General features: G+C 35.4%; 1 protein-coding gene and 2 long non-coding RNA genes across 3 annotated transcripts in view; 2 read left to right on the top strand and 1 right to left on the bottom strand.

Annotated features, from left to right (window-relative positions):
* LOC147024080 (uncharacterized) overlaps positions 1-22,051 on the bottom strand; it is a 108,398-nt gene extending 86,347 nt beyond the window's left edge. Inside the window, exons 1-2 of the mRNA XM_085890366.1 lie at positions 22,044-22,051; positions 21,839-21,957 (exon numbers count right to left, since the gene is read on the bottom strand). Of these exons, the coding sequence (XP_085746492.1) occupies positions 21,839-21,957; positions 22,044-22,051 (127 nt within the window). The remainder of the gene's footprint in view (positions 1-21,838; positions 21,958-22,043) is intronic.
* Positions 22,052-34,067: 12,016 nt separating this feature from the next.
* Positions 34,068-34,944, top strand: LOC147024082 (uncharacterized). The gene is made up of 3 exons (XR_015059770.1): positions 34,068-34,172; positions 34,413-34,470; positions 34,770-34,944. It is a non-coding gene; the product is annotated as an uncharacterized LOC147024082 (long non-coding RNA).
* A 13,294-nt stretch (positions 34,945-48,238) lies between these two features.
* LOC147024083 (uncharacterized) lies at positions 48,239-50,518 on the top strand. Its single transcript, XR_015060527.1, has 3 exons — positions 48,239-49,748; positions 49,999-50,056; positions 50,346-50,518. It is a non-coding gene; the product is annotated as an uncharacterized LOC147024083 (long non-coding RNA).
* Positions 50,519-66,827: the final 16,309 nt, after the last annotated feature.

A 66,827-nucleotide genomic window follows, 5' to 3' on the forward strand; every position in this document is an offset into this window, starting at 1 on the left:
GATTTAATTTGCCAGGGATGATCGAGATGTGATGATTTAATTTGCCAGGGATGAGCGAGATGTGGTGATTTAATTTGCCAGGTATGAGTGAGATGTGATTATTTTATTTGCGAGGGATGACAGAGATGTGATGATTTAATTTGCCAGGTATGATTCAGATGTGATGATTTAATTTGCCAGGTATGAGTGAGATGTGATGATTTAAATTGCCAGGTATGAGTGAGATGTGATGATTTAAATTGCCAGGTATGAGTGAGATGTGATGATTTAATTTGCCAGGTATGAGTGAGATGTGATGATTTAATTTGCCAGGTATGTGTGAGATGTGATGATATAATTTGCCAGGTATGAGTGAGAAGTGATGATTTAATTTGCCAGGGATGATCGAGATGTGATGATTTAATTTGCCAGGGATGAGCGAGATGTGGTGATTTAATTTGCCAGGTATGAGTGAGATGTGATTATTTTATTTGCCAGGGATGACAGAGATGTGATGATTTAATTTGCCAGGTATGATTGAGATGTGATGATTTAATTTGCCAGGTATGAGTGAGATGTGATGATTTAAATTGCCAGGTATGAGTGAGATGTGATGATTTAAATTGCCAGGTATGAGTGAGATGTGATGATTTAATTTGCCAGGTATGAGTGAGATGTGATGGTTTAAATTGCCAGGTATGATCGAGATGTGATGATTTAATTTGCCAGGGATGATCGAGATGTGATGATTTAATTTGCCAGGTATGAATGAGATGTGATGATTTAATTTGCCAGGGATGATCGAGATGTGATGATTTAATTTGCCAGGTATGAGTGAGATGTGATTATTTAATTTGCCAGGTATGAGGGAGATGTGATGATTTAATTTGCCAGGTATGAGTGAGATGTGATGATTTAATTTGCGAGGTATGATGGCGATGTGATGATTTAATTTGCCAGGTATGAATGAGATGTGATTATTTAATTTGCCAGGTATGAGTGAGATGTGATGGTTTAAATTGCCAGGTATGGTCGAGATGTGATGATTTAATTTGCCAGGGATGATCGAAATGTGATGATTTAATTTGCCAGGTATGAGTGAGATGTGATGATTTAATTTGCCAGGTATGAGTGAGATGTGATGATTTAATTTTCCAGGTATGAGTGAGATGTGATGATTTAATTTACCAGGTATGATCGAGATGTGATGATTTAATTTGACAGGGATGATCGAGATGTGATGATTTAATTTGCCAGGAATGATCGAGATGTGATGATTTAATTTGCCAGGTATGAGTGAGATGTGATGATTTAATTTGCCAGGTATGAGTGAGATGTGATGGTTTAAATTGCCAGGTATGATCGAGATGTGATGATTTAATTTGCCAGGGATGATCGAGATGTGATGATTTAATTTTCCAGGTATGAGTGAGATGTGATGATTTAATTAGCCAGGTATAAGTGAGATGTGATGATTTAATTTTCCAGGTATGAGTGAGATGTGATGATTTAATTTGCCAGGAATGATCGAGATGTGATGATTTAATTTGCCAGGTATGAGTGAGATGTGATGATTTAATTTGCCTGGTATGAGTGAGATGTGATGATTTAATTTGCCAGGTATGATGGAGATGTGATGATTTAATTTGCCAGGTATGAGTGAGATGTGATGATTTAATTTGCCAGGTATGAGTGAGATGTGATGATTTAATTTGCCAGGTATGTGTGAGATGTGATGATATAATTTGCCAGGTATGAGTGAGAAGTGATGATTTAATTTGCCTGGGATGATCGAGATGTGATGATTTAATTTGCCAGGTATGATCGAGATGTGATGATTTAATTTGCCAGGGATGAGCGAGATGTGGTGATTTAATATGCCAGTTATGATTGAGATGTGATTATTAAATTTGCCAGGAATGAGTGAGATGTGATGATTTAATTTGCCAGGAATGAGTGAGATGTGATGATTTAATTTGCCAGGAATGAGTGAGATGTGATGATTTCATTTGCCAGGGATGAGTGAGATGTGATGATTTAATTTGCCAGCTATGAGTGAGATGTGATGATTTAATTTGCCAGGGATGATCGAGATGTGATGATTTAATTTGCCAGGTATGAGTGAGATGTGATGATTTAATTTGCCAGGTATGAGTGAGATGTGATTATTTAATTTGCCAGGTATGAGGGAGATGTGATTATTTAATTTGCCAGGTATGATCGAGATGTGATGATTTTATTTGCCAGGGATGATCGAGATGTGATGATTTAATTTGCCAGGTATGAGTGAGATGTGATGAATTAATTTGCGAGGTATGATGGCGATGTGATGATTTAATTTGCCAGGTATGAGTGAGATGTGATGATTTAATTTGCCAGGTATGAGTGAGATGTGATGATTTAATTTGCCAGGTATGAGTGAGATGTAATGATTTAATTTGCCAGGGATGATCGAGATGTGATTATTTAATTTGCCAGGTATGAGTGAGAAGTGATGAATTAATTTGCCAGGGATGATCGAGATGTGATGATTTAATTCGCCATGTATGAGGGAGATGTGATGATTTAATTTGCCAGGGATGAGTGAGATGTGATGATTTAATTAGCCAGGTATGAGTGAAATGTGATGATTTAATTTGCCAGGGATGATCGAGATGTGATGATTTAATTCGCTATGTATGAGAGAGATGTGATGATTGAATTTGCCATGTATGAGGGAGATGTGATGATTTAATTTGCCAGGTATGAGTGAGATGTGATGATTTAATTAGCTAGGTATGAGTGAAATGTGATGATTTAATTTGCCAGGGATGATCGAGATGTGATGATTTAATTCGCCATGTATGAGGGAGATGTGATGATTGAATTTGCCATGTATGAGGGAGATGTGATGATTTAATTTGCCAGGTATGAGTGAGATGTGATGATTTAAATTGCCAGGTATGAGTGAGATGTGATGATTTAATTTTCCAGGTATGAGTGAGATGTGATGATTTAATTTACCAGGTATGATCGAGATGTGATGATTTAATTTGACAGGGATGATCGAGATGTGATGATTTAATTTGCCAGGAATGATCGAGATGTGATGATTTAATTTGCCAGGTATGAGTGAGATGTGATGATTTAATTTGCCTGGTATGAGTGAGATGTGATGATTTAATTTGCCAGGTATGATGGAGATGTGATGATTTAATTTGCCAGGTATGAGTGAGATGTGATGATTTAATTTGCCAGGTATGAGTGAGATGTGATGATTTAATTTGCCAGGTATGTGTGAGATGTGATGATATAATTTGCCAGGTATGAGTGAGAAGTGATGATTTAATTTGCCAGGGATGATCGAGATGTGATGATTTAATTTGCCAGGTATGATCGAGATGTGATGATTTAATTTGCCAGGGATGAGCGAGATGTGGTGATTTAATATGCCAGTTATGATTGAGATGTGATTATTAAATTTGCCAGGAATGAGTGAGATGTGATGATTTAATTTGCCAGGAATGAGTGAGATGTGATGATTTCATTTGCCAGGGATGAGTGAGATGTGATGATTTAATTTGCCAGCTATGAGTGAGATATGATGATTTAAATTGCCAGGTATGAGTGAGATGTGATGATTTAATTTGCCAGATATGAGTGAGATGTGATGATTTAATTTGAGAGGGAGGATCGAGATGTGTTGATTTAATTTGCCAGGTATGATCGAGAAGTGATGATTTAATTTGCCAGGGATGAGTGAGATGTGATGATTTAATTTGCAAGGTATGAATGAGATGTGATGATTTAATTTGCCAGGTATGAGTGAGATGTGATTATTTTATTTTCCAGGGATGACAGAGATGTGATGATTTAATTTGCCAGGTATGATTGAGATGTGATGATTTAATTTGCCAGGTATGAGTGAGATGTGATGATTTAAATTGCCAGGTATGAGTGAGATGTGATGATTTAATTTGGCAGGTATGAATGAGATGTGATTATTTAATTTGCCAGGTATGAGTGAGATGTGATGGTTTAAATTGCCAGGTATGATCGAGATGTGATGATTTAATTTGCCAGGGATGATCGAAATGTGATGATTTAATTTGCCAGGTATGAGTGAGATGTGATGATTTAATTTGCCAGATATGAGTGAGATGTGATGATTTAATTTGCCAGGGAGGATCGAGATGTGTTGATTTAATTTGCCAGGTATGATCGAGATGTGATGATTTAATTTGACAGGGATGATCGAGATGTGATGATTTAATTTGCCAGGAATGATCGAGATGTGATGATTTAATTTGCCAGGTATGAGTGAGATGTGATGATTTAATTTGCCAGGTATGAGTGAGATGTGATGATTTAATTTGCCAGGTATGATGGAGATGTGATGATTTAATTTGCCTGGTATGATGGAGATGTGATGATTTAATTTGCCAGGTATGAGTGAGATGTGATGATTTAATTTGCCAGGTATGAGTGAGATGTGATGATTTAATTTGCCAGGTATGTGTGAGATTTGATGATATAATTTGCCAGGTATGAGTGAGAAGTGATGATTTAATTTGCCAGGGATGATCGAGATGTGATGATTTAATTTGCCAGGGATGAGCGAGATGTGGTGATTTAATTTGCCAGGTATGAGTGAGATGTGATTATTTTATTTGCGAGGGATGACAGAGATGTGATGATTTAATTTGCCAGGTATGATTCAGATGTGATGATTTAATTTGCCAGGTATGAGTGAGATGTGATGATTTAAATTGCCAGGTATGAGTGAGATGTGATGATTTAAATTGCCAGGTATGAGTGAGATGTGATGATTTAATTTGCCAGGTATGAGTGAGATGTGATGATTTAATTTGCCAGGTATGTGTGAGATGTGATGATATAATTTGCCAGGTATGAGTGAGAAGTGATGATTTAATTTGCCAGGGATGATCGAGATGTGATGATTTAATTTGCCAGGGATGAGCGAGATGTGGTGATTTAATTTGCCAGGTATGAGTGAGATGTGATTATTTTATTTGCCAGGGATGACAGAGATGTGATGATTTAATTTGCCAGGTATGATTGAGATGTGATGATTTAATTTGCCAGGTATGAGTGAGATGTGATGATTTAAATTGCCAGGTATGAGTGAGATGTGATGATTTAAATTGCCAGGTATGAGTGAGATGTGATGATTTAATTTGCCAGGTATGAGTGAGATGTGATGGTTTAAATTGCCAGGTATGATCGAGATGTGATGATTTAATTTGCCAGGGATGATCGAGATGTGATGATTTAATTTGCCAGGTATGAATGAGATGTGATGATTTAATTTGCCAGGGATGATCGAGATGTGATGATTTAATTTGCCAGGTATGAGTGAGATGTGATTATTTAATTTGCCAGGTATGAGGGAGATGTGATGATTTAATTTGCCAGGTATGAGTGAGATGTGATGATTTAATTTGCGAGGTATGATGGCGATGTGATGATTTAATTTGCCAGGTATGAATGAGATGTGATTATTTAATTTGCCAGGTATGAGTGAGATGTGATGGTTTAAATTGCCAGGTATGATCGAGATGTGATGATTTAATTTGCCAGGGATGATCGAAATGTGATGATTTAATTTGCCAGGTATGAGTGAGATGTGATGATTTAATTTGCCAGGTATGAGTGAGATGTGATGATTTAATTTTCCAGGTATGAGTGAGATGTGATGATTTAATTTACCAGGTATGATCGAGATGTGATGATTTAATTTGACAGGGATGATCGAGATGTGATGATTTAATTTGCCAGGAATGATCGAGATGTGATGATTTAATTTGCCAGGTATGAGTGAGATGTGATGATTTAATTTGCCAGGTATGAGTGAGATGTGATGGTTTAAATTGCCAGGTATGATCGAGATGTGATGATTTAATTTGCCAGGGATGATCGAGATGTGATGATTTAATTTTCCAGGTATGAGTGAGATGTGATGATTTAATTAGCCAGGTATAAGTGAGATGTGATGATTTAATTTTCCAGGTATGAGTGAGATGTGATGATTTAATTTGCCAGGAATGATCGAGATGTGATGATTTAATTTGCCAGGTATGAGTGAGATGTGATGATTTAATTTGCCTGGTATGAGTGAGATGTGATGATTTAATTTGCCAGGTATGATGGAGATGTGATGATTTAATTTGCCAGGTATGAGTGAGATGTGATGATTTAATTTGCCAGGTATGAGTGAGATGTGATGATTTAATTTGCCAGGTATGTGTGAGATGTGATGATATAATTTGCCAGGTATGAGTGAGAAGTGATGATTTAATTTGCCTGGGATGATCGAGATGTGATGATTTAATTTGCCAGGTATGATCGAGATGTGATGATTTAATTTGCCAGGGATGAGCGAGATGTGGTGATTTAATATGCCAGTTATGATTGAGATGTGATTATTAAATTTGCCAGGAATGAGTGAGATGTGATGATTTAATTTGCCAGGAATGAGTGAGATGTGATGATTTAATTTGCCAGGAATGAGTGAGATGTGATGATTTCATTTGCCAGGGATGAGTGAGATGTGATGATTTAATTTGCCAGCTATGAGTGAGATGTGATGATTTAATTTGCCAGGGATGATCGAGATGTGATGATTTAATTTGCCAGGTATGAGTGAGATGTGATGATTTAATTTGCCAGGTATGAGTGAGATGTGATTATTTAATTTGCCAGGTATGAGGGAGATGTGATTATTTAATTTGCCAGGTATGATCGAGATGTGATGATTTTATTTGCCAGGGATGATCGAGATGTGATGATTTAATTTGCCAGGTATGAGTGAGATGTGATGAATTAATTTGCGAGGTATGATGGCGATGTGATGATTTAATTTGCCAGGTATGAGTGAGATGTGATGATTTAATTTGCCAGGTATGAGTGAGATGTGATGATTTAATTTGCCAGGTATGAGTGAGATGTAATGATTTAATTTGCCAGGGATGATCGAGATGTGATTATTTAATTTGCCAGGTATGAGTGAGAAGTGATGAATTAATTTGCCAGGGATGATCGAGATGTGATGATTTAATTCGCCATGTATGAGGGAGATGTGATGATTTAATTTGCCAGGGATGAGTGAGATGTGATGATTTAATTAGCCAGGTATGAGTGAAATGTGATGATTTAATTTGCCAGGGATGATCGAGATGTGATGATTTAATTCGCTATGTATGAGAGAGATGTGATGATTGAATTTGCCATGTATGAGGGAGATGTGATGATTTAATTTGCCAGGTATGAGTGAGATGTGATGATTTAATTAGCTAGGTATGAGTGAAATGTGATGATTTAATTTGCCAGGGATGATCGAGATGTGATGATTTAATTCGCCATGTATGAGGGAGATGTGATGATTGAATTTGCCATGTATGAGGGAGATGTGATGATTTAATTTGCCAGGTATGAGTGAGATGTGATGATTTAAATTGCCAGGTATGAGTGAGATGTGATGATTTAAATTGCCAGGTATGAGTGAGATGTGATGATTTAATTTGCCAGGTATGAGTGAGATGTGATGATTTAATTTGCCAGGGATGATCGAGATGTGATGATTTCATTTGCCCGGTATGAGTGAGATGTGATGATTTAATTTGCCAGGTATGATCGAGATGTGATGATTTAATGAGCCAGGTATAAGGAAATGTGATGATTTGATTTGCCAGGTATGAGTGAGATGTGATGATTTAATTTGCCAGGTATGAGTGAGATGTGATGAATTAACTTGCCAGGTATGATGGCGATGTGATGATTTAATTTGCCAGGTATGATTGAGATGTGATGATTTAATTTGCCAGGGATGATCGAGATGTGATGATTTAATTAGCCAGGTATGAGTGAGATGTGATGATTTAATTAGTCAGGTATGATAGAGATGTGATGATTTAATTAGCCAGGTATGAGTGAGATGTGATGATTTAATTTGCCAGGGATGATCGAGATTCACTTATTCGTGGTTTTTGCAGCAATTTTATTTTTTCATGAGCCTCTATCATAACACAGTTCAAAAACATATCTTCTGTGAGCCACGCATATAGCAGCTCGATGTACATATGCAAAAAACATATCTTCCATGAGCCGCAAAAATGACCTGCTTCCTCTACGTGTACTGCAGCTTCATGGATTGTCTCACCATGTGTACTTTAAACATACAGAAATGAATTGTAGCTTCGCGGCGTAAACATAGCTTCATGGGACATCTCACCATTGTAACACATCGTTCCCTGTGAGTTACTTACAGAATGAAAACACTGATAGCCTCCATTGATGTATCCAGTAATTACCAGGTCATCACATACGGACATTACACAAAGGAAACATTCAGCGCATCTTTGTGTAAATTACCATCTTGCTACAAACAGCACCATCTGAGCTGTTTCATTTTAAAAACGCTCAGCTTGATCTGCCTGCAGATAGGAAAGATGTCATGTCATGTGAGTTAAAGAATGGAAACGATCAGCATATCTATTGGTGTAATTAAAATCAAGCTACATACGGACTAACTACACAATGACAATGACAAAACACTCGCAGATTTTACCCCATTTACGGATTTTACCCCCACACTTGCGGATTTTACCCCGATACTGGCAGATTTTACCACATTTGCGGATTTTACCCCATTTGAGGAGTTTACCCCGACACTCGCGGATTTTACCCCGACACTCGCGGATTTTAACCCGACACTCGCGGATTTTAACCCGACACTCGCAGATTTTACCCCGACACTCGTGGATTTTACCCCAACATTTGCGGATTTTACCCCGACACTCGCGGATTTTACCCCGCCATTCACGGATTTTACCCCGACACTCGCGGATTTTACCCCGCCATTCACAGATTTTACCCCATTTGCGGAGTTTACCCCGGCACTCGCGGATTTTAACCTGACACTCGCGAATTTTAACCCGACACTCGCGGATTTTACCCCGACATTCGCGAATTTTACCCCGACAATCGTGGATTTTACCCCGACACTCGTGGATTTTACCCCGACATTTGCGGATTTTACCCCGACACTCGTGGATTTTACCCCGACACTCATGGATTTTACCCCGACACTCGTGGATTTTAACCCGACATTTGCGGATTTTACCCCGACACTCGCGGATTTTACCCCGCCATTCACGGATTTTACCCTGCCATTCGCGGATTTTACTCCGACACTCATGGATTTTACCCCGACCCTCGCGGATTTTACCCCGACACTCGCGTGTTTTACCCCGACACTCGCGGATTTTACCACATTTGCGGATTTTACCCCATTTGCGGAGTTTACCCCGACACTCGTGGATTTTAACCCGACACTCGCAGATTTTACCGCGACACTCGCGGATTTTACCCCGACATTCGCAGATTTTTCATGGGTCGAGAAATCCCCGGAACCTATCTCCCCATTTCCTATTGAAACAATGCCCCCACATTCGCGATTTCATAATTCATGGTGTTTTCCCAGAACATATCCCCCACAAATGTCGGGGTCCTGGTGTATATTTGAGCTCATTGCAGGGCACCCGGATTCAAATACCATACACCATTGGAGTTTGTCCATTGTTTACTGACATCCTTGCAATTGAAGTAAAAGTCCTCATCTCTGTTAAAGACATTGTCCCACACATGAGATCTATTGAAGTGTATCCACAAGGCAGCCTAAACATTGAAAATAAAAGCAGATGCAGACTGAAGGACAAACCGATTGATTTCACGAGAAACTAACAGGACAAATCACATTGACTACATGCAAAGAAATGTAACATGAATATGTGGGAAACATACACACGCAGACCAGGAATAAAATCCAGGTCCTCTGGTGAAGCACACCAGTGCTCTGCCATCTGAGCTATCTGAGCAAATCATGAACTGGGTACGCAATTCTCCCACAAATAGATGCCACTCTCTTTTCCTTGCTGCTTCCGGGGCACTCGCTGCCAACCATAGGAGCAGCGAAGCCATGCCCACAAAAGGGTCTAACACACGTTAGTAGGGTGAATATACTGATTCTGGCTCACTTTTCCCAATGTAAATGAATGGGGGATTTTCAGCGATTCATATATTATTCCCTAAAAAATAAACCCCCTTTTTATCCCAAGGTATATTTATTTGATTCCCCTTTTAACCTGGGGACACTTTTTTTCAAATAACCAATACAATAAGATAAAGATTTGTTCAAGTAGTAAAGTGGTAATGTGATTTGTAAAAGGTGATTCTAAAGAAATATCTGAAACGTCTAAGCCTCGGGACACTCTTTTTCAAATAACCAATGCATATTGTTTAGCTCACTCATTGAACCAATAAAGATTTGTTTATTCTCAAATTCCTTCAATAGTTTAATTTTCTTTGCACAATAATCCCCATCTAAAATATTTAACAACAAAACATTTGAATCTTTATATTTTTTAAGATACCCCTTTTGTGCCATTACGAAATGATAAACTTCTCTTAATGCTCTTGTTTGACCACCTCCTGAGCCACAGGTTATTTTTTGTTAAGCCACGCCCACTTTTCATAAGCCCCGCCCACTTTCAAATGGAATTTTTTAAAGCCCTGCCCACTTTTCTTTAAGCCCCGCCCACTTTTCACAAGGTATTTCCATAAGCCACGCACACTTTTCCTAAGCCCCGCCCACTTTTTGTTGAGCCCCGCCCACTTTTCACGAGGTATTTTCATAAGCCACGCCCACTTTCCTAGGCCCCGCCCACTTTACGGGTATTTTCGTAAGCCACGCCCACTTTTCCTAAGCCCCGCCCACTTTTGCTAAGCCCCGCCTACTCTTACATCATTTCCAGTTCATCTCTGACTCACAAAGACATCACTAGAAAATTCCAGCATGTTATGGTTTTGAAAAAATTTCCCAACGAAGGCTTGCCTGGGCTTGCCCAGGGAATTTCCAAAGGAAACCGCACCCACCAGTCTTTCCCTATAAAAGCCTCAAGCCCAGGCTCCATTTTAAACATGTTTTTTTGCTGGCAATGGTGTGCTGTGTGCTTGCCTGGAACTCTCCGACTTGTATGGAACTAAACCTTCAAGTTGATGAACTGGATTCAAACCTCATCCATTGAGGTAAGATTTTATTTTCCTATTTTTAGTACCTTTTAAACATCGATCATTTAAAAATTAAATAACTTAATGAATACATTATTATTTTCTCTCACAGGAAATTGTATCTGAAATGCAATATGAAAATACCGATTTTGCCACAACTTGGGGCGAAATTGTCGGTTTGGTTGAAGACCTTATGAGCGACCAAGACCCACAGAACAAGCTCGATCTTGATGACCCAACCAAAGAGTTATACCTTGGAGACCAGCAAAATCCTGAAAAAGAGTTTGACAGCAATAGTACTCATTGCGAGTTATCAAGACAATACCCACTGAACAAGTTATACCTTGATGAGCCAGAATACAAGTTTTACCTTGGAGACTCACAAATTTTGAAAAAAATCAGTAAATGAGTTCTGCCTTGATGGTTTAAATAACTACCTTGGAGACTCAGGAAAAGGGTTCTGCCAAGATGGTTCTAAATATGGGGCCTACCATGGAGACACAAATTTTGAAAAAAATAGTAAATGAGTTATCCTTGGTGGTTTTAAATATGAAACCGACCTCGGAGACCTCACAAATTTTGAAAAAATCAGTAAATGAGTTCTGCCTTGATGGTTTAAGTAACTACCTTGGAGATTCAGGAAAAGGGTTCTGCCAAGATGGTTCTAAATATGGGACCTACCTTGGAGACTCATAAATTTTGAAAAAATCAGGAAATGAGTTATCCTTTAGAGACTTTGTAAGTTGGTTTTATTTTGGAGACTTGAAATGTGGGTTCTGGCTTGATAACTCACAATGTGATACATATCTTGGAAACTCAACAGGAATGTGGTTATACCTTGAAGACTTGGAAAGTTGGGTTTATTTTGGAGACTTGAAACTTTTTTGGAGACTTTTGTTTATTTATTTATTTATTTATTTATTATTTTATTTATTTATATTTTGGAGACTTTTGGAGTTGCTATCACTCTTTGGGATCTAAACCTATCGATGTAGTTCTTTGGCGGATGGTGTTTGATGGGAGCAAGATCAAGAAAGTTCTGGGAAGAAAGTGCAGGCTTACTCCCCCTTTCTACGTCATCAAACCCGAAAGCCTTAAAAGACAGAATTGGAAGAAGAGAAGAAAAAAAAAACGTAAAAAATATATATAGGTGGAAATCTCATTTTGAAAAAGACATTGTGTTGGGCGAGGATTGAGTTGGGGTTGAGATTTTGAATGTGAGGGTTGGGGTTGAGATTTTGAATGTGAGGGTTGGGACACACACATACATACACACACACATACACACACACACACACACACACACACAAACACACACAAAAACACACACATACATACACACACACACATACACACACACACACACACACACACACAAACATCAACAATCAACAACAATCAACAAACACAAAACGAATTTGTGAAAATTATTAAGTTATCATAATCTAAAAAGTTGGGAGTGAGGAGCATCTTTAAAAGTAAGCAGGTTTTTCCACATCCACTTGAAGCAACTATGAGACATCTTCATGAATTTGGGAGATTTTTATGGTTGTTAAATTTTATCTTATTTTCCCAAATGGGTAAAAAATCATTCATTTATATATTTGGAAAACAGGTTATTTAATTTATTATTGGCTTTTTTAGAAACTCTATATTTTATCCTAAGTTCAGGTTTAATTTCAAGATAATCCATTATTTTATTTATGCAATATCTTGTGTTGATATTTCCCTGAAAATCACATCCATGAATGATATATAACAACAATCCTTTGAACATTTCTCTAATATGTTCAGTTTCTTCCCTTGTAAGGAAAGGTGTGTTATCACCCTCATACTTTACATTCATTTCTCTCATCAATCTTGTAAAGTAATTCATTTTTGGTGTAAATCTCAAAGAATTATTTTCCTTTTTAAATTTTTTATTGTCATTAATTAGAAGATAATCACAGAATATACATTGCTTATAGGCTTTTGACTTTGTGTTTAATCCCCGTCTTTCACACGCAGACAATTCTCAAATTTCTCATATGGAGAATCAGGAAAGTCTCGCATATTTATAAAGTAAAACTTTACTTAAACTGAAATTCATCTATACTTTCAGTTGCATATCGACTCATATTTAATAATATTACCATCGATATCTATATCCTTTTTTTCATTACCAGATTCAACGACAACATTTTTTATATTAAAGGTAATTTTAAAATGATCCTTAACTACTATAGAACGAAATGTCATTTCACCTGATATATTAACATCCTTTATTTCATCAGGATTTACATCTTTAGGGTTGTTGAAAAAAATACAAATTTCTCCTTGCATATTACAGATGGTCTTATCTTTTCTTTCTAAAGCTTCATCCATAAGGTTTTTGTTTTTTGATACTTTTTCTTGTTTCATTGCTTTTTCTAGTTATGAATATATTACCAGAAGGAGAGGAGAAACCTTTGTTAGAGATACTTTAATTGATGTTCTCCCAGGTATACTAAAAGCCCTTCCACTGTAGGAAATTGAAGAACTCATCATATCCACCATAATTGTTTTTATACAATAGTTGTTATATTTATCTTTGTTCAATTTTACATCCTTGACATATTTCTCAGTATCTTTTACAAATGAAGGGATTGATTGAAACTTGTCTTTTGTGTCTTGAAACATTGTATTTATTAAGTGAAAAAAGTTGGAGGATAAAATGGTTTTAAGCACAGATTCACCTGTAAATTAAACGAAATTTTCATCAAGAAAATTTTAGTTTTAGCAAAGTTTTATTATATAAATATGGTGAATACAACATACTGTGATGTTTGTAATCACGAATATAAACATTATAGAAAACACCTCCAAACCAACAAACACACATTTAATCTATTTCATAAAATATCTCCTCTTGAGTTGGAAAGAAAACATTGTGATATCTGCTCAAAGGATGTTTTGAAGAGTAGTTATAATAGACATCTTCAATCACAAAAACACAAGAAAAATGAGATTAAAGTAACGGGAGACTATTATATTGAAAACACTGATGGGGCATTTAAAGGGCATATAAAAATAAGGATTTTTCAATTTGGAGAACCCGCTCCATCATCAAAAGCTGAATCAATTGAAATAGTGAAACCTGATGTTGAAAAAGTTATTAAAAAGACATTAAAAGAAATGAAAACTTTAAAGTTTTATATTGGAGTGAAAATGAATATGAAAAGACAAGATGAAGAACAAACTCCTTGTATGAGAACAGATCTTCATTTTATAACATCAAAAATCATCTTTTTGGATATACACATTCTAAAATCAAACCCTCTTAAAGCTTCTTCTTATATTGAATTACCAATAGAAATAAAACAAAAGAAGGCAGTTGTTAATATTAAGAACAATGATAATAAATGTTTTCTCTGGTCTGTTCTTACTCACTTTCATCCACCAAAATGTAATTCAGAAAGAGTAAAACAATATATGAAATATGAGAATACCTTGGACATTAAAGATTTTAAATTCCCAATGCCACTAACAGATATTCCTTACTTTGAGAAAAACAATAATCTTTCCATTAATGTATATGGATTAACGGATACAAACAAAGTTCAAATATTAAAAATTTCAAACAACTATAAAAATGAAGAAACACACATTGATCTTTTATATTTTAGTTTTGGAAAGAATTCACATTACACATACATCAATAATTTATCAAGATTAATCTCTACTCAGGTATTCAGAACAGCAAACAAAATATATCCTTGTAAGCGATGTCTTAATTCATTTCATACAAAAGAACGATTAGAACAATATTCAAAATATTGTCGTAATCAAAAATCAGCTGTAATTACAATGCCTAAACCTGGTGAAAAGATTTCTTTTGAAGATAATAAATCTATCATGCACCCATTTTTGATATACGCTGATTTTGAGTGTATTCTTAAAAAGATAAATACTGCTTCTCCTAATCCAAAAGAATCATATACAAATAAATATCAAAAACATATTCCTTGTGGTTTCTGTTATTATATCAAATCATCTGTTGGAAAAAAGTACAACAAACTTGAACATTATAGTGGAAAAAAAGCTTCCCAAGAGTTTGTAAAACGATTAGAAAAGGATTGTATAAGACTAACTAAATTAATGAAAGAAACAAATGAACCGATGAAATTAACCGAAGAAGAAAAATTAGAATTTAGAAAGAACAATATCTGTCATATTTGTGAGGGGGAAATTAAGGAGTCTAAAGTTAGGGATCATTGTCATCTGACTGGTAAATATAGAGGTCCCGCTCATTCCTGTTGTAATCTTAATTATAAATTACCTTCTTTTATTCCAGTCTTTCTTCAGAACAGCGCCAACTATGATACACATCTATTTATAAATTAACTTTCAAAAACACCAGGGAATATTTCTGCCATAACAAACACAAGTCAAAAGTATATTTCATTTACAAAAATAATATTCACAAACCTATAACTCGTATTAAGTTTCTAGATTCTTACTAGTTTATGGGAACACCATTAGCCAACCTGGCATAAAATCTAAGCTCCACGGGCTCTTTTCCAAATCTTAATTCATTCTTTCCAAAAGAGGAAATTCTAACTAAAGAGGAAAAACAGATTAAAGAGAGAATTCAAAGTAAAGAGGAAATTCTAATTAATGAGGAAATTAATGAAGAAGTTCTAACTGAAGATGAAATTATAATTATAAAGAAAATTCGAACAATGAATGAAATTCGAACTAAAGAGGAAATTCTGATTAAAGATGAAATTCTGATTTAAGAGGGAATTCTCACGAGAGAGGAAATTCAAACAAGGAATGAAATTCAAAGTAAAGAAAAAATTCTTACAAGGAAGGAAATTTATCCTTATGATTATATGGATTCATTTATGAGATTTAAAGAAACACAACTTCCTTCAAAAGAAAGTTTCTATAATAACCTTTATGAAGAAGAGATAAGTGATAACGAATATAAACACGCACAAGAAATATGGAAATATTTAAGATGAAGAACCTTGGAGAATATCATGATTTGTATCTAAAAACAGATGTTTTATTGTTAGCTGATGTGTTTGAAGCTTTTAGATCACTCTGTCATCATAAAAATTGTTATGGATTAGATCCTGCCCACTATTTCACAGCTCCTGGTTTAGCTTGGAGTGCAATGTTGAAAATGACAAAACAAGATATAGATTTAATCAGTGATGCAGATATGCTTTTGATGATTGAGAAGTCTAAGAGAAGTGGAATATCACAAGTTTGTTTAAAAAGATATGCTAAAGCAAATAATAAATATCTTCCAAATTATGATAGTGAAAAAGATAGTAATTATTTGATGTATTTTGATGCTAATAATTTGTATGGATGGGCAATGTCTCAATCTCTGCCTGATGGTAAATTAGAGTGGGTGGAAGAAAAGGATTATGAAAAGGCTTTGATGAATATTGTTATTTCTTCTCAAGAGGAATTGAATGAGGAAGAAGAAGGTTATTATTTTGAAGTTGATTTGAGGTACCTGAGTGATCTTCATCATAAGCATAAAGCCCTTCCTTTTGCATGTGAGAAAGAAACCCCAAAGAAAGAATGGTTAAGTGATTATCATAAAAATTTTAATATTAAAGGCAAATCAATAGAAAAGTTATTAACAACAATCTATGATAAAAGAGGGATATGTTTTGCATCAGAGAAGCTTAAAACAGTTTTTGAGAGAAGGATTGAGAGTAGCTAAAATTCTTAGGGATTTAAAATTTAAACAAAGTCCTTGGATGAAAAAGTATATTCAATTCAATACAGATGTGAGAGCAATTACAAAAGTAAAATTTGAAGGGGATTTTTATAAATTAATGAATAATGCTGTATTTGGAAAGACTATGGAAAATGTTAGAAACAGGCAAAACATTAGATTTGCAACATCTTGGAAAGAAGCTTCGAGATTGATAAATAAACCAAGTTTTGAGAGAGAAGAGGTTTTTTCAGAGAACTTTTCTGCAATTCATATGAAAAAGGAAAGTATTGTAATGGATAAATCAATTTATATTGGAACAGCAGTTCTTGATTTATCAAAGATATTGATGTTTGATTATTTGTATAATGACTTAAAGAAAGAGTATGGTGAAAATGTTTCATTGTTGTATATGGACACTGATAGTTTTATCCTCGATATAAAAACTGATGATGTTTATAAAGATATGAAGAAAAATATTGGAGTATATGATACAAGTAATTTCAGCAAGAAGAGTGAGTTATTTTCCAAAAAGAATGAAAAGCTTATTGGTAAGTTTAAGGATGAGTTGGGTGGAAAAGTAATGAGTGAGTTTATTGGATTGAGAGCAAAGGCATATGCTAATAAGTATGGTGATCAGATTGATAAGAGGTTAAAGGGAATAAAGAAATATGTAATAAAGAAATCAATAACTTTTAGAAATTATTATAATTGTTTGATGAATAAGAAAGAAGAATATAGGAAAATGAATACAATAAGAAGTTATAAACATAACATATACAGTGAAGAAGTAAATAAAAAGGCATTAGGAGCCTTTGATGATAAGAGATTTATTTTAGATAATGGAATAGATTGTGTTCCATATGGATATTGTATGATAGAGTGTATAAAATAGATTGAGTTTTAATGATGGGAAGATGGGTTAGGGTTTTTTAAGGGCTACCGCCGCATTTTTTCGCAATATATAAATGGTCAAACCAAGTATTAATCAAACTAAAGAGTGGAGAAAATCTCAGTCTTGGTATATAAATGGAAAACATAATGAATGTGAAAAATATCTAATAAGGCTTATTGAAAAAATAGCTAAAACAGGTAAATAAAACAAATAAGCAAATCAATTTAAAAACTAGTAAGTTAGAGGATGTAAAGAAAAAAAAATGAATATCCTTGAATGGACTGAAAACTTTGATGGTTATCAAAGTTTTTAACCTGATGGTTATCAAAGTTTTTAACCTTTAAAAAACCTTTGATGGTTTTTTAGGGAACAATGAAAAACAATTTACTATAATTTCAAAATGATATGTGGCTCAGGAGGTGGTCAAACAAGAGCATTAAGAGAAGTTTATCATTTCGTAATGGCACAAAAGGGGTATCTTAAAAAATATAAAGATTCAAATGTTTTGTTTTTCAATATTTTAGATGGGGATTATTGTGCAAAGAAAATTAAACTATTGAAGGAATTTGAGAATGAACAAATCTTTATAGGTTCAATGAGTGAGCTAAACAATATGCATTGGTTATTTGAAAAAGAGTGTCCCGAAGCTTAGACGTTTCAGATATTTCTTTAGAATCACCTTTAACAAATCACATTACCACTTTACTACTTGAACAAATCTTTTTGTTATTGCATTGGTTATTTGAAAAAAAGTGTCCCCAGTTTAAAAGGGGAGACAAATAAATATACCTTGGGATAAAAAGGGGGTTTATTTTTTAGGGAAAAAAATATGAATCGCTGAAAATCCCCCATTCATTTACATGGGGAAAAGTGAGCCAGAATCAGTATATTCACCCTACTCCCGTTAATTGACAACAGCAATAAAATGTGTTAAAATTCGAAAAACGGTGCCATCATCTCATCTTTCATAGATGGACAAATTGTTGTGGCCAACATTATATCGACTGTCATACTGAAATACACAATTTGCTGTCTGTCTGTCTGTCTGTCTGTCTGACTGTTTTTTTTTTAAATTGTGATACATTTGGTGGTTCGTTACCCAATCTCTAGCAAACTTGATAGAACTAAGGGTCACACAATGAAGGCTGTAGCGACTTTACCCCCCCCCACCACTTCCTGAGTGGGGTTGGGAGGGGGGGATTCCACCCTTGGCAAATCTGTATGAAGGTGTACATCCGTGTTAGGACAGCTAATCGTGGCGTTCCAAGCCCGCGCCTAATAAAAAAAGTAATAACACCACTACTGTATTTATATGCAACCTATGATTCAATCATTTTGTGGGGACACAACTGTGCTGCTGATGCAGTGCCCGCTATTACCAGGTTGCTGGAACTCATTTCACCGACTTCAGAAGGATGACAGGCTGAGTCAACACATCCATCCATCCAGTGGCACCATACTCTGTGCAGAGCTTTGGTGCTGCTGAAACAGTCTCCTTGGTTATTGGGCACAATCCTGGAAGGGTCGTCACTCTGACACAGTATAACAACAAGCTGGCACTCATTCTGCCAACCTTGGAAGGATGACAGGCAGAGTCAACCCCACCTGGTGTTAATTCAACAGAATGACAGGGGCTTGAACTCAAGACCCTAATATCTTAAGCCAGCCACCCTAACTGTTAAGCCAACACCAGGCTTACAACACTAATGATAATAGCATAATATTCACGTCATTACAAAACAATATTAATACTGATACGAGTCTGGTGGTTAGATTAATCACCTCCCCCCCCCCACCACGACGCAATTGTGGTGGACGGGCAGTTATCATCAGCCAGCCCGGATAGCCGAGCGGTTTTCCTTAGGAGGTGGACAAGTGATCCTCAGAGATTATAACGAATGTGGGAGGGGTAGGGCGCGGCACTGGCGGAGCTGTGGAGGCACAGATGGATGCACAAGGGGTTCATACTGGAACCCCACTACAAATACATGGACACAGCAACTTAAAATAAATGCGGGGATTTAATGACAATATAAATATTTACAAGGGTAATTCAAAATGTAATAACAATAATGTGAAGTAAAGAAATCCTAAAGTCCAGGCGCCTCGACACACAGACTCCAATACAGAGAAGTTGAAACAAAAGAAAAAATAAATCCTCCCTTTATTCTGGCACTTAACTTGGTCCAGAGATGGTCTTTATGGAATGGGGAATTGAGGCGTTCCATCCTGCATGGGTAGATATGCCCAAAAATGGTGCCAAGCCGCTCTCGCAACGGGAAACGTACGTGAGGTAATTTGTGAGCGGTATTCAATGCCAAGGCTCAGAGACTGCTGTACGGCTTCCTCATCGATTGCGTTTGTCAATACGTTCTCTGCAGAATGGCGCCACTCCCTTCGGTGACATACACGAGGCTTCAGGGCCGGATTAAGACCTTTCGAGGCCCGAAGCACTGAAAAGATTATGGTACCCCCAAATATATGTAATCCAAAATAAAAACAATACTAAACCATAAAATGAAATTTTATTTTTCGAAATGAAACAAAACTTACAGGAAGGTTTATTTACAGTAAACGCTACGGCATCAGTATTACATTGCATAAAAAAATGTGTAAAAAATAATATTCTTGTATATGTATTTTTTTTTATTTCATTAATTGTGGGGCCCCCTTTTTGTGGGCTCTGGTTCAGCTGCAACATGTGCACCATGGTCCATTGTAAATCCGGCACTGGAAAAAAAAAACTCTGTGGGGCCCCTCTTCCCTTGAGGCCCTAAGCACGTGCTTATTTTGCTTAATGGTTAATCCAGGGCTGCGAGGCTTCGAGGTCCATCTCTCATGACCAGCCAGGAGCCAATGGTCAGCGTCTTACTCAGTACACAAGGCAATTCACCTCAGCATGAATACGAGAATCGTGCCGTCATCTTTATGTGTCGAAGGAAAGCCAGCCATTAATGCCTGAACTTACACGCCATCTCCTCGCTCCGACGTCTCTCGACCGCGTGCGTCGCTTACACACCGAACTCCCAACCAACAACCAAACCTCTTCCTTCTTCCACCTCTTGGTGTGGCTTGCTCACACGAAACCCAGGAAGGTGGGGCCTCTGCCTGCTCGGCATGCCTGCCTCGCTTGTTGTTATGGTGGTTGTTGTTATAAAAATGCAACTCCTTCATGGCTGGCTTGTAAATGAAAAAATATAGGAAAAAGTCACAGGAGGCAATTACATACTGGGAGAAATTATCCTCAATCCCTATCTAATTAACATAGTACCACCTGCCGTGTGGTGACACGTAACACTTACGCTCACAGTTTCCCTACTTAATCTACATTTAGATGTTTCCTACATGTCCACGGGCCAAACAACTCCATTCAATCCTAACTTTCCGATGAAATTCCTCCATCTACCCCCACAACCTAACAACAAGAATAATATCCACCCACCCCAAGGGGGTTTCTTACTTCGGCAAATGCCACTTTTATGTGTATAAATAGCTTGTGGTGTTTTGTGATGCACCCCAACAGGAAGTAAAAAAATTATTTATATATAAAACAGTCGCTACTGCTGTTTAACATGAAACTGAAAAAAAATCTGGAGGAATCCCAACATCCTTGATGCATTCGATGCTTATCGTGTCCACCACAGAATAACAGACCAAAGATTAGATCTACTTAAATATATATATATATATATATATATATATATATATATATATATATATATATATATATATATATATATATATATATATATATATATATATATATATATATACCATAGAGAGGAAAACAACATGATCCTTCCAACCGCTCCCGTCGGGAGTCGGTGCACTCGTTCCACCAAATGAGAAAATATACAGATATTATTGTAATGAAAGTCCTCCAAGGTTCAATCCACGAAACAAATGTCATTTTTAACTTGTTTACCTGAGAAGTGTCAAAATTCAATGACGACCAACAATCAGCGATTTCTAATGACCAGAACAACTTGTGCTTGCAGCGACGAAATGTTGAAAGCCTCAGCCACTCACAAAGAAATGCAGGACAAGAAAGGAACGTCTCCAACAGCACAACGCCAAAGACAATACAGACGCCATCACCAGCTATTGAAGCAGATGCAGAGTTGAACAGTGAGACAATTGATTAATCACTTTCTAGATCGATTTGGCACAGTGTTGTGACAATTGATAATGTTGCATACCCAGCTGGTGGAAATCCGGGCACAAGTCTTTGGCCAGCATCCGTGCCAGGTGGCAGGCTTCTTGAGCAGTGCCGGCAGCCGCATCTGCAGCTTCGGCCTTTGCTCGAGCATGGGACGATCTACGGGGGATTGAGGGGAGGGGGGATAGGGAGAGGGGGGGAGGAAGCGTTCGGAGTGGGGGGGGTGAGGTGGCAACAAAACCCACCGATCCATTAATGATTATTGGTAACTCACTTTTGACGCAACACCAGGTATTCCCAAGATATTCACAAAACTTGGCTTTGTTGAAATAAAATTTAAAAAACAGCAGAAAACTTTGGCAGCATCACGAGCGAATGAAAAATCTCAGTACTTCACCAACATTTATCAATTGGCATCTCTCATAAAAGAATCTGAAGCATAATACCTGCTGTGCTCCCATCACAGACAGGTTAGTAATCTCCCTGTCTTCTCCAACCTGTCGTCCTGTCGATCTCCTCTGTTCCAATTGCTCTCTCAACCCTCCGACCCTCCTCAGTTCTTCCATGATGTATCATGATCGACAACTCATCTATTCTCAAACAGTCTCGACTCTCATTTATGTTATTACCCTCGCCAAAGGAGAGGGTATTGCATTTGGGTCTGTCTGTCTGTCTGTCCACACAGAACTTTAGTTCTGTTATGACGTCATAGGTCAGGTGGTGTGGCAGCCATGCTGGGAAAACGGAGAAACTTTGGACCTCTATCTCTGAAACAGCAGCAACGAAAAATTTGAAACTTGGCACACGGAAAGTACTCCTCATGGGGAATAAGTGATTTTTATGACGTCATAGGTGCCTTTGTCATGATGTCATTATTGCATAAGTAGAACGCTACATGTAATCACTATGAAAATTTTTGAGGGTTATCTAGGGATAAAGTGGTCCACTGAAGAAAATTTGATGACGCCATCGGTCACGTGATTCAGCAGCCATTTTTTTTTTTAACCTTCAAAAATCTTCTCTGAAATGGATGAGCAGATCGAGGCAAAACTTTACACATATGACCACCTATCCATGAGGAACAAAAGGTTCGCACATATGATGTCATATGTCACATGGTTTGGCAGCCAAATTGGATTAACCCCAAAACTCTATTTTTAAAAACCATCTTCTTCAGAACGGCTTGACAGATCGAGGGGAAACTTCACAAAAATATTCCCCAAGCCATGAGTGTACAAGTTTATCAAGGAGTAATTGCTCGATCACATGGGTTGGCAGCCACATTGGATTGAAGAAAAATATTAAATAATGTGTTTTTCTGGAACTGCTTAATCAAGCAATGTGAAACTACACAATTATGATCTAGTCGTGATAGGGAATACAATTTTAAATTTCAACTTGATCGGCCAGACGCGTGGTCTGGCAGCCTGAATTATTAAAAATTGTTTTTAATTTTTTTGAATAAGGCTCACTTGGCTGTGCCTGGATGGGTTTGAGGGTAGAGAAGTAGCAGCTGGAAATCCTATCCAGGTTCCTCATGATGACTTCATCTTTGCTTTTTGCTTGTTTCGGTTCCTTCTGTTGACTCCAATGCGGGGCTGTACCAAGTTGGTCTTCCATTTGATCTGAATTGAATTTATTTTAATCCCATTCTGAATTCAATTGAATAATAATAAACATTATGGGTCAGGGTCAGGTGTCTGATCAAAGCGGGACATCTTGGTACTCGGTAATCACTGCCAGCATTTATAAACTGTCAGTTCTAATTTTGTCTCATTAATTACATAACACACCAGTACACAAAACAAGTCCTGGCGAGGGTCTGCAATCTCTGATTGCTCTTTTTCTTGTTACCCTCACCAAAGGAGAGGATATTTGCATGTGGGTCCGTTTGTTACTTGGCAATTTTTTTATTTTTTTTGACAACAATGTTGATCGCCTCCATTCGTGTGTTTGTTTGTTTGTATCTCCACCCGCCTCCAGCCAAAATTGCTCAACCGATCGTTCTGAAATTTTCAGAGATTAATGTCACCGACCCTGCGACTGCCCTGCATTGAAGTTTCGTAAAATTCGGTCGACCGAAAAGGTCTGCATCGGCCAATAGGCTTAATTTGAGATAAATTTTCTAAAATCCTCAAATTTCTTCCGATTCACTTGAAATTTGACAGGATTTGCATATCAGGTCAGGGAATTCAACCAACTATTACTTTTGAGGTTATCCTCGATGAAAAGGTCAACATAAGCCATAAGGTCATCCCAAAATAGGCCAGATTTTTTTATTGTTTTTAAAATTGTCAATTTTCATTTGATTGAGTTGAAAATTGAACATCATTTGTTGAAATTTGAATAAATTTGAACATATCAGGTCGCTGAAATCAACCACCTATTAATTTTGAGGTCAGCAAAGACCAAAAGGTCAACATAGGCCAGATTTCTAAAATCCTCAATTTTCATCCGATTGACCTGAAATTTGAAGAGCATTTGCATATCGTGTCATCAATTTTTTTTAATTACCCTCGCCGGAGGAGAGGGTATTGCATTTGGGTCTGTTTGGCTGTCTGTCTGTCTGTCTGCACAGAACTTTGGTGTTTTTCTGAACAACTGCTTGTTGGATTGAGACAAAATTTTCACCATTGGCACGACAACTCATGTAGAATGTTTTAATGATAATTATGACATCATTGGTCACATGGTGTGATAGCCATATTGGAAAAATGGGAAAATTATGGCCTTCTGTATCTCTGAAACCACATGAATGAAAAAATTAAAACTTGGCACACAGCAAGTACTCCACATGACGATGTGATTTTTATGCCGTCATAGGTGCCCTCGTTATGATGTCATAACTGCATATGTAGAATTCCACATCCGATCAGCATGAAATTTTTTGAGGGTCATCTAGGGATAAAATGGTCTACAAAGAAAAAAAGTTAATGACGTTATCGGTCACGTGATTGGCAGCCATATTGTTTTTTATTTAAAAAAAATTCAAAAATCTTCTTCCCTGAAGTGGCTGAACAGATCGAGGCAAAACTTTACATGTATGACTGCCTGTCCATGAGGAGCAAAAGGTTCACACATGTGATGTCACTGGTCATATGGTTCGGCAGCCATATTGGATTTACCCATAAACCTGTAAAAATACACCACTCAAAAGATGTCCTGGCGAGGGTTGGCAATCTCTGATTGCTCTTTTTCTTGTTACAACTTTAATTTATCGTATTACTACATATAAATAACTTTAATCATATACCACTTTACATGAAAATATATTTAGAGTAAACACTTTACCTTGTAGACAAGCCCATAACACCACACTTCCATCTCACCATAGTCTCAAACTGTCATCAATAACCGATTTTAACATGCATCACTGCATATCCCAACAACCACCAATACATCTATATATGACGGAGCAAGTGTATGTGATTATGTATGTATGTCCTCCCATGGCCAAAAATATTAGCACCCTTGCACTTTTTTCGAATAATGCACCATTTCTTCCAAAATGTTGTTGAAACTAAACCATCCTTTGGTATCCATATATGCATTTCTTTGGTTTGCAGTGGAACAAAACAAAAAAGCTGAAAAAATTACGAAATCTTAGCTTATTCCACAGAGAATTCCTAAAAATTACTGCTGTGGATAAAAAAGGTACAAAAACAGATCCCTGAAATTAGAGACCAATCAGCATTCTCCCAATCATCAGCGAGGTTATGGAATCCATCATCACTTCAGACATTAAGTCCTTTCTCTTCTCCAATGTCCTGATTTCCAATCATCAATTTGGTTTCAGACCAGGTCACTCTACGCTGGATATGCTACTTCTGCTCTCCCAACAATGGATGGAGGTCCTCAATGCCGGATATGAAATCAGAGCCATATCCCTCGACATATCCTGTGCTTTTAACATGGTCTGCCCTGCTCAGCAAACTCTCTTCCTTTGGTATCCAAGGCCATCTGCATCCATAGCTCACAGACTTCCTCTCCTATCACAGCCAACGTGTGGCCCGAAATGGAGTTCTCCCATTCCCTCCTCCTGTCCAGGCTGGAGTTTCTCAAGACAGTGTTCTTGCCCTGTTGTTTTTCTGGTTTTCAACAATGATCTCTCCGACTCTCTGGAAAATCTTCCTTATGTCTTTGCTGATGACTCCATCATCTGCCGTACCATCTGTCATCCCTCAGACCAGCAAGAAGCAGCTTCTTCGCTCTCTGCAGATCTGGAGAAAATCACAAACTGGTCCAACATGTGGAACATGTCTTTCAATCCGGACAAATCTCACACTCTCACTTTGTCTCTCCAAAAGGACCGTTAAGAAACACCCCCCCCCCATCTACTATCTCAACAATCCTCTGGAATAAGTCCTTTTATTCAATCTTCTGGGTCTCACTATCTGCCATGTTATTTCCTGGGAAAGCCACATTTCCAACCTGGCCTCCAAAGCCAGTCGCCGACTGGGAATCCTCCGTCGTGCAAGGTCCTTCGTCGGCCCACCTGAGCTCCTGACCACTTACAAAGCTTTTGTCCACAGCCTGATGGAGTACTGCTCTCCCCTCGGGGCTGGTGCTCCTGCCTCTCACCTTTCACGGATTCACACTGTGAAAACCAAGGCATTTAGGATCATTGGTATCTCCCACGATGAGGCTGAGTCTTTGGGACTCTCACTCTCTCACCTCAGGCAGGTCGGCGGGCTTTCTGTCTTCTAATGTCGCCTCTCCAGTCTCACCCCCCCCAACCACTGCTCTGTCTGCGATATGTCACCCCCCCCCCCCATATTTTCATAGGGAGCTAAAGGTCTGCCGCAACCCCCTTTTGGTAAAACTACCAAAGTCAAGAAATCACTGCTCACCATCACTCTTTCATTCCTCTTTTTTTCCTGCCTTTGGAATAAGCTCCCACATTCTCTTCAATCCATTCTTCCCTCCACGTCTTCAAAGCAGCTGTTCACCACCACCTCTTATCTTCCCCCATCCAAAACCAGGATCTTTTCTACCCCCGTTAATCCACCCCAAACCCACCTCCTTCAAATTCCCTGTCCTCGTTCCCAAAAATTCCCTCTCATGTAAGGTCCTGAAAGTTTCTTCATGTCCATCTTGTATAGCCCGTGTTCCCCACCCCATCCCTCTCCCTTCCACAGATCTCCGAATGTCTGTTTGTCCTTCCCTCTCCCACCCCTCTTGTCTCCTGCCCCCCTTGTTGTGCATTGTGTGTTAGCTCTCATACGAGCCTTGACAATGTTTAAAAAAAAAACAATGACCCAGACAATATTATTGGCACCTTTCTGAAGTTGTTAGAAATAATTTGATTTCCAGCAGGTGATTCTCCTTTACTTTGGAATTGAACTCACCTGTGGTGAGTTGCAGGTTTCTGCAATATAAAAATCACTCTGTAAACCAGTTTGAATCAAGAAAAGGAGTCATTCTGCTATTTAGTGTCACTATGTGTCCCACAATGAGCATGGCGAAAAGAAAGGAAACCAGAGAACTGTCTGATGCGGTCAGACACAAGATTGTAGTCTTGAGATTGTCCATGCTTGACGACTAATTCCATCTCCATTTTTTTTCATTTTTTTTTTTTTCATTCTATTGCAAATGGCATTGGCCCCATGTCAATCGGCTAAACTTGAAAAATTAACGTTACGAAAAGTGTGTCGAATGCAAAAGTCATAATTAGGAAACGGGAATTCGGAATTAACTGTAGCACTATTTTTTTTCATTCTCTAGCAAATTCCATTGGTCCCATGTCAATCGGCTGAACTTGAAAAATTAACATTATGCAATCAGGTGATGACGTCATAATTCGTAAACTGGGAAGTCGGAAGTCATTGTCTTCAATTGACTACAGCATTATTTTTTCATTCTATTGCAAATGGCGTTGGCCTCATGTCAATCGGCTGAACTTGAAAAATTAACGTTACGAAATCAGGTGATGACGTCATAATTCGGAAACCGGAAGTCGGTAGTACAATTATTTTACATCGGGACACTCCCGGGTACATGATCTGTCAGCAAGTGAAGTTTGGTGAGGATCAGTCCAGTACTTTTCTCGTGCATAGGTCACAGACAAACACACACACAGACACACAGACAGACACACAGACAGACACACTTTCAACTATATATATATATATATATATATATATATATATATATATATATATATATATATATATATACACACACACACACACACACACACACACACACACACACACACACACACACACACACACACACACACACTCACACACACACTCACACACACACTCACACTCACACTCCATACCAAGCATCACACTGGCACTGATATTCGCAAATAATCTTACTGATATGAGAGGCGGGAAGAACATCTTTTTGGACTGAAGGAAGCAACCGGCAGGTAGTGAAAACCACTCGTGGTTGAACAGCATAGTAAGAATGGGACACTGTCTGTTTGATCTGGTTTTCAAACGTTGAGACACTTTGCCTTTCCAAAGGCCCAGTCACACCTTGACGTTTTAGCCAACGTATGCCGATTTTTGAATGTTTTTTCTAAAACGCTGGCACACGTTGAATACGTTATGGGTAAGTTTTGATAACATTGAGAGCACGCTGAAAAACACTGCCATACGTCGTTGTAAGCTGGCTTTAAACGTTGTACTTTTCGGTTGTCCTCAAATTTTTGCATGCTTGAAATTTCACGACGTATGCTGGCGTATGACTCACACGTTCTGCTACGCTGGCCACAAGTTGTATGCACGGTCTGCGATCGTTGACAGACGTCAACACATGCTACTTGTAAGTTAATCATAAGTTGAGACACGCCGAGGTAATGTTTAGCGTACCCGAAACTTATTTCTAAAGGCCCGGTCACACCTTGACGTTTTAGCCAACGTATGCCGATTTTTGAATTTTTTTTCTAAAACGCTGGCACACGCTGAATACGTCATGGATAAGTTTTGATAACATTGAGAGCACGCTGAAAAACACTGCCATACGTCATTGTACGTTGGCTTTAAACGTTGTACTTTTTGGTTGTCCTCAAATTTTTTCATGCTTGAAATTTCACGACGTATGCCGGCATATGACTCACACGTTCCGCTACGCTGGCCACAAGTTGTATGCATGGTCTGCGATCGTTGACAGACGTCAACACATGCTACTTGTAAGTTAATCATAAGTTGAGACATGCCGAGGTAATGTTTAGCGTACCCGAAACTTATTTCTAACCTATGATTAACGTGTTGTTGGCACGTTACGCGATCGTTGCTTTTAAGTTACTCATAGGCTGAAAGACGTCGGTATAATGGATCGTCCTTGCGTCAGCGTCCACTGCCACGGCCAGGACACTTATTTGCAGCATTCTTCAAACTTTTCTTCGGCATGACGAGGATGTTCACACTTCGATGTCTAGCTTGGCTATGATTCCAATTGTCCATCGGCAGCGTCTATATAAAATAGTCGAGTTTGAGCGTTTTAACACGTTCAGAAGAAACTCTTTAAATTTCCAAACCCCAGCATCAAAAAACAAAGGCGAGTGAGAGCAATTTAAATCGTTCATTATAAACAATGAAAATAGCTGAGTGGTACCGTTTAAAAGTCGTTGAGTGTCAAAAATAATCCAATTGTTGAGCGCAAGTGTCTACTTTCAATAGTAGGGTTTGAGCAATTTAACACGTTCAATAGAAACGATTAAAATTTCCGAGCGCCAGCGTCAAAAAACAAAGGCGAGTGACAGCAATTTAAATCGTTCATTGTAAACAATGAAACTAGCTGAGTGGTACCGTTTAAAAGTCGTTGAGTGTAAAAAAAATCCAATTGTTGAGCGCAAGCATATACTTTCAATAGTGGAGATGCAGCCATTTAAATTGTTGAGTTTATCATTTAAATCGTTAAATCGTTAAACGCAAGGACGATCCATCATAACCCACACCCTCACACTCACCTACTACTGCCAACAAGAACAAACTACTACTAATACTAATACTAATACTAATACTGATACTGATACTGATACTGATACTGATACTGTTACTGCTGACATGGACATCGACTCAAAAAGGACTCTAAAACACTGTTGGGTTCCCCTTTTATGAACACCATTTTTATATACCAATTCCCAAAACCGCTGGGAACACGTCTTTATATGGCAGTTGTAAGCTAGAAACACGTTAATTTATTTTTTTTGTCGACCGGAAGACGTCATTGGAATACGTCTACATACGTCGATGTGTGTTGGGACTACGTAAAGAATTGGTTCAAAGCACGTCAAACATAAGTTAGAAATAAGTTTCGCGTAAAAAAGACATTACCGCGACGTGTTTCGACTTATGAGTAGCTTATAAGTAGCCTTTGTGGACGTGTGTAAGCGTCCACATATCGTGTGTAAAACTTATCCCCATCGCATGTGGAACGTGTGTCATACGCCGAGTACGTCAAAAAATTTTGAACATGTTTAAAATTTCTTGACGTACTCTACTTACTATGACGTATGATAGCGTACTTTAGCGTTCTACTCACGTATACCAAACTTACTCATACCGTATTTGACGTGCCCCAACGTTTTAGACACATTTTTCTTAGGTCGGCATACGCTGGCAAGATTGCCAAGGTGTGACCGCGATGTTGACACTTCCATTTCTACGGCAGTTATGATTCGAATCGTTGTGCGTCAGCCTTTTAATAGGCTACGTCACGACATCGTCGGCAATGCATGCAACGCGCTATGCCAAAGTTAGACTATCGTTGGGCATAGGTTGTGTAGGCCAACAACAGGTTCAGCATTCGTTGGTATAAGTTATCGATAACACAACGAAACGTTCTGTGTCCATTACCAATGCGTTATACATAAAACCAAGTCGCTATGAATACGTCCGAATCTTTAAAAAAAACATCAAAAGTTCAACGTAAGCCAGCGTTTTAGATACATTTTAATACGTTGCCATCGCTGGCTAAAACGTCAAGGTGTGACCGGGCCTTAACCTATGATTAACGTGTTGTTGGCACGTTACGCGATCGTTGCCTCACGTCGACAGATGTTACTTTCAAGTTACGCATAGGCTGAAAGACTTCGGTATAATGGATCGTCCTTGCGTCAGCGTCCACGGCCACGGCCAGGACACTTATTTGCAGCTTTCTTCAAACTTTCTTCGGCATGACGAGGATGTTCACACTTCGATGTCTAGCTTGGCTATGATTCCAATTGTCCATCGGCAGCATCTATTTAAAATAGTCGAGTTTGAGTGTTTTAACACGTTCAGAAGAAACGCTTCAAATTTCCAAACCCCAGCGTCAAAAAACAAAGGCGAGTGACAGCAATTTAAATCGTTCATTGTAAACAATGAAAATAGTTGAGTGGTACCGTTTAAAAGTCGTTGAGTGTAAAAAAAATCCAATTGTTGAGCGCAAGCGTCTACTTTCAATAGTGGAGATGTAGCCATTGAAATCGTTGAGTGGCAGCCTATGAATCGCAAACCCCATGTCACCGGCAAAGATAAACTGCCGCACAATATGGATAAGTTAGGCTATCGTTGGGCATAGTTTGTGAACGCCGGCTACACGACAATTATTCGTTGGTATACCGTATCTATAAGTTATCGAAGCGCTCTATGCACATTATTTATTAGTTCATTGTGCATTTGTCCAACCCATTATGAATAGACCTAAATCGTAAAAACAAGCTATAGCTCATTGTTGAAAAAGCCCCATAAAAAATTAGCCGCGAAGAACTTCGAACAATGGTGAAAAGATGTCTCCTACCCGTGGACACGCGGACGCAAGGAGGATCCATCATAACCCACACCCTGCCCCTCACACTCACCTACTACTGCCAACATGAACAAACTACTACGAATACTAATACTGATACTGATACTGATACTGTTACTGTTACTGCTGACATGGACATCAACTTAAAAAGGACTCGAAAACACTGTTGGGTTCCCCTTTTATGAACACCATTTTTATATACTAATTCCCAAAATCGCTGGGAACACGTCATTATATGGCAGTTGTAAGTTAGAAACACGTTCATTTATTTTTTTTGTCGACCGGAAGACTTCATTGGAATACGTCTACATACGTCGATGTGTGTTGGGACTACGTAAAGAATTGGTTCAAAGCACGTTGCGTTGCGTTCAAATTGCGTTCAAAGCACGTAAATTTTAATATGTTGCCATCGCTGGCTAAAACGTCAAGGTGTGACTGGGCCTCAAGGAAGACTTCGGTATGTGGGACATTTACCTGGTCCGATAATAGAATTCTTTGTTGGGTTCAGGAGTGTGTATATATATATATATATATATATATATATATATATATATATATATATATATATATATATATATATATATATATATATATATATATATATATATATATATATATATATATATATATATATATATATATATATATATATATATATATATACACACACACACACACACACACACACACACACACACCTGGTGTTGGCGCAGTGGTTAGGGCAGCGGCTTGGGATCCAAAAGGTCCTGAGTTCAAGCCCCGTTTGGCCACTGAATTAATACACCAGGGGGTTGACTCAGCCTGTCATCCTTCCAAGGTCGGCGAAATGAGTGCCAGTGTACTGGTCCCGGTGTATGCCCCAGTGAGAATAGGTGTACCATATCCCTGTGTGTCGTAAGCGGCGACCAGGGTTGGCGTCAGGAAGGGCATCCGGCCATAAAACATTGCCTCAAGAAAAAGCCAAACCACTGCACAGCATGGAAAAACGGCTGTAAAAACAGTCATGTATATATATATATATATATATATATATATATATATATATATATATATATATATATATATATATATATATATATATATATATATATATATATATATATATATGTAGGGTGAATATACTGGTTCTGGCTCACTTTTCCCCATGTAAATGAATGGGGGATTTTCAGCGATTCATTTTTTTTTTTCCCTAAAAATAAACCCCATTTTTATCCCAAGGTATATTTCTTTGTCTCCCCTTTTAACCTGGGGATACTTTTTTTTCAAATAACCCATGCAATAAGATAACGATTTGTTAAAGGTGATTCTAAAGAAATATCTGAAACGTCTAAGCCTCGGGACACTCTTTATCAAATAACCGATGCATATTGTTTAGCTCACTCATTGAACCTACAAAGATTTGTTCATTCTCAAATTCCTTCAATAGTTTAATTTTCTTTGCACAATTATCCCCATCTAAAATATTGAAAAACAAAACATTTGAATCTTTATATTTTTTAAGATACCCCTTTTGTGCGATTACGAAATGATAAACTTCTCTTGATGATCTCATCTGGCCACCGCCTGGGTTGCAAATCATTTTTGTGCATAAACCACGCCATAAAAAAAGTTTTGTTTCAAATGTTTTCAGTTCGTGCCATGAAAATGAGGAAGTGTTTTTTTGACATGATCGTGCTGTGAAAATGAGGAAGTTTTTTTGGACAATCATGCTGTGAAAAAATAGGAACTATTCTGTGAGACAAGGCCTCGTGTTTATATTTTATCTCAGAACACGAACAGGTTTTAAACATAAGTTTAATCAAAATCATTTTAGGGCATTTTAAGTATGTTTTAAAAATGATTCATACAATTTGAGAATATATCGCCCAGTTATTTTCCAAGCTGTCTCGCTCGAAGCGTCATTTCCTGTGGCCACACCCAATGATTAAGCAATCTCCTCATCGTTGCCTCAGAAGTGATTCGCCAGACAAAGTTTCTGCCAGACGGGATTTTCATTTTTACAACTGAGACATGAGCGATCTTTCTTCCGAGAACAAAACAGCTCAACACAAAGTTGGTAATCCTGTGTATGGGTTCCTCTTTGAACGATGAAGCAATTGATTATAAATTAAATCGTGATAATTCTGATATATATTTTTTTTCTTGGCAGGTCCTTGGAAGAAGAGCAATTTACATATCACGACGAGGTGCATGAAATTAATGCTCTTATTGAAGAGGTCAATCATCTTAGAAGGGAATTGAAAAACATTTTTAATGACTGACACGACGTCTTATCACGGCCTCTGATCTTTTTGCCATCTTGTACCAATGGTAAAAAAAAAACTGAAACATGGACTCACTCTCTTCCGATGAAGATAACAGCTCACTACAAAGTAGGTAAGTTTGTGTATGGTTTCCTCTTTGAACAATGAAGCAATTGATGAAAATTAAATCGTGATAATGCGAAAATAGATATTTTTTCCTGGCAGGTCCTTGGAAGAAGTGGAGTTTACATATCACGATGACGGGCATCAAATGAATGCTCTTATTGAAGAGGTCAATGATTTTAGAAGAGAATTGAAAAACATTTATAATGACTGGTACGAAGTCTTATCACGGCCTCTGATCTCGAATGAATTAAACCAATGGTGAGACACGTGTGTGTGTGTGTGTGTGTGTGTGTGTGTGTGTGTGTGTGTGTGTGTGTGTGTGTGTGTGTGTGCGTGTGTGCGTGCGTGCGTGCGTGCGTGTCTCTTTCCCTGTCTGTTTATCTCTCTCTATCTCTCCCTGTCTGTCTCTTTGTATCTCTCTCTGTCTTTCTTTCTACCGACCTCTCTCTGTCTGTCTCTCCATCTATACCCTTGACTCATTATTTTATTTTTTTTCAGCTCGATCACACAACATAAGCTGTTGAAGCAATCTGGTACAACACATGATTTTCTGGAGGTAAATGTTTCTGAATTATTATTTAGTTATTTGTTTATTTATTCTTTTATTAATATCACTCTCTCTCTCTTTGGAATGTCGCCTTATGTTGGTTGCATCATTAGTTTGGACACGGTTTTGTCAGTACACTGGAATTCATTTTATTGGCCTTGGAAGGATGACAGGCTGAGTCGGCCTCCTGGTGTGTTAATTCAGTGGTCAACGAGGCTTGAACTTAGAACCAACACCAGGCTTACTCATATTACCATGTAATTATCTTTATAAAACCTAATTATTATCCACTTTTTGTTTCAAAACAGAATATGGTGTCTGAGTTTCGACATCACAAGACATCTGAAGAAGATTGCTGGGAAAGATTATACATTCTCGCAAATGAATATTTAATATTTTCAATTTTGATTAATTATATTTGTTTTGTTTACAATTACTTGATTTTGAATTTCAAAAAGAGAATCAAGACATGAAGGAGAGGGAGGGAGGGGGGGGGGGGGGCCGCTAGGTGCGCTCCCCCAACGACCCATCACCCCCTCATACCACCCCTCCCCTCCCCATGTGTGTGTGTGGGGAAGGGTGGGGGTGGGATGAGGGAGGTGGTGGGTCAAAGGTGGGGGTGCACAGGGGGGATGAGGGGGGTGGGGCTTGTGTGGATGGGGTTTATGTGGGCGGGGCTTGTATGGGCGGGGCGTGTGTGGGCGGGGCTTGTGTGGGCGGGGCGTGTGTGGGCGGGGCTTGTGGGAGGGCATTTATGTTGGTGGGGCTTGTGTGGGCAGGGCTTCGGTGGGGTTTATGTGGGTGGGCTTCGGTGGGGTTTGTGTGGGCAGGGTTTATGTGGGTGGAGCTTGTGTGGGAGGGGTTTATGTGGGCAGGGTTTATGTGGGCAGGGTTTATGTGGGCGGGGCTTCAGTGGGGCTTATGAGGGAGGGGTGAATGTGGATGAGGCTTATGTGGATGAGGATTATGTGGATGAGGTTTGTGTGGATAAATGGATGGGTGGATGGGTGGATGAGTGGAGCTTGTGTGGATGGGTGGATAATTTTTTAATTAAATAAACATGTTGTGTGTGGGGAACTAATTAACTAATCACTAATTATGTGAATATGATGAATATGGGTGGAGCTTGTGTGGAGCTTGTGGGGGGTTTGTGTGTGGTGGGGTTTGTGTGGGGTTTGTGTGGGGTGGGGTTTGTGTGGAGTTTGTGTGGGGTGGGGTTTATGTAGGTGGGTTTTGTGTGGGCGGAGTCAAAAAGGGGCGGAGTCAAAAAATTTCAATATATCTTTGTCTTTTGTAATTCCTGTGAATAAAATGAACCTAAAATCTCTTCCCCTTCCAAATTATATATCTTATAAGTCCAAGGAACCGTATCTCTTACATCAACAATTTTAAAAAGTTCGTTCGTCCATCGTTTAATATAACCCTTTTCAAAATGAGATTTCCACCTATATATTCTTACGATATCACCAACTTTGAACTTAGGTTTTCTGACATTAATCTCTTTTTCATATTTTAATTTTGGAAATGTTTCTGATGGTTTCATATTTGTTGACGTGTGAACTGTGTCATTATACTTATCCACAATATCCTGAATAAAAGATGACCATTGTTGTGAACCGAGTTGTGTGAATTTTTTATATAATCTCTCTTTTAAGGTACGAATAAAACGTTCAACAACAATTGCCTTCCCTTCATTAAAGGTACTGTATATTGTAATACTGTTATTTTTTAGAAAATTCATAAATGTCTTGTTATAAAACTCTCTACCCTCATCAGTCCACAATTTTTTTAGGTTTTCTCTTACTTTTATTAAATATCTGTTGAAACGCTCACATAAGAGTATTACCTGTTTTGTTTTTTAATGGTACAACCCATGTGTATCTACTCCTCAAATCAATAACGGTTAAAGCATACTTGTACCCTTTATCATTATTGAGTTCAATCAAATCAGCAGACCAGATATAATCTACTTCCTTGGAATAAACTTTCCTTCTCTGAAACTTTGTGAATATTGGTTTATGTAATTCATCAGCTAATTGCTCTTCAGTCTTAATGACATCATTAGAGCCTATAAGTTTTTTGAATTTCCAAGTCCAAGTTTCAATTTAGCACTGATCATCTTCTTCACAATGAACCGATCAACTTTTTCTCTCAAGGTTGGATTTTGTATCAGAGACAAATGATACAACATTTCTCTATCGGCTTCATGCTTTTCTTCCAACGTTGTGGTATTCCCATAATCAATATCATGTCTCATGCACACTTCATCAACTCTATTGATGGGTTTACTCCATGATTTAGGATTGTCTGCCTCATCTAATCTTTTATCCAAGTTTGTGCCTGGACCACAGAAAGAATACCCTGGAAGATGTAATTCCCCTGGTATTCCAGTAGTTGTAAATTTATTTCCTGATAAAAACTTTTGTATATCTCCTCCTCGTTTGTGTTTGGAGATAAATTGATTTTTTTTTGAACCACACACCGAACATATACCTTTTTGTATAACCCTGTTATTTTTACTTTTAATATATGAAATATTTTTAGTATTAGTTTTCTTTTTACATTTGAGACAATAACTCATTTATTTATGTGAAAAATTCCTGCAGAGTGCAAAAACCTTTTTAGTTTCCAACATGCACATTTGAATCTTAATTTTTAAAACATAAAGAATCCTTAGAAATGCCTTCACTCACTCCTCCATTTATTTAAGAAAAAAAAATAAAAATGAAAAACTTGAATTCAAATGAATATCTTGTCGATGTCAATAGTCTTGTAGAAAATATTTCAAATAGACTTGTCAATTCTTTGTTTTCCTCCTCGGTGGGTTGAGTTATTTTCTGTAATACCACCACTCTTTTTTTAATCTCACTGGTTTCCATATTTTGATATTTATTTTGTCTCGCTCTTTCCTCCCTCTCCTTCTCTCTCTCCTCCCTCTCCTTCTCTCTCTCCTCCCTCTCCTTCTCTCTCTTCTCCCTCTCCTCCTCTCTCTTCTCCCTCTCCTCCTTCTCTCTCTTCTCTTTTTCCTCCTTCTCTCTCTTCTCCCTCTCCTCCTTCTCTCTCTTCTCTTTTTCCTCCTTCTCTTTTTTCTCCCTCTCCTCCTTCTCTCTCTTCTCCTTTTCCTCCTTCTCTTTCTTCTCCCTCTCCTCCTTCTCTCTCTTCTCCTTTTCCTCCTCTTCCCTCTCTTCTTCAACTCCTTCCTCATCCCTTATTATCCTTGAATCGCTTACACCCCATAGAATATCATACATATATTCATCAGGATTTCTTGTTATTCCTGTATCCAAAATAATTTTTTTACAACAGGAAACCAATAAAATTTCTTTTGTATTTCTAAAAGAGCCTTACCTTTTCTTAACTTTATAATTTTTTCATTATTTAACATTCTAATTAAATCTAAAGTTGTCGGTTTATCAACATCAGCATAATGCCAATCTCATATTGAAAATACCTCATTCTTATGTTGTAGAACATATTTATTAAAATACCGAATACCCTTTTCTTGAAGGTATGCTTGGATACAGAAATTATAATTTTCTTGAAGCCTTCTTGCTGTCATTTATGTATTAGAAATATATGTTAGAATAATATTATGGCACGAAACACCTCCCCATCTTCCCATAGTTAAATCATTTTGTATTTCCTTACTTATTATATATAATCTTGTTTTTTCTGTTTTCATGATATAAACAAGGGCAAAACCATTATTATATTTACCCTTATTAAATTCTTTTATTTGTTGTTTACTAATCGTGGCCCCACAAAACTCATTCTCGACACCAAGTGGATAATATTCTTCCTTACGAGACTGATTTAATTGTTCCAGGTCTTCTAGGTTAATTTTAAATGACCAATTATACCCTAAATCATTCATATCATACCACCATTGTTATATTCTCATACAAACGATACGCCCTTCTTTATAAAAATTTATTTTAATTCGAACTGTGAATTCTGTATGACCTGGAGATAATATCAACACTTCTGTATCTTTGGAATACACGGCCGTTTTATTTAAAGATATATATTGTGATAAATCGCTTAATCTCACCAAGTCATTCGGGTCAGTCGGGCTTGGATAATTTTTTAATTTATAAGCATTTTCCATGTTAATATTTTTGGTTATATTATATTTATGTCGTTCAGCCTGTGCCTTTGTGTAATAATTTGATAAGTCAATATCCAGTTCTTGAGATAAACCAAAGATAGAACCATCTTTACAAAAAATAAGTCATTTATATTAGATTAAAAATAATATCATAAAAATTTTTATTTTTGTTGAGTTGAAATAACACATATCGACATAATTGACCACAACACTTGGAATTTAATTATTGGACTTGAAATGTTTGATAAACACCATTCTGTAAGAATTTTATGACTTCAACAGGTGGTGGAAGACCAAAACTATCAAAATAATATTTGTCTTGACTATTAAAAATACAAACCCAATGAGAACCGTTCCCATTATTATCTTCTAAGTTCATAATAATATTCTTTGTATGTTTTGGCACATTTGTTAATTCATCTCTCATACAAATAACCACATGATGAATTTTTAATTTCTTACAATATTTGACAAGTTGTAAATTTGATGTTGTATTCTTTCCAAATTCTTTAAACCACTCATCAATGCTCATTTATTTATTAGAAAGATATAATCCATTACCTCTTTTCGTTAATTTTACACCTGCTTGTGCTATAGAAGAAAGCATATCTCCAACTAACAATCTCGCTTTATCAGGTAGACCTTCAAGTTTTTCAGCAAAATCTACAATTACACCACTTCCACTAATTTGTTTCTCCAACTCTTTGTTATGTCTTTCCAATTCTTTTTGAGCCTGGAGTTGAGCCTTCCTTTCGTTGGCAGTTTTCACCGCTGTTGAAATACCACCCGTCAATGCTCCAACCGCACTTAAACCAGCAAATAATGGAATTAGAAATGGGAGAAATCCTCCACTCGTCTCTCTTATTGAATATTTTTTCAACATTGGTTTTGTCATTTTAATTTTAAGTGAGCCAGTGCCATTCAAGATTTTAACCTGTTCTCTTGTGAGCAAAACATCAATTCTTACTGCTCCTTTTCTCTGAATTGTATTAACGTTAATCGTACAAGGCCTTTGATTTTGAACACAAGATGATAGTTTATGAAGATTGATTTGATTAACATATACCCCAGTTGGTACTTTGCCACTCATTTATTTAACAAAAAATTACGTGAGACTAATCATCACACCATTATCTGTATTAATCTGTAATTCTATTTCTTCCAAAAGCAAACAATATGTATCAACTTCTTCACTCTCTCCTCTTTCAATGTATAGGGAAGTATCCACTCGATTAGACTTTATAGTTTCCTTTTGAGCGCTCAGGTCAAATGCATAATTGTATACAAACTTTTAAATGCTGTCATATCCAAAATAGGTTCTTAATTTCCATTACTTTCACACACCTTTTGGTAAGACTTGTATGCTTCAGCAAAATCATTTTTTTTCCCAATTAATTTCCAATCTATCTCGTGGATAAAATGTTCCATCTAGAGAAACGCGAAGTTGTTTCACCTTAGCATTATCACTCAATGCATTATTCTTATCAGTCGCAGTATCGCCATCTGGCTTTTTAAAAATGATCCACAGATATCGTGGCTTTCCTTCCAGAACACCCAAATTCCACGTGTAAGTAGTTTGATTGAGTTTAACGTGGTGACATCTTCTTTTGAGGTATGATACACTGAGTGGTTTCTTTGAGTTAAGTCTTCTATTCAACATCTCTTCTGTTTTAAGATTAGGAGTATATTCACTGATATACCAACTCATTTCCTCAATGACAAATTTATTCTGTTCACCAAAAGCACTACCAACACCAAAAAGCAATCGATTTTCATTATCATTCCTTTGTAGTTGAAATCTAATTTTAAGACCATACAGAACTTTATCATGATCACAAAATCCAAATATACTTTAAGAGGAACTGCCACAGTAAAACTATTTTCTGCTTTTGTATCATCAATATACGCTCCTTTCCTTTGAGTATATCCAGGGTCTGTGTTTGTTCCCGTTGACATATCAGGAATAAAACCTTCGACAGACCCCTTTCCCATTCTATCACTGAATGTATAGAGTGTAAATTTCATCATTTCAGATACAGCAGATACATAATCAACCGCTTCAACTTCTTGTGTTTCAATCTACAAACGCACACTATCAAACATTTTCCAGAAGAAATCATTTACAAGTGTAGCGTTTGTGTTATTCCCAGCTTTAGTGAATTTAAATTTACACAACAAGTAACTTTCGGAGAGATTCAAATAGGTTTGTTGATTATTTATTTCAAAACTTTTTGGACCATTCGTATTCCAGTCTGTTCCAGTTATTGCATTTACCTTGAAGTAATCTTCTTTTTTAGTGGAGTTTGAGATAATAATAGTATCATCCAAATCATAGATACTATCAATTGCTTCCATACTTGTATTTATTTAGGAAAAAAGATGTTAAAACTTTTGAAACCCTGATCCAAGTATTTGAATTATTTTCTGTCGTTCTTGGGGGGACAACTGAGTTTTGCCTTTCTTAATTTCTTTTATTGCTTGTAATTTATGAGATTCCTTCTGAGCATCTTTTATACTCTTTACAGCACCTGCTACATTTCCCACAGCAGAAGCAGTTGAACCAATTAGATCTTTATGTTTAAGAATAGTTGAACCAATACCCATGAGAGTATCAATTATCCCATCTCCTCTAAATTGATGTCCAACACCCCTTTGTCTCTTAGGTTTATAGTATCCTCGACCAAGATACATACCTACACCCTTGTAGTATGGGGAAAGGAACATCCCATCCCCTGTAATTATTTTATATTTTCCCAACTCGTGTTTCCTCACAATAACCATCGTATTTATTTATTGGAAAACTTCACGTAGGTGAATTCTGATGGATATAACTTCTCCATTAAAAGAAATCATACGATTATCTTGGTCGGTTATCCTAAAATTTACTCTGTGTATGGTTTTTCCTGACACAGGTAGATAAACCAAATTTTTGGGTTCCATATTGAATTTATAACCAATTGGGGTTGAGTATGCACTGAATGAAAATATTGTATTTGTTTTTTTTCCATCATTATAAGCACCATCAATCAAATCACAGTGAATTAACACCGAATTTATTCCTGAGGATATTTGAATGACATTATCACTGTAAAACGTCCCATTAGTTTCAATCTTTTTTGAGGAGAAACCCAATCACTCTCTAAATGAATTATCAATTGTGAAATCAACCTTGCAGTTATTTTTAACTTTAATCGTTGATTTTGAACTATGTTTTTGAATGTCTATAACAATATTTTTTGGTTCATCACCCTGTTCTTTCATAAGACGAGCAATTTCAGAAGATATTTGAGAAATCTCATATGCTCCGGGTGAGACTGTTATCGTTTTGTATCCACTTCCGGGATTATAAATAAACTTGTCATTTTTATCAGTTATATTAAATAAGGTATTATAAGTTTCAATGGACAATAAAGATGCCTCATATTCTTTTGTTGCGTCAAGTTGTAGTGGGAATGGGAATGAAGATGTGTGGTCGCTTGTTGTGAAATTAAAACTCAGGATTGTGCTTCTCATCTTATTTAATATGAGATAAAATGTCTTTATATTGAGATTTATTAATTATTTTAATGTTCATCAACTGGTCTAAAATGGCTGATGCTTCATTAAAACAATTGTTATTTCCAGCCTTCTTACTACCTAACAACAATAACAGTCTATTAACTAATTGCGATGGGTCATTTGGAAGAAAACTAATACCTGAACGAAGGATACTTAAAGCCTGAATAATGTGTTTCTCCTTCTCATTTTTCCTACTTTCACCAGAAATACTAACCCTATAATTTAGAGTGTTTAGCTGATCAATATATACTTATCATCATTATTTTTCATATCCAATGGTTTATCAATATACTTTGATTCATCCCTCACAGTTGAACCTTGTCTTCCATCTTTTGTGAGAAGAAACATTAATCTCGGAATTCGTTTAACAGGGGGTTGAGCAGAACCTAAGAACCTTAATTCATCATTAAATATCAATACCTTTTCTTGAACAAGATGAAATATTGCTTGTTGTTCTGTTGGAATGAGTCCTGCTTTGGTTTTTGAATCCGCTGAATATTCCTTGTTTTGAAGAGCATTCACAATATAATCAGGGGGTCGATTAATCTCTTCCAGTTGTTGAAATAAACCTTCATCATCATATTCTAATTCTCCTAAATGCTCTAATTCTTCCTCCGTCATTTGATCAAAATCTTTTAACATTTTAAGTTTTTTAGGAGTATATTATACTGTGGGAACTGTGGAAATATCTTTCATTTTTTCTTGGGAAGTTTTTAAAGTGGTTTAAAAAATTTCTCTTGTTTTCTTTCAAATGCTTCTTCTCCCGTTAATTTCTGTCTGCGTTTCTTCTTTATGTCTTCCTGTTGTTTTACAACTTTTGAAACCAACTCTTGATGTTCCTTAAATCTTCTTGCTCTTTCTTTTGCATCCATTTATTTATTGTAAAATATCATTTAATGAATTGTAAAGATCAACAGGGAAATTTTCCTTTTCTTCATCATTCAAGTAGATGTGTTCAAATAAATCCTTTTCTTTAAATATTTCATCAAATTCTTTATTAACATTAATGCGAGTTGTAATTTCTTCTTCACTAATACTTGCATCTCTGCTTTTCATACGTTTGCGTTGAGTTTCTTCATCAACATCAAAACCAAATGATAAAATCTTCACTCCGCTCAGATGTTTAATAATTTGTCTCGTTCCTTCTGGATTAGTTTCTAATATCCCAAGACCACCAGATTTTAGTTTCCTTAACTCACTCTTTCAATGTGAATATTTTGTTGTACCAAGAGAAACCTCCTCAAATATTTGACCTTCATTCCTCAATTGCATATGTTCCTCCACTGAAATATAGTGATAATCTTCACCTTTTACTTCTCCAGGTCTTATTGCTGTAGTTGTTGTTGATACAATGCGTATCACGGGGTGTTTTTTAAGTAAATTTACAATATTCTCATTTGTACTACACAAGAACCTTGATTTATAAAAGTTTTTTTCCAGAAGCAGATTTACCCACAAGATTTACAATAATAGTTGTCATTTATATATGTAATTGTTCATAAAACAAAAAATATATCCCTTAATATCTCATCTTGTTTCACAACAATATATTTATATTTTTCAGTCGTGTGCTTCATGTAATCCTCAAATTTCTTTTTACTACATATCTTGTGTTGATATTTCCCTGAAAATCACATCCATGAATAATATATAACAACAATCCTTTGAACATTTCTCTTATATGTTCAGTTTCTTCCCTTGTAAGGAATGGTGTGTTATCAGCCTCATACTTTACATTCATTTCTCTAATCAATCTTGCAAAGTAATTCATTTTTGGTGTAAATCTAAAAGAAATATTTTCCTTTTTATATTTTGTATTATCATAAATTAGAAGATAATCACAGAATATACATTGTTTATAGGCTTTTGACTTTGTGTTTAATCCCCGTCTTTCACACGCAGGACAATTCTCAAATTTGTCATATGGAGAATCAGGAAAGTCTAGCATATTTATAAAGTAAAACTTTACTTAAACTGAAATTCATCGATACTTTCAGTTGTATATTGACTCATATTTAATAATATTACCATCGATATCGATATACTTTTTTTCATTACCAGATTCAACGACAACATTTTTTATATTAAAGGTAATTTTAAAATGATCGTGAACTACTATTGAACGAAATGTCATTTCACCTGATATATTTACATCCTTTATTTCATCAGGATTTACATCTTTAGGGTTGTTGAAAAAAACACAAATTTCTCCTTGCATATTACAGATGGTCTTATCTTTTCTTTCTAAAGCTTCATCCATAAGGTTTTTGTTTTTTGATACTTTTTCTTGTTTCATTGCTTTTTCTAGTTTTGAATATATTACCAGAAGGAGAGGAGAAACTTTTGTTAGAGACACTTTAATTGATGTTCTACCAGGTATACTAAAAGCCCTTCCACTGAAGGAAATTGAAGAACTCATATTATTTACCATAATTGTTTTTATCCAATAGTTGTTATATTTATCTTTGTTCAATTTTACATCCTTGACATATTTCTCAGTATCTTTAACAAATGCAGAGATTGATTGAAACTTGTCTTTTGTGTCTTGAAACATTGTATTTATTAAGTGAAAAAGTTGGAGGATAAAATGGTTTTAAGCACAGATTCACCTGTAAAATAAACGAAATTTTCATCAAGAAAATTTTAGTTTAAGCAAAGATTTATTATATAAATATGGTGAATACAACATACTGCGATGTTTGTAATCACAAATATAAACATTATAGAAAACACCTCCGAACCAACAAACACACATTTAATCTATTTCATAAAATATCTCCTCTTGAGTTGGAAAGAAAACATTGTGATATCTGTTCAAAGGATATTTTGAAGAGAAGTTATAATAAACATCTTCAATCACAAAAACACAAGAAAAATGAGTTTAAAGTAAAGGGAGACTATCATATTGAAAACACTGATGGGGCATTTAAAGGGCATATAAAAATAAGGATTTTTCAATTTGGAGAACCTGGTCCATCATCAATTGCTGAATCAATTGAAATAGTGAAACCTGATGTTGAAAAAGTTATTAAAAAGACATTAAAAGAAATGAAAACTTTAAAGTTTAATATGGGAGTGAAAATGAATATGAAAAGAAAAGATGAAGAAGAAACTCCTTATATGAGAACCGATCTTCATTTTATAACATCATTTCAAGATTTTTTAAATAGTGGGGTTTATGAAGAACTATCAAAACAAGAGGAGGATGTTGATAATACAGTGGTAGGAAGTGGATTCAATATTTAAAAAATCATCTTTTTAGATATACACATTCTAAAATCAAACCCTGTTAAAGCTTCTTCTTATATTGAATTACCAAAAGAAATAAAACTAAAGAAGGCAGTTGTTAATATTAAGAACAATGATAATAAATGTTTTCTCTGGTCTGTTCTTGCTCACTTTCATCCACCAAAATGTAATTCAGAAAGAGTAAAACAATATATGAAATATGAGAATACCTTGGACATTAAAGATTTTAAATTCCCAATGCCACTAACAGATATTCCTAAATTTGAGAAAAAGAATAATCTTTCTATTAATGTATATGGATTAACGGATACAAACAAAGTTCAAATATTAAAAATTTCAAACAACTATAAAAATGAAGAAACACACATTGATCTTTTATATTTTAGTGTTGGAAATAATTCACATTACACATACATCAATAATTTTTCAAGATTAATCTCTTTTCAGGTATTCAGAAGAGCAAACAAAATATATCCTTGTAAGCGATGTCTTAATTCATTTCATACAAAAGAACGATTAGAACAATATTCAAAATATTGTAGTAATCATAAATCAGCTGTAATTACAATGCCTAAACCTGGTGAAAAGATTTCTTTTGAAGATTATAATAAATCTATCATGCACCCATTTGTGATATACGCTGATTTTGAGTGTATCCTTAAAAAGATAAATTCTGCTTCTCCTCATCCAAAAGAATCATATACAAATAAATATCAAAAACATATTCCTTGTGGTTTCTGTTATTATATCAAATCATCTGTTGGAGAAAAGTATAACAAACTTGAACATTATAGTGGAAAAAAAGCTTCACAAGAGTTTGTAAAACGATTAGAAAAGGATTGTATAAGACTCACTAAATTAATGAAAGAAACAAATGAACCAATGAAATTAACCAAAGAAGAAAAATTAGAATTTAGAAAGAACAATATCTGTCATATTTGTGAGGGGGAAATTAAGGAGTCTAAAGTTAGGGATCATTGTCATCTTACTGGTAAATATAGAGGTCCTGCTCATTCCTGTTGTAATCTTAATTATAAATTACCTTCTTTTATTCCAGTCTTTCTTCACAACAGCGCCAACTATGATACACATCAATTTATAAATGAACTTTCAAAAACACCAGGGAATATTTCTGCCATAACAAACACAAGTCAAAAGTATATTTCATTTACAAAAATGATATTCACAAAACCTTTAACTCATATTAGGTTTCTAGATTCTTACAAGTTTATGGGAACACCACTAGCCGACCTCGCATAAAATCTAAGCTCCACGGACTCTTTTCCAAATCTTAATTCATTCTTTCCAAAAGAGGAAATTCTCACTAAAGAGGAAATTCAGATTAAAGAGAGAATTCAAAGTAAAGAGGAAATTCGAATTAATGAGGAAATTAATGAAGAAATTCTAACTGAAGATGAAATTCTAATTTTAAAGAAAATTCGAACAATAAATGAAATTCTAACTAAAGAGGAAATTCAGATTAAAGATGAAATTCTGATCAAAGAAGGAATTCTTACGAGAGAGGAAATTCAAACAAGGAATGAAATTCAAAGTAAAGAGAAAATTCTTACAAGTAAGGGAATTTATCCTTTTGATTACATGGATTCATTTATGAGATTTAAAGAAACACAACTTCCTTCAAAAGAAAGTTTCTATAATAACCTTTATGAAGAAGAGATAAGTGATAAGGAATATAAACACGCACAAGAAATATGGAAAATATTTAAGATAAAGAACCTTGGAGAATATCATGATTTATATCTAAAAACAGATGTTTTATTGTTGGCTGATGTGTTTGAAGCTTTTAGATCACTCTGTCATCATAAAAATTGTTATGGAATAGATCCTGCCCACTATTTCACAGCTCCTGGTTTAGCTTGGAGTGCAATGTTGAAAATGACAAAACAAGATATAGATTTAATCAGTGATGTTGATATGATTTTGATGATTGAGAAGTCCAAGAGAGGTGGAATATTACAAGTATGTTCAAAAAGATATGCTAAAGAAAATAATAAATATCTTCCAAATTATGAGAGTGAAAAAGATAGTAATTATTTGATGTATTTTGATGCTAATAATTTGTATGGATGGGCAATGTCTCAATCTCTGACTTATGGTAAATTAGAGTGGGTGGAAGAAAAGGATTATGAAAAGGCTTTGATGAATATTGTTATTTCTTCTCAAGAGGAATTGAATGACGAAGAAGAAGGTTATTATTTTGAAGTTGATTTAAGGTACCTGAGTGGTCTTCATAATAAGCATAAAGACCTTCCTTTTGCATGTGAGAAAAACCCCAAAGAAAGAATGGTTCAGTGATTTTCATAAAAGTTTTAATATGAAAGGCAAATCAACAGAAAAGTTATTAACAACATTCTATGATAAAGAGGGATATGTTTTGCATCAGAGAAGCTTAAAACAGTTTTTGAGAGAAGGATTGAGAGTAGCTAAAATTCATAGAGTTTTAAAATTTAAACAAAGTCCTTGGGTGTAAAAGTATATTCAATTCAATACAGATATGAGAGCAAATACAAAAGTAAAATTTGAAGGGGACTTTTATAAATTAATGAATAATGCTGTATTTGGAAAGACTATGGAAAATGTTAGAAACAGGCAAAACATTAGATTCGCAACATCTTGGAAAGAAGCTTCGAGATTGATAAATAAACCAAGTTTTGAGAGAGAATAGGTTTTTTCAGAGAACTTTTCTGCAATTCATATGAAAAAAGAAAGTATTGTAATGGATAAACCAATTTATATTGGAACAGCAGTTCTTGATTTATCAAAGATATTGATGTATGATTATTTGTATAATGACTTAAAGAAAGAGTATGGTGAAAATGTTTCATTGTTGTATAAGTAGGGAAAGAATACTGGTTCTGGCTCACTTTTCCCCATGTAAATGAATGGGGGATTTTCAGCCATGAAATTTTTCTTTTTTTTCCCCTAAAAAATAAATCCCCTTTTTAGCCCAAGGTATATTTATTTGTCTCCCCTTTTAACCTGGAGCCTGGTGTTGGCTTAGTGGTTAGGGTGGCGGCTTGGGATCCCAGGGTCCTGAGTTCAAATCCCGTTGGCTGCTGAATTAACACCAGGGGGTTGACTCAGCCTGCCATCCTTCCGAGGTCGGCGAAATGAGTGCCAGTGTACTGGTCCCGGTGTATGCCCCGGTTAGAATAGGTGTACCGTATCCCTGTGTGTCGTAAGAGGCGACCAGGGTTGGTGTCAGGAAGGGCATCCGGCCATAAAACATTGCCTCAAGAAAAAGCCAAACCCCTGCACAGCAGGGAAAAATGACTGTAAAAACGGTCATTTTTTTATTTCCCCTTTTAACCTAGGGGCTCTCTATTCAAATAGCCCATACAACAAGATAAAGATTTGTTAAAGGTGATTCGAAAGAAATATCTGAAACGCCTAAGCCCCGGGACACTCTTTATCAAATAACCAATGCATATTGTTTAGCTCACTCATTGAACCTATAAACATTTGTTCATTCTCAAATTCCTTCAATAGTTTAATTTTCTTTGCACAATAATCCCCATCTAAAATATTGAAAAACAAAACATTTGAATCTTTATATTTTTTAAGATACCCCTTTTGTGCCATTACGAAATGATAAACTTCTCTTAATGATCTCATCTGACCACCTCCTGAGTTGCAAATCATTTTTGTACATAAACCATGCCAGAAAAAAAGTTTTGTTTCAAATGTTTTCAGTTCATGCCGTGAAAATGAGGAAGTGTTTTTTTTGACACGGCCGTGCTGTGTGAATGAGGAAGTGGTTTTGGACTGTCATGCTGTGAAAAAATAGGAACTATTCTGTGAGACAAGGTCTCGTGTTTATATTTTATCTCAGAACACGAACTGAAAACATTTGAATCAAAACTTTTATGGCGTGGTTTATGTCCAAAAACGATTTGCAACTCGGGCGGTGGCCAGATGAGATCATTAAGAGAAGCTTGTCATTTCCTGTGCCCACACCCAATGATTAAGCAATTTCCTCATCGTTGCTTTATAAGCGGTTCGCCAGACAAAGTTTCTGCCAGACGGGATTTCATTTTTACAACTGAGGCATGGACGATATTTCTTCCGATGAAGCCAACAGCCCACTACAGAGTTGGTAAGTTTGTGTATGCTTTTCTCTTTGAACGATGAAGCAAATGATTATTAATTAAATCATGATAATTCTGATATATATATATTTTTTCCCTGACAGGGCATTGGAAGAAATTGAGTTCACATATCACGACGTGGTTCATGAAATTAATACTCTTATTGAAGAGATCAATGATTTTAGAAGAGAATTGAAAGACATTTTCAATGAGTGGCATGAAGTCTTATCACGTCCTCTCATCTCGAAGGAATTAAACCAATGGTGAGACACGTGTGTGTGCCTCTCTCTCTGTCTGTCTTTCTACCTACCTCTCTCTGCTCTTATTGAAGAGGCCAATGATTTATAATGACTGGTCTCTGATCTCGAATGAATTAAACCAATGGTGAGGCACGTGTGTGTGTGTGTCTATGTGTGTGTGTATGTGTGTGTGTGCGTGTGTGTGTGTGTGTGTGTGTTGCTTTCCCTGTCTGTCTCTTCATCTATACCCTTAACTTATTTTTTTTTTTTTCAGCACTATCGCACAACATCAGCTGTTGAAGCAATCTTGTACAACACATGATTTTCTGGAGGTAAATATTTCTGAATTATTATTAATATCACTCGTACAACACATGATTTTCTGGAGGTAAATATTTCTGAATTATTATTAATATCACTCTCTCTTTAGAATGTCGCCTTATGTTGGTTGCATCATTAGTTTGGACGTGGTTTTGTCAGTACACTGGAATTCATTTTATTGACCTTGAAAGGATGACAGGCTCCTGGTGTGTTAATTCAGTGGTCAACGAGGCTTATTCATATTACCATGTAATTATCTTTATAGAACCTAATTATTATCCACTTTTTGTTTCAAAACAGAATATGGTGTCTGAGTTTCGAAATCACAAGGCATCTGAAGAAGATTGCTGGGAAAGATTGTACATTCTCGCAAATGAATATTTAATATTTTCAATATTAATAAATTATATTTGTTTTGTTTACAATTACTTGATTCTGAATTACAAGAAAAGAATAAAAGAGATGTAAAGGGGGTGGGGTGGGTTGGGGGGGGGAGGGGGGTAGGTGCGCTCCCCAATGACCCATCACCCCTCATCCCATCCCTCCCCTCCCCATGTGTGTGTGTGGGGAAGGGTGGGGGTGGGATGAGGGAGGTGGTGGGTCAAAGGTGGGGGCGCACAGGGGGGATGAGGGGGGTGGGGCTTGTGTGGGCGGGGCTTGTGTGGGCGGGGCTTCGGTGGGGGCTTGTGTGGGTGGGGTGTGTGTGGGAGGGGCTTGTGTGGGCGGGGTGTGTGTGGGTGGGGCTTGTGTGGGTGGGGCTTGTGTGGGCGGGGGTTTATGTGGGTGGAGTTTGTGTGGGAGGGGTTTATGTGTGTGGAGTTTGTGTGTGGAGCTTGGGTGGGCAGGGCTTATGTGGGAGGGGTTTATGTGGGCAGGGTTTATATGGGCAGGGGTTTATGTGGGTGGAGCTTGTGTGGGAGGGGTGAATGTGGATGAGGCTTATGTGGATAAATGGATGGGTGGAGAGATGGGGGGATGGGTGGATGAGTGGAGCTTGTGTGGATGGGTGGATAATTTTTTAATTAAATAAACATGTTGTGTGTGTGGGGAACTAATTAACTAATCACTAATTATGTGAATATGATGAATATGGGTGGAGCTTGTGTGGGGTTTGTGTGTGTGGAGCTTGTGTGGAGTTTTTGTGTGGAGGTTGTGTGGAGCTTGTGTGGGGTTTGTGTGGGCGGGGCTTCGGTGGGAGGGGCGTGTGTGGGCGGAGTCAAAAGGGGCGGAGTCAAAAATTTCAATTTATTGGAGCTTGTGGGGGGTGTGTGGTGGGGTTTGTGTGGGATTTGTGTGGGCGGGGCTTGTGTGGGCGGGGGCTTGTGTGGGTGGAGCCAAAAAGGGGCGGAGTCAAAAAATTTCAATTTATCTTTGTCTTTTGTAATTCCTGTGAATAAAATGAACCTAAAATCTCTTCCCTTCCAAATCATATATCTTATAAGTCCAAGGAACCGTATCTATTACATCAACAATTTTAAAAAGCTCGTTGGTCCATCTTTTCGTATAACCTTTTTCAAAATGAGATTTCCACCTATATATTCTTACGATATCACCAACTTTGAACTTAGGTTTTCTGACATTAATCTCTTTTTCATATTTTAATTTTGTAAATGTTTCTGATGGCTTCATATTTGTTGACGTGTGAATCGTGTCATTGTACTTATCCACAATATCTTGAATAAAAGATGACCATTGTTGTGAACCGAGTTGTGTGAATTTTTTATATAGTCTCTCTTTTAAGGTACGATTAAAACGTTCAACAACAACTGCCTTCCCTTCATTAAAGGTACTGTATAATGTAATACTGTTCATTTTTAGAAAATTCATAAATGTCTTGTTATAAAACTCCCTACCCTCATCAGTCCACAATTTTTTAGGTTTTCTCTTACTTTTATTAAATATCTGTTGGAAGGCTAACATAAGAGTATTACCTGTTTTGTTTTTTAATGGTACAACCCACGCATATCTACTCCTCAAATCAATAACGGTTAAAGCATACTTGTACCCCTTATCATTATTGAGTTCAATCAAATCAGCAGACCAGATATAATCTACTTCCTTGGAATAAACTTTCCTTCTCTGAAACTTTGTGAATATTGGTTTATGTAATTCATCAGCTAATTGCTCTTCAGTCTTAATGGCATCATTAGAGCCTATAAGTTTTTTGAATTTCCAAGTCCAAGTTTCAATTTAGCACTGATCATCTTCTTCACAATGAACCGATCAACTTTTTCTCTCAAGGTTGGATTTTGTATCAGAGACAAATTATACAACATTTGTCTATCGGCTTCATGCTTTTCTTCCAACGTTGTGGTATTCCCATAATCAATATCGTGTCTCATGCACACTTCATCAACTCTATTGATAGGCTTACTCCAGGATTTAGGATTGTCTGCCTCATCTAATCTTTTATCCAAGTTTGTGCCTGGGCCACAGAAAGAATACCCTGGAAGATGTAATTCCCTGGTATTCCAGTAGTTGTAAATTTACTTCCTGATAAAAACTTTTGGATATCTCCTCCTAGTTTGTGTTGGGAGATAAATTGATTTTTTTTGAACCACACACCGAACATATACCTTTTTGTATAACCCTGTTATTTTTACTTTTAATATATGAAATATTTTTAGTATTAGTTTTCTTTTTACATTTGAGACAATAACTCATTTATTTATGAGAAAAATTCCTGCAGAGTGCAAAAACCTTTTTAGTTTCCAACATGCACATTTGAATCTTGATTTTTAAAACATAAAGAATCCTTAGAAATGCCTTCACTCTCTCCTCCATTTATTTAAGAAAACCAAAAATGAAAAACTTCAATTAAAATCCATATCTTGTCGATGCCAATAGTCTTGCCGAAAGTATTGCAAATAGACTTGTCAATTCTTTCTTTTCCTCCTCGGTGGGTTGAGTTATTTTCTGTAATACCCTTAATCTTTTTTTAATCTCACTGGTTTCCATATTTTGATATTTATTTTGTCTCGCTCTTTCCTCCCTCTCCTCCTTCTCTCTCTTCTCTTTTTCCTCCTTCTCTTTCTTCTCCCTCTCCTCCCTCTCCTTCCCTTCCTCCTCCCTCTCCTCCCTCTCTCTCTTCTCTCTCCCCTCCCTCTCTCTCTTCTCTCTTTCCTCCCTCTCTCTCTTCTCCCTCTCCTCCTTCTCTCTCTTCTCTTTTTCCTCCTTCTCTTTCTTCTCCCTCTTCTCCTTTTCCTCCTCTTCCCTCTCTTCTTCAACTCCTTCCTCATCCCTTACTATCCTTGAATCGCTTACACCCCATAGAATATTATACATATATTCATCAGGATTTCTTGTTATTCCTGTATCCAAAATAATTTTTTTACAACAGGAAACCAATAAAATTTCTTTTGAATTTCTAAAAGAGCCTTACCTTTTCTTAACTTTATAATTTTTTCATTATTTAACATTCTAATTAAATCTAAAGTTGTCGGTTTATCAACATCAGCATAATGCCAATCTTTTATTGAAAATACCTCATTCTTATGTTGTAGAACATATTTATTAAAATACCGAATACCCTTTTCTTGAAGGTATGCTTGGACACAGAAATGATAATTTTCTTGAAGCCTTCTTGCTGTCATTTATGTATTAGAAATATATGTTAGAATAATATTATGGCACGAAACACCTCCCCATCTTCCCATAGTTAAATCATTTTGTATTTCCTTACTTATTATATATAATCCTGTTTTTTCTGTTTTCATGAGATAAACAAGGGCAAAACCATTATTATATTTACCCTTATTAAATTCTTTTATTTGTTGTTTACTAATCGTAGCCCCACAAAACTCATTCTCGATACCAAGTGGATAATATTCTTCCTTACGAGACTGATTTAATTGTTCCAGGTCTTCGAGGTTAATTTTAAATGACCAATTATACCCTAAGTCATTCATATCATATCCCCATTGTTCTATTCTCATACAAACGATACGCCCTTCTTTATAAAAATTTATTTTAATTCGAACTGTGAATTCTGTATGACCTGGAGATAATATCAACACTTCTGTATCTTTGGAATACACAGCCGTTTTATTTAAGGATATATATTGTGATAAATCGCTTAATCTCACCAAGTCATTCGCGTCAGTCGGGCTTGGATAATTTTTTAATTTATAAGCATTTTTCATGTTAATATTTTTGGTTATATTATATTTATGTCGTTCAGCCTGTGCCTTTGTGTAATAATTTGATAAATCAATATCCAGTTCTTGAGATAAACCAAAGATAGAACCATCTTTACCAACATAAGTCATTTATATTAGATTAAAAATAATATCATAAAATTTTTTATTTTTGTTGAGTTGAAATAACACATATAGGCATAATTGGCCACAACACTTGGAATTTAATTCTTGGACTTGAAATGTTTGATAAACACCATTCTGTAAGAATTTTATGACTTCAACAGGTGGTGGAAGACCAAAACTATCAAAATAATATTTGTCTTGACTATTAAAAATACAAACCCAATGAGAACCGTTCCCATTATTATCTTCTAAGTTCATAATAATATTCTTTGTATGTTTCGGCACATTTGTTAATTCATCTCTCATACAAATAACCACATTATGAATTTTTAATTTCTTACAATATTTGACAAGTTGTAAATTTGATGTTGTATTCTTTCCAAATTTTTTCAACCACTCATCAATGCTCATTTATTTATTAGAAAGATATAATCCATTACCTCTTTTCGTTAATTTTACACCTGCTTGTGCTATAGAAGAAAGCATATCTCCAACTAACAATCTCGCTTTATCAGGCAGACCTTCAAGTTTTTCAGCAAAATCTACAATTACACCACTTCCACTAATTTGTTTCTCCAACTCTTTGTTATGTCTTTCCAATTCTTTTTGAGCCTGGAGTTGAGCCTTCCTTTCGTTGGCAGTTTTCACCGCTGTTGAAATACCACCCGTCAATGCTCCAACCGCACTTAAACCAGCAAATAAAGGAATTAGAAATGGGAGAAATCCTCCACTCGTCTCTCTTATTGAATATTTTTTCAACATTGGTTTTGTCATTTTAATTTTAAGTGAGCCAGTGTCATTCAAGATTTTAACCTGTTCTCTTGTGAGAAAAACATCAATTCTTACTGCTCCTTTTCTCTGAATTGTATTAACGTTAATCGTACAAGGCTTTTGATTTTGAACACAAGATGATAGTTTATGAAGATTGATTTGATTAACATATACCCCAGTTGGTACTTTGCCACTCATTTATTTAACAAAAAATTATGTGAGACTAATCATCACACCATTATCTGTATTAATCTGCAATTCTGTTTCTTCCAAAAGCAAACAATATGTATCAACTTCTTCACTCTCTCCTCTTTCAATGTATAGGGAAGTATCCACTCGATTAGACTTTATAGTTTCCTTTTGAGCGCTCAGGTCAAACGCATAGATTGTATACAAACTTTTAAATGCTGTCATATCCAAAATAGGTTCTTTATTTCCATTACTTTCACACACCTTTTGGTAAGACTTGTATGCTTCAGCAAAATCATTTTTTCCCAATTAATTTCCAATCTATCTCGTGGGTAAAATGTTCCATCTAGAGAAACGCGAAGTTGTTTCACCTTAGCATTATCACTCAATGCATTATTCTTATCAGTCGCAGTATCACCATCTGGCTTTTTAAAAATGATCCACAGATATCGTGGCTTTCCTTCCAGAACACCCAAATTCCACGTGTAAGTTGTTTGATTGAGTTTAACGTGTTGACATCTTCTTTTGAGGTATGATACACTGAGTGGTTTCTTTGAGTTAAGTCTTCGATTCAACATCTCTTCTGTTTTAAGATTAGGAGTATATTCACTGATATACCAACTCATTTCCTCAATTACAAATTTATTCTGATCACCAAAAGCACTACCAACACCAAAAAGCAATCGATTTTCATTATCATTCCTTTGTAGTTGAAATCTAATTTTAAGGCCATACAGAACTTTATCATGATCACAAAATCCAAATATACCTTTAAGAGGAACTGCCACAGTAAAACTATTTTCTGCTTTTGTATCATCATTATACATTCCTTTCCTTTGAGTATACCCAGGGTCTGTGTTTGTTCCCGTTGACATATCAGGAATAAAACCTTCGACAGACCCCTTTCCCATTCTATCACTGAATGTATAGAGTGTAAATTTTATCATTTCAGATACAGCAGAGACATAATCAACCGCTTCAACTTCTTGTGTTCCAATATACAAACGCACACTATCAAACATTTTCCAGAAGAAATCATTTACAAGTGTAGCGTTTGTGTTATTCCCAGCCTTAGTGAATTTAAATTTACACAACAAGAAACTTTCGGAGAGATTCAAATAGGTTTGTTGATTATTTATTTCAAAACTTTTTGTACCATTCGTATTCCAGTCTGTTCCAGTTATTGCATTTACCTTGAAGTAATCTTCTTTTTTAGTGGAGTTTGAGATAATAATAGTATCATCCAAATCATAGATACTATCAATTGCTTCCATACTTGTATTTATTTAGGAAAAAAAGATGTTAAAACTTTTGAAACCCTGATCCAAGTATTTGAATTATTTTCTGTCGTTCTTGGGGGACAACTGAGTTTTGCCTTTCTTAATTTCTTTTATTGCTTGTAATTTATGAGATTCCTTCTGAGCATCTTTTATACTCTTTACGGCACCTGCTACATTTCCCACAGCAGAAGCAGTTGAACCAATTAGATCTTTATGTTTAAGAATAGTTGAACCAATACCCATGAGAGTATCAATTATCCCATCTCCTCTAAATTGATGTCCAACACCCCTTTGTCTCTTAGGTTTATAGTATCCTCTACCAAGATACATACCTTCACCCTTGTAGTATGGGGAAAGGAACATCCCATCCCCTGTAATTATTTTATATTTTCCCAACTCGTGTTTCCTCAAAATAACCATCGTATTTATTTATTGGAAAACTTCACGTAGGTGAATTCTGATGGATATAACTTCTCCATTAAAAGAAATCACACGATTATCTTGGTCGGTTATCCTAAAATTTACTCTGTGTATGGTTTTTCCTGACACAGGTAGATAAACCAAATTTTTGGGTTCCATATTGAATTTATAACCAATTGGGGTTGAGTATGCGCTGAATGAAAATATTGTATTTGTTTTTTTCCCATCATTATAAGCACCATCAATCAAATCACAGTGAATTAACACCGAATTTATTCCTGAGGATATTTGAATGACATTATCACTGTAAAACGTCCCATTAGTTTCAATCTTTTTGAGGAGAAACCCAATAACTCTCTAAATGAATTATCAATTGTGAAATCAACCTTGTAGTTATTTTTAACTTTAATCGTTGATTTTGAAGTATGTTTTTGAATGTTTATAACAATATTTTTTGGTTCATCACCCTGTTCTTTCATAAGACGAGCAATTTCGGAAGATATTTGAGAAATCTCATATGCTCCGGGTGAGACTGTTATCGTTTTGTATCCACTTCCTGGATTATAACTAAACTTGTCATTTTTCTCGGTTATATTAAATAAGGTATTATAAGTTTCCATGGACAATAAAGATGCCTCATATTCTTTTGTTGTGTCAAGTTGTAGTGGGTATGGGAATGAAGATGTGTGGTCGCTTGTTGTGAAATTGAAACTAAGGATTGTGCTTCTCATCTTATTTAATATGAGATAAAATGTCTTTATATTGATATTTATTAATTATTTTCATGTTCATCAACTGGTCTAAAATGGCTGATGCTTCATTAAAACAATTGTTATTTCCAGCCTTCTTACTGCCTAACAACAATAACAGTCTATTAACTAATTGCGATGGGTCATTTGGAAGAAAACTAACACCTGAACCAAGGATACTTAAAGCCTGAATAATGTGTTTCTCCTTCTCATTCTTCCTACTTTTACCAGAAAGAATAACCTTATAATTTAGAGTGTTCAGCAGATCAATATATACTCTATCATCATTATTTTCCATATCCAATGGTTTATCAATATACTTTGATTCATCCCTCACAGTTGAACCTTGTCTTCCATCTTTTGTGAGAAGAAACATTAATCTTGGAGTTAGTTTAACAGGGGGTTGAGCAGAACCCAAGAACCTTAATTCATCATTAAATATCAATACCTTTTCTTGAACAAGATGAAATATTGCTGATTGTTCTGTTGGAATGAGTCCTGCTTTGGTTTTTGAATCCGCTGAATATTCATTGTTTTGAAGAGCATTCACAATATAATCAGGGGTCGATTAATCTCTTCCAGTTGTTGAAATAAACCTTCATCATCATATTCTAATTCTCCTAAATGCTCTAATTCTTCCTCCGTCATTTGACTGAAATCTTTTAACATTTGAAGTTTTTTAGGAGTATATTCTACCGTGGGAAATGTGGAAACATCTTTCATTTTTCCTTGGGAAGTTTTTAAAAGTGGTTTAAAAAATTTCTCTTGTTTTCTTTCAAATGCTTCTTCGCCCGTTAGTTTCTGTCTGCGTTTCTTCTTTATGTCTTCCTGCTGTTTTACAACTTTTGAAACCAACTCTTGATGTTCCCTAAATCTTCTTGCTCTTTCTTTTGCATCCATTTATTTATTGAAAAATATCATTTAATATCTCATCTTGTTTCACAACAATATATTTATATTTTTCAGTCGTGTGTTTCATGTAATCCCCAAATTCCTTTTTACTACATAATGTAGAACAATTGTCTCTCCAAAAATTGTTTATATCTATTGAATTTAACTTGAATAAAATAAAAGTATTAGCATTGTTTCTGATGGAACGACGAGGAAGCTGAAAGTACGATTGACTAAGATAAATACAATTACAAGAAGAATGTCTCCCTCTTGTGTAGTAGCTGTCCATTACCGTTTGGTTTCTCTCATTAACACAATCATCAAAGATAACGAGGTTCTTTTTGGATTTATCCAAATCTTGGGGAGACGGTATATCATCCGTATTATCACTCAGAATACAAGTTATCGGTTTTGATTTCTTTTTACATCTCTGTGTATCACAAAATAGTTGTATTATATCTTCAATGTTAAAATCATTTAGGTTTTTTGAAGTTTAAATAAACCGATTATATCTTCTTTTGAAGACCAGCATTAAAACCTTGTGAGAGTAGTTGATACTCTGGTTGAAAACTCGACTTTGTGAAAATTATTAAATTATCATAATCTAAAAAGTTGGGAGTGAGGAGCATCTTTAAAAGTAAGCAGGTTTTTCCACATCCACTTGAACCAACTATGAGGCATCTTAATGAATTTGGGAGATTTTTATGGTTGTCAAATTTTATCTTATTTTCCCAAATAGGTAAAAAATCATTCATTTATATATTTGGAAAACAGGTTATTTAATTTATTCTTGGCTTTTTTCGAAATTCTATATTTTATCCTAAGTTCAGGTTTAATTTCAAGATAATCCATTATTTTATTTATGCAATATCTTGTGTTGATATTTCCCTGAAAATCACATCCATGAATAAGATATAACAACAATCCTTTGAACATTTCTCTAATACGTTCAGTTTCTTCCCTTGTAAGGAAAGGTGTGTTCTCACCCTCGTTCTTTACATTCATTTCTCGAATCAATCTTGTAAAGTAATTCATTTTTGGTGTAAATCTAAAAGAATTATTTTCCTTTTTATATTTTTGATTATCATTAATTAGAAGATAATCACAGAATATACATTGTTTATAGGCTTTTGACTCTGTGTTTAATCCCCGTCTTTCACACGCAGGACAATTCTCAAATTTGTCATATGGAGAATCATGGAATTCAAGAGGCTCAAAATCGAGTAAACTATTCATATTTATAAAGTAAAACTTTACTTAAACTGAAATTCATCTTCGATATCATCTTCGATACTTTCAGAATCATCTATACTTTCATAACTATCATTTGAACACAAACTCTCGGTGTCATAACTATCGTTTGAATGCAAACTCTCGGTATCATAATCACTCTCATAATCTTCAAAATCTTCAGTTGAATATTGGCTCATTTAATTAGTAGAAAAAACATTACCATCGATATCGATATACATTTTTTCATTAACAGATTCAACTGCTACATTTTTTATATTAAAGGTAATTTTAAAATGATCCTTAACTACAATTGAACGAAATGTCATTTCACCTGATATATTAACATCCTTTATTTCATCAGGATTTATATCTTTAGGGTTGTTGAAAAAAATACAAATTTCTCCTTGCATATTACAGATGGTCTTATCTTTTCTTTCTAAAGCTTCATCCATAAGGTTTTTATTTTTTGATACCTTTTCTTGTTTCATTGCTTTTTCTAGTTTTGAATATATTGCCAGAAGGAGAGGAGAAACTTTTGTTAGAGATACCTTAATTGATGTTCTTCCAGGTATACTAAAAGCCCTTCCACTGAAGTAAATTGAAGAACTCATCATATCCACCATAATTGTTTTTATCCAATAGTTGTTATATTTATCTTTGTTCAATTTTACATCCTTGACATATTTCTCAGCATCTTTAACAAATGAAGAGATTGATTGAAACTTGTCTTTTGTGTCTTGAAACATTGTATTTATTAAGTGAAAAAGTTGGAGGATAAAATGGTTTTAAGCACAGATTCACCTGTAAAATAAACGAAATTTTCATCAAGAAAATTTTAGTTTAAGCACAGATTCACCTGTAAAATAAACGAAATTTTCATCAAGAAAATTTTAGTTTAAGCACAGATTCACCTGTAAAATAAACGAAATTTTCACCAAGAAAATTTTAGTTTAAGCACAGATTCACCTGTAAAATAAACGAAATTTTCATCAAGAAAATTTTAGTTTAAGCACAGATTCACCTGTAAAATAAACGAAATTTTCATCAAGAAATTTTTAGTTTAAGCAAAGTTTTATTATATAAATATGGTGAATACAACATACTGCGATGTTTGTAATCACGAATATAAACATTATAGAAAACACCTCCGAACCAACAAACACACATTTAATCTATTTCACAAAATATCCCCTCTTGAGTTGGAAAGAAAACATTGTGATACCTGCTCAAAGGATGTTTTGAAGAGTAGTTATAATAGGCATCTTCAATCACAAAAACACAAGAAAAATGAGTTTAAAGTAAAGGGAGACTATTATATTGAAAACACTGATGGGGCATTTAAAGGGCATATAAAAATAAGGATTTTTCAATTTGGAGAACCCGGTCCATCATCAATAATTGAATCAATTGAAATAGTGAAACCTGATGTTGAAAAATTTATTAAAAAACATTAAAAGAAATGAAAACTTTAAAGTTTTATATGGGAGTGAAAATGAATATGAAAAGACAAGATGAAGAACAAACTCCTTATATGAGGACAGATCTTCATTTTATAACATCATTTCAAGATTTTTTGAATAGTGGGGTTTATGAAGAACTATCAAGACAAGAGGAGGATGTTGATAATACAGTGGTAGGAAGTGGATTCAATATTAAAAAAATCATCTTTTTAGATGTACACATTCTAAAATCAAACCCTCTTAAAGCTTCTTCTTATATTGAATTACCAAAAGAAATAAAACGAAAGAAGGCAGTTGTTAATATTAAGAATAATGATAATAAATGTTTTCTCTGGTCTGTTCTTGCTCACTTACATCCACCAAAATGTAATTCAGAAAGAGTAAAACAATATATGAAATATGAGAATACCTTGGACATTAAAGATTTTAATTTCCCAATGCCACTAACAGATATTCCTAAATTTGAGAAAAAGAATAATCTTTCTATTAATGTATATGGATTAACGGATACAAACAAAGTTCAAATATTAAAAATTTCAAACAACTATAAAAATGAAGAAACACACATTGATCTTTTATATTTTAGTGTTGGAAATAATTCACATTACACATACATCAATAATTTATCAAGATTAATCTCTTCTCAGGTATTCAGAACAGCAAACAAAATATATCCTTGTAAGCGATGTCTTAATTCATTTCATACAAAAGAACGATTAGAACAACATTCAAAATATTGTAGTAATCATAAATCAGCTGTAATTACAATGCCTAAACCTGGTGAAAAGATTTCTTTTGAAGATTATAATAAATCTATCATGCACCCATTTGTGATATACGCTGATTTTGAATGTATCCTTAAAAAGATAAATACTGCTTCTCCTAATCCAAAAGAACCATATACAAATAAATATCAAAAACATATTCCTTGTGGTTTCTGTTATTATATCAAATCATCTGTTGGAGAAAAGTATAATAAACTTGAACAGTATAGTGGAAAAAATGCTTCACAAGAGTTTGTAAAACGATTAGAAAAGGATTGTATAAGACTAAGTAAATTAATGAAAGAAACAAATGAACCGATGAAATTAACCATAGAAGAAAAATTAGAATTTAGAAAGAACAATATCTGTCATATTTGTGAGGAGGAAATTGAGGAGTCTAAAGTTAGGGATCATTGTCATCTTACTGGTAAATATAGAGGTCCCGCTCATTCCTGTTGTAATCTTAATTATAAATTACCTTCTTTTATTCCAGTCTTTCTTCACAACAGCGCCAACTATGACACACATCTATTTATAAATGAACTTTCAAAAACACCAGGGAATATTTCTGCCATAACAAACACAAGTCAAAAGTATATTTCATTTACAAAAATGATATTCACAAAACCTATAACTCGTATAAGGTTTCTTGATTCTTACAAGTTTATGGGAACACCACTAGCCAACCTCGCATCAAATCTAAGCTCCACGGGCTCTTTTCCAAATCTTAGTTCATTCTTTCCAAAAGAGGAAATTCTAACTAAAGAGGAAATTCAGATTAAAGAGAGAATTCAAAGTAAAGAGGAAATTCTAATTAATGAGGAAATGAATGAAGAAATTCTTACTGAAGATGAAATTCTAATTATACAGAAAATTCGAACAAAGAATGAAATTCTAACTAAAGAGGAAATTCTGATTATAGATGAAATTCTGATTAAAGAGGGAATTCTAACTAGAGAGGAAATTGAAACAAGGAATGAAATTCAAAGTAAAGAGAAAATTCTTACAAGTAAGGGAATTTATCCTTATGGTTATATGGATTCATTTATGAGATTTAAAGAAACACAACTTCCTTCAAAAGAAAGTTTCTATAATAACCTTTATGAAGAAGAGATAAGTGATAAGGAATATAAACACGCACAAGAAATTTGGAAATTATTTAAGATAAAGAACCTTGGAGAATATCATGATTTGTATCTAAAAACAGATGTTTTATTGTTAGCTGATGTGTTTGAAGCTTTTAGATCACTCTGTCATAATAAAAATTGTTATGGATTAGATCCTGCCCACTATTTCACAGCTCCTGGTTTAGCTTGGAGTGCAATGTTGAAAATGACAAAACAAGATATAGATTTAGTCAGTGATGTAGATATGCTTTTGATGATTGAGAAGTCTAAGAGAGGTGGAATATCACAAGTATGTTCAAAAAGATATGCTAAAGCAAATAATAAATATCTTCCAAATTATGAGAGTGAAAAAGATAGTAATTATTTGATGTACTTTGATGCTAATAATTTGTATGGATGGGCAATGTCTCAATCTCTGCCTTATGGTAAATTAGAGTGGGTGGAAGAAAAGGATTATGAAAAGGCTTTGATGAATATTGTTATTTCTTCTCAAGAGAAATTGAATGGCAAAGAAGAAGGTTATTATTTTGAAGTTGATTTGAAGTACCCGAGTGATCTTCATAATAAGCATAAAGACCTTCCTTTTGCATGTGAGAAAGAAACCCCAAAGAAAGAATGGTTCAGTGATTATCATAAAAGTTTTAATATTAAAGGCAAATCAACAGAAAAGTTATTAACAACATTCTATGATAAAGAGGGATATGTTTTGCATCAAAGGAACTTGAGACAATATTTATCTGCTGGGTTGAGAGTAGCTAAAATTCATAGAGTTTTAAAATTTAAACAAAGTCCTTGGATGAAAAAGTATATTAAATTCAATACAGATATGAGAACAAATACAAAAGTAAAATTTGAAGGGGAATTCTATAAATTGATGAATAATGCTGTCTTTGGAAAGACAATGGAGAATGTTAGAAACAGGCAAAACATTAGATTTGCAACATCTTGGAAAGAAGCTTCTAGATTGATAAATAAACCAAGTTTTGAGAGAGAAGAGGTTTTTTCAGAGAACTTTTCTGCTATTCATATGAAAAAGGAAAGTATTGTCATGGATAAACCAATTTATATTGGAACAGCAGTTCTTGATTTGTCAAAGATATTGATGTATGATTATTTGTATAATGATTTAAAGAAAGAGTATGGTGAAAATGCTTCATTGTTGTATATGGACACCGATAGTTTTATTCTAGATATAAAAACTGACGATGTTTATAAGGATATGAAGAAAAACATTGGAGTATATGATACAAGTAATTTTAGTAAGAAGAGTGAGTTATTTTCAAAAAAGAATGAAAAGGTTATTGGTAAGTTTAAGGATGAGTTGGGTGGAAAAGTAATGAGTGAGTTTATTGGATTGAGAGCAAAGGCATATGCTTATAAGTATGGTGATCAGATTGATAAAAGGTTAAAGGGAATAAAGAAATATGTAATAAAGAAATCAATAACTTTTAGAAATTATTATAATTGTTTGATGAATAAGAAAGAAGAATATAGGAAAATGAATACAATAAGAAGTTATAAACATAAGATATATAGTGAAGAAGTAAATAAAAAGGCATTAGGAGCCTTTGATGATAAGAGATTTATTTTAGATAATGGAATAGATTGTGTTCCATATGGATATTGTATGATAGAGTGTATAAAATAGATTGTGTTCCATATGGGTATTGTATGATAGAGTGAATAGAATAGATTGTGTTCCATATGGACACAAGTTTTAACGATGGGAAGATGGGTTAGGGTTTTTAAGGGCTTCCGCCGCGTTTTTCACAATATATAAATGGTCGAACCAAGTATTAGTCAAACTAAAGAGTGGAGAAAATCTCAGTCTTGGTATATAAATGGAAAACATAATGAATGTGAAAAATATCAAATAAGTCTTATTGAAAAAATATCTAAAACAAAGGTAAATAAAACAAATATGCGAATCAATTTAAAAACCAATAAGTTAGAGGATGTAAAGAAAATAATAAATATGTTTGAATGGACTGAAAAATTTGATGGTTATCAATTGAACAATGGAAAAATAATTTACTACAATATCAAAATGATATGCAACTCAGGAGGTGGTCAGATGAGATCATTAAGAGAAGTTTATCATTTCGTAATGGCACAAAAGGGGTATCTTAAAAAATATAAAGATTCAAATGTTTTGTTTTTCAATATTTTAGATGGGGATTATTGTGCAAAGAAAATTAAACTATTGAAGGAATTTGAGAATGAACAAATGTTTATAGGTTCAATGAGTGAGCTAAACAATATGCATTGGTTATTTGATAAAGAGTGTCCCGGGGCTTAGACGTTTCAGATATTTCTTTCGAATCACCTTTAACAAATCTTTATCTTGTTGTATGGGCTATTTGAATAGAGAGCCCCTAGGTTAAAAGGGGAAATAAAAAAATGACCGTTTTTACAGTCATTTTTCCCTGCTGTGCAGGGGTTTGGCTTTTTCTTGAGGCAATGTTTTATGGCCGGATGCCCTTCCTGACACCAACCCTGGTCGCCTCTTACGACACACAGGGATACGGTACACCTATTCTAACCGGGGCATACACCGGGACCAGTACACTGGCACTCATTTCGCCGACCTCGGAAGGATGGCAGGCTGAGTCAACCCCCTGGTGTTAATTCAGCAGCCAACGGGATTTGAACTCAGGACCCTGGGATCCCAAGCCGCCACCCTAACCACTAAGCCAACACCAGGCTCCAGGTTAAAAGGGGAGACAAATAAATATACCTTGGGCTAAAAAGGGGATTTATTTTTTAGGGGAAAGAAAAGAAAAATTTCATGGCTGAAAATCCCCCATTCATTTACATGGGGAAAAGTGAGCCAGAACCAGTATTCTTTCCCTACTTGTATATGGACACTGATAGTTTTATCCTAGATATAAAAACTGATGATGTTTATAAAGATATGAAGAAAAATATTGGAGTATATGATACAAGTAATTTCAGCAAGAAGAGTGAGTTATTTTCCAAAAAGAATGAAAAGGTTATTGGTAAGTTTAAGGATGAGTTGGGTGGAAAAGTAATGAGTGAGTTTATTGGATTGAGAGCAAAGGCATATGCTTATAAGTATGGTGATCAGATTGATAAGAGGTTAAAGGGAATAAATAAATATGTAATAAAGAAATCAATAACTTTTAGAAATTATTATAATTGTTTGATGAATAAGAAAGAACAATATAGGAAAATGAATACAATAAGAAGTTATAAACATAACATATATGCTGAAGAAGTAAATAAAAAGGCATTAGGAGCCTTTGATGATAAGAGATTTATTTTAGATAATGGAATAGATTGTGTTCCATATGGATATTGTATGATAGAGTGTATAAAATAGATTGCGTTTTAACGATGGGAAGATGGGTTAGGGCTTTTTAAGGGCTACCGCCGCGTTTTTTTGCAATATATAAATGGTCAAACCAAGTATTAATCAAACTAAAGAGTGGAGAAAATCTCAGTCTTGGTATATAAATGGAAAACATAATGAATGTGAAAAATATCAAATAAGTCTTATTGAAAAAATAACTAAAACAAAGGTAAATAAAACAAATAAGCGAATCAATTTAAAAAGTAGTAAGTTAGAGGATGTAAAGAAAAAATTGAATATCCTTGAATGGACTGAAAACTTTG

This window comes from Eptatretus burgeri, chromosome 7 (assembly GCF_056783735.1).
Source record: "Eptatretus burgeri isolate ZD-2024b chromosome 7, Ebu_testis_v1, whole genome shotgun sequence".
In the NCBI taxonomy this organism is placed as follows: domain Eukaryota; kingdom Metazoa; phylum Chordata; class Myxini; order Myxiniformes; family Myxinidae; genus Eptatretus; species Eptatretus burgeri.